Raw genomic sequence first — 72,089 nt, forward strand, 5'->3', positions numbered from 1 at the left:
GAGCTGCTCAGATGCTTTGACTGCATATGAGACTTGAGGAAACACATTAGAGGCCCCACAAGAGATTTATTAACAGAGGTACACTTGCTTTACACAAACAAATCTATGCTGATAATGCACAAACATATAAACATGTGAAACCTGAGGAGACGTGATAGGAGATTGAACTGTTTCTGAGTGAGTTTGAGGTTTGCTCAAAGTAAGGGAGGAATGGCTTCCAGACCTATAAGGACTTTTGTACTGAGCCTTCCGTGGAGTATCTAAAATGTTCAAGCCTGAGATGTGCCATAATTATTTTCACCCATTTACAGTGTGATGGTGGTAAAGCAGATTTCCATCAACACTAACAACCGTGTGAATAATGACAGAAAGGCTAAGGCATCATACCGTGCACCTGTAAGTGCAGACACTCCAGAAGCTATTCCAAATAATGCAATTCCTGGGTCTGGTCGTATTTTCTTTCCACAGCTATTTGAGAATTTCTCAAAGACTTTGGCAGCTCTAAAACAAATGGTACTGTGTGGCTTCATTCTGCTTCTGCTTAAATGTAGTTTATGTATTACCTTAAACTGCAACAAACCATGTCTAATGCATAATGATGTAGTACCAATTCTTGAAACTGCAGAATGCCATAATTCATCAGAAAAAGTGTTTAGCCCACTGCATCCTTTCCTCCGAGGAAAACAAATCCACTTGTGAGTGTGAGATGAACTGTCCTATATACCTCAGCTGTACAGTAGGGTAGTAGATTTGATCAAACAGCATGGCAGCCATGAACATCAGTCCAACACAAAGCACGAAACAGAAATTCATAATTGGGCTACATGGCTGACATGCTGAATGTGTATTGTTTGATAGTACCCTGAGCACTGCTAACACAAACAAATGCCACTGCTGTGGAACCAAACACAATTGAAATGGTTCTGTTTGCAGGAGCAGCATATTATACAGACGTATGGGATATTTCTTATTCATTTATGAAAATTGTGTTTTTATGTTAGTATTAATTTGGTGATTTTGTGTGTGTGTATAGTGTATGTGATGATGGTTTAAGCTTCCTAATGAGTCAGTGGGAGAGTTGGTTTTTTCTCAACAATCTGCACTGTATTGCAGATTCAAGTTTTTCTTTTTCAACCATAACATCCCTCAATTGTCCAAACTTACCCTCCTTATTCCATCAGGTCTTGACATGACCAAAACATATGAGCCAAGTCTGCTGGTGTCTGAGAATATCTACCACAAATATCAGAGCGGTGTGGATCTTTACTATGATTCTATCATGCGTTATGCAGAGCAGGGGGAGTCACTGCTAAAAAAAGATTGTATTAAGATTGTAGATGTGAGAAATGTGGACTTTTGACCATCTGCTTACAGAAACTGTATGCAGATGGTCAATGCTTGAGGCCACCAGGATCTGAAGAACTTTAAGATTACATAGCAGAAGATAATCAGAATGAGTTGGAAAAGACAGAAATTGGCAATAAAATGGTACATGGTCTGTATTCATATAGCACTTTTCTCGTCTTGATGACCACTCAAAGTGCTTTACAGTACAGTTTATGCCACATAAACATTTCACACAAACATTCAATCAGGGCATCTATGTGCAACACTTGTGCAAAACGGAATGAGGAAGACTGGAATCGAACCGTTAACCTTCTGGTTAGAGGATGACCCCTGATCTAATATTAAATAAGATAAAAAATCTATGTAAATTAAAATGCACAGAAAATGTAAATAGTACCGATCTTCCCTACTGACAGAAATATTATTTGTAGAGAGATGTACTTGAGTAAAGTGCAGTGGCACAGGATAATTGCAATAGGATGTGTTCTGTATTTGTACATTATTAAAGGAGATATAAAAAGAGACGTATACATATTTATGCATATCTAGATTGTTAGCTAGTAAGTATATAGGCAGTTATGGTATAAGAAATGAATATGAGTATAAAACAATAGTTACAATATGATATGAATATAAAAATAAGAGGAATACCTATGGAATAATATAAATGGTATATGTTATACAGATAGAAATTCAACTAATTTGAAAACAATAGTGTGCAAAAGTAGTAATTGTTGTAGCAAACAGGCCATGAACATAAAAGTCACCCAGGCAGGATTAGCCTTAACTTTGACAATCGACAAACCATCAGTCACATTTGACCGGTTGGGCGGCTGTGGCTGAGGGGTAGAGCGGTCGTCCTCCAACCTGGAGGTCAGCAGTTCGATCCCCAGTCTTCCCCATCTGCATGCCAAAGTGTCCTTGGGCAAGATGCTGAACCCTGAATTGCCCCTCATAGAACAACAAAGTGCTGCTAATAGATGCACTGTATGAATGTGTGTGTGAATGGGTGAAGAGCTGTAAAGAGCTTTGAGTGGTCATCAAGACTTTATACTCTATATAAATACAAAACCATTTACCATTTACCGGTTGATAAAGTTGAGAAGTCCTGGAGTTAGAAGAGTGCTGTCTCAGTCTAAATGAGAGACTGCTAAAGACCACTGCTTTTAAGGACAAGAAATGATGAGAATTAGCTTCAGATGAATCCACTTATCTGTATCCAAAATCGAGAGCACAATTTAAAGTAGGTTTGCTGCCCAGTATGACTTGAAAGTCAATAGAAATCCTGTGACATACCCTTCTGGTGCAGAGATGATTAGGTTTTTACATCCCAATAGAAAATGAGACATGAATCTGATGGGCAAAAGAAGTCTTTACAGAGAAAAATTGGAATAAAACACTGAAATCGATATCTATAGGGAGCACATTCATTTTGACGGATGGTACCCAACTTGCTGGAGAGAGTCAGCTGTCATTTAATCAGCTGTGTAAAAGGTTCTTTGTGAAGGGAGCAGCTGGAAATAAGTATATTCGTTTTTTAATCTAATGTTACATCATTTGAAGGTGACTCTAGATTGAAGTGATCTCTAGGCCATGAGATAAACAGAAAAGCGGGAGAGTATTTTAAGTGTGGTTTGGCTAAAAATAATAATAATAATAAATTGTATTTATACAGCATATTTCATAGATAAAATGCAGCTCAACATGCTTTACAATGAAATCAAAGTCATGAATTATCAAAATCAAATCAAATTTGTATAGCCCATATTCACAAATCGCAATTTGTCTCATAGGGCTTTATAAGAGATCAATAAGAACATGTTAGCAATAATAAAAAAAAGAAAGATAAAATTAATTAAAAGAAATAGTACTAAATAATACTTAAAACTATCAACAGAAGAAGCTTGTGGTGGGAGTTTGTTTCAAACCTTTGGTGCATAGCAACAGAAAGCAGCTTCCCCAAACATTTCATAGTTAATCTTTGGGATATTGAGCCAGCCCGTGGTAGATGACCTGAGGGAACGGTTGGGAACATATTCCGATAAACAATCAGAGATGTATGAGGGTGCAGTACCTTTAAGAGACTTAAAAACAAGTAAAATAATTTAAAATGAACCCTCAGTGATACTGGAAGCCAGTGTAAAGACGCTAAAACCAGACAAATGTGATCTCTTTTCCTATTTCTCATTAAAACCCTGGCTGCTGAATTTTGCACAAGCTGTAGTCGATAAATAGATTTTTTGGGTAATCCTAAATATAGTGCATTACAGTAGTCCAGGCGAGAAAGTATAAAAGCATAAGTCAACTTTTTGGCATCTTCCAGAGTGAGGTATGGTCTTACTCTTAAATGATAAAAGGCAGTCTTTGTGACATTGTTTATGTGTGAATTAAAATCTAGTTCTGAGTCAAGTGTAACACCCAGGTTCTTTGCTTTTGATTTGTTGTGATGCGCAAGACTTCCAAGTTTGCTAATAATGTTTGATAATAATGTTTAATGTTTCTGATTATCAGTACCAATTACAAGAATTTATTTTTTATCTAATTTGAGAAAATCTGGAGCATCACAGTCATCTGGCGCTACGGACAGATCTAATTGAGTAACATTAGCATAACAATGATAGTTCACACCATGGTCACTAATAATTCTTCCCAGTGGTATCATATATAAGCAAAATAGTAATGGACCAAGAATGGAACCCTGTGGAATGCCGAAAAGGTTATCATGCTTTTGTGAAACATGGTCACCGAGGCTAACGAAATATGTCCTGCCAGTAAGGTATGTTTTGACCAGTTTAGAGCTGTGCCTGTGATACCAATCCAACTTTCAAGTCTGTGTAAAAGGATCTTGGGATCTACTGTGTCAAATGCAGCAGATAAGTGAAGGAGCATCAGGATAGATGCATTTTGTGTGTGAGTGAGGCACACACGTTAGTGTGAGTCACACACATTGGTGTCAGGAACCAGTACACGAGTTGGATACTTGACTTGGTCGTGATAGCTAATCTTAACATGACAGCGTCAGAGTGAAAAAAATTCTGATTAGGCAAGACATACGACTGTCCTCAGAGTAGGTATTAACTGATGAAGAGCTTAACAATCTCATGTTTTTGGATTGGGCCAGAAGACTATGCTGTTGAAGCTGGAGGACTGAGGCCTCTGTGCCAAAGTTAGGGTAATAAAAATGCAAGTTACAAAAAAGAAAAGAAAGAAGTACATTCTGCAAACACAGAATGAAAAAAGAAAACTTTGGATGGAAGAACAAAGATCATAGGCAAAAAATAAAAAAGAGGACAGATAAAATACACAAAGACAACTGAAACACGGCTGAAGGATTTCAGAAAGGATGGTGGTATTACATCTTTTCATTCATTTTATTCTGTTCCGTTTTGAGTACTGCCTGATGGTAAGGATAAACTATGTAAACGTAACCACCCATAACAGCTGAGAAGGTACAGGAATGAATGCACAGCCTCTGCTCTTCTGCCAATTTTTAACTGTTTAATAAAGTGAGGATAAAGTAAAGGCCAAGTAGGGTGTTTGGAAATATCATACCGTCAAACATTTAAACGAAAACTATGTAGTGTGTTTTAGTTTCAGACTGGGGATAAAGTGTAATGATGTATACATTAGGAACAAGAATTACTGCCTCGTGGTTAACTGGTCAGCAAATCATGACGAAATAAATATTTTATCACAATTTCCCCATTCTCTTCCTGTGTTGTGTTGTATAATGGCCAAGAAAGTGATTTATCGAACACTTTGTTAAGTTAACCTTTGACCTTCTGAATATAAAATGTCACTCTGTCATATAATCCCATTAGAAATTTCTCTGAAATGTTGTCATGATCATCAGAGTGACCAGGACCCCTGACAACCAACAACTAATAATTTCATCTTTGGGTCCAAGTGAATATGAAAAAAAGCCCTCACAACATTCCAGAGATATCACATTCATGACATTATGCCTTCATCTACAGCTGCCCCCAGGGTGGAGGCATAATGCAAGTGTTCTTGTGCTGTAGACATTCATTCTCCTTGTATTGGAACTACAACGTGTTTTTGTTCGTATACTACCACAGGTATAATGATAGGTTGAGGATAAGTTATGGTTTAAGATGAACATCTGACATAACATTTGTGCATATATAGACAAGGACCGTTTTAATCACAAAAAGTCCCCTGTATATTCTACTGATATTTAGAGCTTTTTAAGTATTTTCTTGAACCACCACAGATAGTGTGATAAAGTAATAAAGTAGGGGTGCAGTCCTGTATTGAAATAAAGATACAAGTTACTTCATCTAGTCATGATGCAATTTGATATTGTATCAGAAGTTGTCAGATGTCTTTTACTGTTATAGAACCATCTACCTCAAGGTTGGACATGTTGTTCACTCCAAGATGCTTCTCCAGCCAGTCTGGCCATTCTCCTCTGACCACTTTCATTAGATTCTTTTGTTTTTCGCTCCATTTTGAGCCGCAGCAGTAGCAGCCATATCAGTGGTCTGTTTGTCCTGTCCACTGACCATGGTTCTGTCAATTATCCTTATGATTTACTGCCATTTGCTGTCCACAGACAGACCATAAGGCCCAATTGGCAGAAGAACCATGGTCAGTGGAGAGACTGGACGGACCACGGAAATGGTTACAACCCTATTTGACTCATTCTGAGTAAAAACACTCAAACCAACAATCATGTCAGTCATAGTCATAATGTTTTATATAAATAATATAAATTGAGCTCATCTTCTGTATCTACAAGACTAGAAAAGTGCTATATAAATGCAAACCATTTACCATTTAAAGTAGATGTCCAGGTGTTCCTGATAATAATAATAATAACATCAACAACAACAACAACAACAACAACAAAAATAATAAGAATATCTGATAAGTGCTGTTGGGTGAAGAGAATTAATTCATGCAATAGAATATAAATGTGTACTTTTTAAATAAGAAGAGGGGGTACGCGCACGGACCGCGCCGCCGTGGCCCGAACACCCTTCACAGTAGTGTGGCGTTGCCCCTGGTGACGCGTCTCTATCTATTTTAGTCCCACCCATGCCTCCCGTTCTCAACCTGTGATTGGCTGTTGGGAGGAACGCCTTGCCTCCGACTGGCCAAGGCGGCTGTCAGCTAGTTAGCTTGGTATATTTAGCTGATTGCATTATCGGATCAGATTGAACCTGTAGTCCAACGTTATAGAGTTAAGTACACATAGTTTACGCTGTTTTTTAGGCCAACAACAGTTGCAGCGTAGTTAGCTAACTGGTGAAGCTAACACCAGCAGCAGCTCTGTTGTTCTAGCACATCCTGGGTTTTCTGAAAGGAGCCAATACAGACGATTTCCGAAATGTCTTCAGACGAAGACAGGGCCAAGGAAATTTTGAAGGGCTTCAAACTGTATCCTTTCTGCTGTTTGCTTGGTGATATCCTGCGAAGGTCAGACTCACAGCTTAATGTGCGTCCGGTTTAATGCTAGATAACGTCATCTAACATTAGAACGGTTGTTGTGCAGGGACGCTAGCTGCTGCTTTGGCTAACTTGCTTGTCTCCCCGCGTATTTGATCACGTCGGCTACATGGCTCATATTGGTTCTTATGCGATGTGGCTAAATGATAACGTTCCTGTAGTGACAGAGCTAGCTACCCGACACGAGAGGGGCGGCCTGGTAGCTGCAATAAGTGGCATCTGTCTGTGGCTAACTTGCTGGCTAACTGCTCCGTGCGGACGGTAGCTAAATACCCAATGAAGTGACGGGGGCACGGGACTGGGGTGGTTGTTAGATAGTTGTTCTTCGTTAGCTTAATGTTACCTGAGTTCAATGGAGTTTATGTCGGAAGTTGTCAAACCCAGCTGCCTCCTCCTCTCGTGTGGAAATGATGCCACACTTCATTACAAATATGCGGCTGTCAATGGTGCGCGGCTCAAGGCGCAAGTTTTCGGGGTTTTGCTTGTTAATGCTTCTCTCACAGTGCCCATAACATCTGCTGTTATTTCTGTCAGAGCCTTTCCCATGCCACTCCTGATTCAGGATGTATGTTGTGCCCATGGACACCGTTACCTGTATTAGTTTGATACTAACAGTGCGTGAGGTGACACCGAGTGTTGCTGCTTATATAATAAAGGTCCCAGGCTGGAATGAACGCTCTGATGTTGTGATGGTACAGTTAACATCCCAGAGCACTAGGTAACCAGAACACCCTGGCCCTTGTGTTTACAGTGATCTGATCCTCGCTTCTTGTACTGCTCTTTATTCAGGTTGTAGCACGTATTTGTTCTCAAAACACTCAAGGTTAAGTCATATGTTTCTCTGTTTCAAAAGGAAGCACAGAGAGAAGTGATGTTATTTTGTGATACAGTGTATGTTGCCAAATACCTCAATTTACTTGATCCAGGAACATTCACCTTTTCAGTGTTTGACCTGGGTTAGAGAGTTATCATTGTCTCATTATAAGTTACCGGTCTGAGATCAACTTAGCCTTAAGATGCTTTTTGGTGTACAGGGCCCTCGTGGGAACTGACATCAAGGGTTAAGTGGATCCACTTAACCCTTGATGTCAGTATAGTGCTGTCTAATAGTGCCAGTGTGACGTGATGTGGGTTGTGGTGGAGTCAGGCAAATTCAATTGAGCAAAGTACCACAACTGTGCTGCCACCTCCAGTACATTCTGATAGGTGTGTCGTTATTGGAGTGGGATGTATGTTTTATTATTGTGTAATATTTTGAAGAACAGTGATGGAGCTACCTATAGAATAATAGTATTTAGTAAATCAATAAAATCTAAACCACAATAGAATAGAGGCTTAAGCCACTTTCATTCTTTAGGGTCAGCCCTTCTTCACTTCAGCATCAGTAAAAATCTCATTAGTAGTGACTGGGCCATACGTCTTTGTAAACTCACAGAAATAGGTGAAATTCAAAGCTAAACTGCTAAATTGACTGCTAAGCTTCCTAAAAGGACAACCAATTTCTTAACAACACATCCGTTCAGTAGCCTGAAGCTCCAAGGTTCCACACCCTGGAGAGCAGTTGTGACACCCATTTGCCCAGATTATACTTTCTGTGCGGTCGCATGTGTCCATCTGTGCATGTTCGAAATTTATGAACATGCAGACCACATGTGGCAACAAGCACATGTGAACACATCTGTTCATTGATACAGCTAAATGTAGTCAGTGCCTGTGTCCACTTTGGATTGTATCCGGCCCTTAAAGCTGATTCACCTGATGTGAACATTTAAGCAGGAGGATACAGACGTGATCTATTGATAGTTCGAAACACTAATCACACCTAAAAATATAGTTTTATACCAGTTAAAGTTCTGATTTCACCTCAACCTCGTTGTAATTCAGAAGTCCTATACTATACCGATACTCGCATGTAAAATATAACCTGAGGCAAGTAGTTCTAAGATTTGAGTTGGCTCCTCAAAAATGTTTTTTGTCCTAGTTTTTTCTTGTTGTTCATTAGAAGTTTACATCAAACATGTGTCACAGTTTCATTTCCCCATTGTGACTTTAAATTCCACATTATTCATTTGCCATTAATCTGTAAACCATGTTTAAAAGCAAACTGGAGCTTTATATCTAGAATGAGATGGTCTTGGTTGAGCCAACATGGCAAGTCGATGCTTACCATATTACTGTCTGAACTTTACTTGACCACGTAGGACTGAATTATCCCCAGTAATACCTTCTAGAACAAGCAGTAGAGTGCTGCAGCTTGGTAGTCGCACCACCAAGTGTACAACTTGTGTAGGTGAAACAAAAACTTTTAATTTGATTTATTGGTGTGAAATTTGGCCCCCTTACTTATCCCAATCAATACGAAAGATGAAGGTATGAATGTTTGTGTGTTTCCTGCTAAGGACAATCCTCTGGCTGTAGTGTGGTAATGCCTAAATCCATGATCTAGTGGGGCAGGGATTTACTGCCTTCTGTCCATAGAGCCTTATTAAAGCCAACACAGAAGCTAGCTTTTCTAGACTGTTAAGGTAACAACATTAACCTCTGAAATACTTATAAAGAACATAAACATAAAACAGACATTTTGAAAAGTGTGAATCTGGACATTTCTACAACCTAAAGCAAAGGTAACGGTAGTGTGCGCTCTGTGAAGTTGTCTCACTTTGTTGGTGAGTGTGTCTCAAGAGTAGCACATGGAGAGCATCTCAAACAAAAGCCCTAGCTACTAGGCTACTGACATATTCGCCGTAGCTACTAGGCTACTGACATATTCGCCGTAGCTACTAGGCTACTGACATATTCGCAGTCAAAGTTTGGCTGAATTTATCATCATTCTGAGATAGTTGAAGAAAAAAGTACCTCAGCTTTTTGACTTTATTTTAAAGTATAGAGGTATACACACCCCTCCCAAAAAACATTCAAAATGAAAAATACCATTGTTTCAAGTAACTGAACCCACCCAGGGTTCCTTTGCTACCACAAATTCAATGCAACTGTGAAAAAAATAGTTGACCAGTATCTTTTGCCTTGAATTTCTACAATGTTTTCTTATCAATATCATGCTTAGTCTTCTTAAGTATGACCATTTGTCATTAATATTTTTTTAAACAAAATGACAATGGAAATAAAAATGCTATAATCAAGCTATAGAGTATGAACGTGTGCTTTCCCAGGTGCTTGCTCCAAGAAGCAGGTTCACTAGGGACCTGTATAACTTATCTGTGTAAAACATTAATCCTCTCAAACCTGCAGTGGACTGCTCAGTGTTAAGTTCTGCAGATAATACTTTAAAAGCTCCTGTTGAATCAGGGCTCTGTGCTTCACTGGGTCCTCTGGTTTTTCATATATAAAATAATTAATTTAATTATACATTTGCCCAAAACATTTACCAGTCTGGATTGTTTTCCTCATTTATTAACGTTAAATTAAATACATAACATAATTTACTAAACGTAATTGTGTTGTCTTCAAATAATGTGTCTAATGTAAAAGGACGTTAGACTTCTTTCTAGTCTTTTTGAGGATAACTAATGTTACTGGTCGACTGGTCAGCTAACTGAGTAATGAACAGACTGGAAAGTAATGAATCACAGTTATTTATGAATCATTTATCAAGTGAAAACACCAAACATTTCATATCACTTCTGGAACAGTGTGGCCATTTGCATTTATATACTTTTTCCAATAGATAGTTTGATTACTTGAAAAAAGTATTTTTGTTAGGACATTGTCATTGTAGTTCAACATTAGCTGCAGTTTAGTAATACTAAAAAGGTATGTAGTGAATCTTAAAGCAAGACTGAAACCGTAAATACAAACAATCTGGTATCAGGATACAGCACAAGTGAACCAAGACACTTAAATCTGTTGCCACTGCAGGTACAGCCTGTTGAACACTTTACTGATGTAACAACAATTGTTTTTCATTTCACAATTAAAATGAAAACACAAGTAAATCACAAAATTCTCCTTATTTTCTTTTAACTCATAGCAAGTTGTAAATATGACACATTACACCAATTTTATTCACCAGTCGTGACCAAGTGATCATGCCTACAATAACAGTTTTGATTGGCAAATGATGGATAATAACCCTGCCATAGCAATAAAATAACCCATGGCTCAAAAATCACTGAGGATTTGAGAATGGTCACTCTTCTATATTGAATGATTCTAAGTATATCACACACACTGACCAAGCCCTGCAGTCCATTAATATTCGATCAAGCTTCCCCCAATTTTACACTCTCATAGATATCATTCCCCTTAATGTGTCTGATTCTTTTCCCGCCATCAAGATATCTGCATTATTCTCTTTGAAAAATGTTTTTAAAAGTTCTTGGATCTGCCCCCTGATCTGGATCCATTTTCACGTGAATCTGTTCTGTTGTTTTTGTAGAATATTGCTTACAAACAAACAAGCAAATGAACAGTGGTGAAAATATAACTTTCATGGCAAAAGAAATGGTGAAGACCTGTAAAAGTGGAAATGTGGAAACAATGTTTGTTGGTGATCAGACTGGTTTGTGTTCATCTTCTCCCCTGCCTTTTTTTTTACTCTGCCAAGGAGGTTATGTCTTCACCTGTGTCTGTTTCTTGGTTTGTTTTTTGTTCAAAGGATTACACAAAAACTACTAAACTCATTTCCCACCAAACTTGATCGGGCCTCTGACTAAGCTTTTTCACTTTCTTTTCACTATGTCTAATGACAAATAAATAATTTAGGTCAAACCGCTTCCTTTTTTCTTGTATATTTCTACCATAAGAACTAAAAAATCATGTGTTGGATTGTTGGGCCTGGGTAGAGGTATGATTCTACTGAGTGCCATTCTAGTCTCTAATGCAAAAAGGCAAATTTATAACTTCATGAATTCATTATAGTGAAGGTTGGGAAACCATAGGCACTGCCTATGAATAATGGATGAGTGTATGGATGCTCACTGTGTTTATGGACCAAGTCTTGCTGAGTTGTTGAAGTATGAATAGACTGAATTGAGATGTTGTATCAGTTGTGTAGATGTGTTGTGTCTGCTGTTGGGTTGTGTGAAGGTCGGGGTGAGGAACAGTTTGAGCTATTAAAGCATCTTTAAAAATAAATGCAGACTAAACACTGACAGCAGCTTTTCACTGGGGGCTCATTACTGTGTGTGTGTGTGTGTGTGTGTGTGTGTGTGTGTGTGTGTGTGTGTGTGTGTGTGTGTGTGTGTGTGTGTGTGTGTGTGTGTGTGTGTGTGTGTGTGTGTGTGTGTGTGTGTGTGTGTGTGTGTGTGTGTGTGTGTGTGTGTGTGTGTTCTGACAGATTTGTGCAGGCACCCTGGTGGTTTACACACACACACACTTGCCATGACCTGCAGGTGGCCCTGGGGAAACAATAGTACAATCTTGTATGATGTTGTTGGAGCTTAAATCCACCGCTGAAATTATATTCCTTTTGTCTGTGAGTGTGTGATCTGGGAGTTTACACCATCAGTGTGGGTGTTTTCTTGCTAAAGCTGAACAGGCTGCCCACTTGTTAGGCCACTGTCTCGACATACTCTTTACTGAAATAAAATGTGCTTTATTTAGTATGTTTAGAAACTACATTGAAACCTGGTAAAAGAGCATCAACGAGAACGACTTTGCAGCCAGGCCTGGATTATTGTGGAGGGTGTGCAGGATGATGAGTTTGATGTGGGAGATTGGATTTACTTATACTTGAGAGGATTAGAGAAACCATTGAACTTAGCACACTTTACTGAAAAGCCAGTGGGAGAGGTAGGGGTTGGTGGAAATGGTGGAGGTCTGTGACCTTTACAGGTCTCTGAAGGCCAGTACAACACCAATAAACATGGACTGAAGCTTCTAGTAGGTAATATCAGATGAGTAGTATATAATATGATCATTTTCCTATTGGTCATTGAATGCTATAAGTAGAAATTGACATTAATGTGGAGATAATAGAACAGAGATTTGAAATAATAAAAAAATCAACTGAATAATGGAACTGAAAGAAATCCGTGAGAAGTTCGAGTATTTTGAGGCTTTGTTGACTGAGATTCTGTTTCACAAATCAGATTCATTTAGAAAACAAACAACTAAACACAAAGACAAATGCAGGAAAATGAAAAACTCATCTTTACGCACTGAATAACCTGCATAACATGCTTAGGTCAGGATACTGGTCGTCCTTACAAAGGCACTAATGCTCCTTCTCAGTAATATGTGCAGAAGAAAGGGTGTAGTTTACTGTGTCAGTAATCTGAATGCAGCTCACATGTGAAACAGTATGTTTGCTGACATGGACGGTGAGAGACGTGGTGCTGTAGAAGCTGTGTGAGACGGCTGAGGTGGGATGAAGGGTTTCACAGATGGTACGGAGTTGACTGTGTGTGTGTGACACTAAGTAGTGTCTGAGTGTGACAGGGGGTTGAATGGAGAATCTTCTAAAATAGAAGGACAATGATGGCACGCTTCAATGGATTATTGTGATTGCTGGGCTGTTGAGCCTGCACACAGTTCCTCCTCAGGTATTGTTCTTTGTTTAAAAGAAACAAACCAGCAACATACTATCCGACTTAGTATCCCACCCAGGCTGAAGTGAAGTGAGGTGGTGTATCACGGCTGATCATGGACTGTGATCACAAAAAGACTGCTTGATGTACTATATGCCTACTCACATATTCTACCATTACTGGCAATAACTCCTCCATTTCAATTAGTCATTGCTGCTCCCTTTTATTATGTATCCTGTCAGGACAGAGGATCTCACACTTTGTTAAGCCCTATGTGACCAATTGTGATTCCTGAATATGGGCTATACAAATAAAATTTGAAATGTTGAAAGGCCCATTCCGATCGTCGGAGCGGTACCACACCCTGACATTTCTCCAAAACTCAAAACAGCATATAAATAGATCACTTTATATGACTTTAGCTCACTCTTGAGCGAATGTGAGTTGGCCACTCCTTACGCTAGAGAGAGAGAGAGAGAGAGAGAGAGAGAGAGAGAGTGAGTGTGTGTGAGAGTGTGAGTGAGTGAGAGAGTGTGTGTGAGAGAGAGTTGGTAAATAATGCATGAGCTGTAATGCACAGTGGAGCCACTGACTGGGTGCTCACAGGCTGTGATTGATGGTTGTATTGTGTTGGTAGCATTAGTGGAGGTCAAGAACAGCTGACCAGCTGACAGCCTGATGGGACAGCTAACAGCCAGCTACACAAAGCCTTCTTCAGCTTCCTCATTTCCACACTGTTAGCTTTGGGGTACATATATACGCTCAAAGTATTTTTTGGACCAATATGTTTCTAAAGCATAATATTATTTAGCTTTGAATTTAGATCAATGTTGGGCTTCAAGCAATTCAAGTCAAATACTAGTGGTTGATAATCCGTGTTTTCTTTTAATCTTGCCACATTTTCAAAACATGTTTTCACTTTGTCATTATCTTTTTGAGTCTAGACTAGACTAGTCTAAAGTGCAAAAAATGTTCTTTGTTAAACATCTGTAAGTACTGATAGAGGAAATTTGCCTCCTGCTGCACATTAGCCTCCGTGGTGGGCTTAAGATCATATAGCATATCAAGAGTAAGCGACCTTCCCACTCTAACAGTAGCTTACACTTTGGTTTAGAATAAACATCTTCAAGGTAAATCCATTAAAGTGCTCCATTAGAGTTTTCACCTTCTCTCTGCCAGATGCGCTTATTATTATAAATTATTTTGTTAAATTTTCAAAATTAAATGTACAACACAATAAGGACAAGTGGAGAATTAAAATAATAAAGCAGCAAAATCAGTTTCCCAGGTTTTAAAAAACAGGGTCCATTTTTCAGAAGCAGTTCATGGGACTTGAACTCTTTGTTGGTGATGTTGTTTGCAGTTGTTATGTTTTTAGAGGTGTTCCTCTCTCTTTTCTAGTATTCATCAGCAGCACAGGGAAGTTGTGAAGTATTTTGATAAATAATGGCAGACTCAGTTTGGCATGAAAACAACAGGGACAGAAAACCAGACACTGCTGAGGGACCCTAGCGAACATAACCAGGTAGAAAAACAGATGGTCTGACAAAGAATAAAAATGGGGACGAACTGGGAGCTGATGAGGGAAATGGGAACGTGTGTGCAGGCAGGAATGGTGGACAGGTGGTTGTGGGGGGTCAGGAGACTAGGACAGGAGGGAACGTTTGGGGACATCTGGTGGCTGGATGTAAAAATGGAAGGAGATGGGACCAACATGGCCAAAGTTTACAGAGCTTGGGCTTGAATAATGACAATATCATTATACAGTATATTAAAATATACCCATTTGAACAGCAGAATCCATACACCAAATCCTATTTGATATGAAGGAACTGTAGCCACTCAAATGCATCTAAAATTCAGTCCCACTGAGATACGGATGCAGGATTGGGGATGTGATCGCTGTTGAATGCTTGTCTGTAAATTTTTTTATTGTTATTTAAAACTTGTGGTTAGTCATTAAAGTTGTTATAGTCATCAGGCTGTGTAGTGTGTAAAGCTCCCTACAAGCTCCATGCATCCTATGTTACCCTGGGCTGGTATGTCAGGATTGCGGAACTGGTGAAGGTGGGGTAGAGGCTGACCTCTGGGGAAAGAACTAAATGCGCAATTGTTGTTTTAGATTTATTCATCTGTTTATAAACTAACTGACCACATTTTCTAAAATTGGCCAGTAAATATCAGCTGATAAGTGATCAGCCTCCTACTAATCGCTTGGCAACAAGGTATTATCTCAGTTTATGGTAATGCAATACTTCTCTTATGGTAAATGGTCTGTATTTATATAGCGCTTTTCTAGTCTTGATGACAACTCAAAGTGCTTTACATTAGAGGTTTTTTTGCCTTTCACCCATTCACACACACATTCTACAGTGCATCTATGGGCAGCCTTTTTTCCCAATGCTTTATAATGCAGAAAAGACGATTGACTCCTGCTTTGGAAATTGTAGATGACAAAATGCAATATGTCAAATGTTACAGAATCACTTGTATAGTGATTAGTGATCTGCTATAAATGGGGGGAATATTGGTATGTTATTGCTTAGTGAGTATTAGACTTAATCTCCATCCTCTTCCTGTTAACCTGAACAAAGGTTCTATCCACTCTGAGCTGATCCATATTCCACCACAGCCTGGTTGTCTTAGTGTAAAAGGTGTTAAAGATTGTTCAGACTGTGTTAAAGTTAGATCAGCCTGCCATTCCCTCTGGTGTTTATGGATATTTCAGTTCACTTTGTACATTCTTTTGTTGTTGTCACTTAACCTTTTCCTGACAGAAACTGGATGAATCTCCGAGATGCAGAAACAGGCAAAGTGCTGTGGCAGGGAACTGAAGACCTCTCTGTACCAGGAGTAGAACATGAAGGTACATTCACAGACTTGGCATAACAATGCACTGCATGTATGATCACAGATCAGGTTATAGGATTTTTAAACTTTTATTTTCACTATTCTAGCCATTTTTAACTCCACCAAGGAGTTTATGTTTTCAACCATGACTTGTGCCATATCCCTTCCTGTGTGGAGGGATCTGGCATGGGTCAGGGAAGAACCCATAAAATGTTTGGTGCAGATTTGGTGAATGAGACTGATCCCAAAAATGTTTTGGTTAATTTCCCTCACATTGCGAAATGGGGTATTTTCCAATATTTTCATTAGTTTCTCAGCAAATAAAGTTTTAATCTTGATGGTAAAAAAATCTCACATATTTGGTATGGATCTTTGAGTTTGTACAATTTGGTTTAGATTAACTACCTCCTTCTACCCTTTATATTTCTATTGTAAGAGCTTGACAGACATGTGTAGGATTGTTTGACCTTGGCACAGGTATGAGCTTTACTGAGTGCCATTTTAGTTTGACAATTTCTTTCATCTTTTTTCACAGTGATAGCATTCATTCCTGAGGTTTGCTTATCAGTTACATTAGAGAGAGCTGTGGTTGTGACAGAAAGCTTTACAGTGAAGTGCAGGGAGCAGCCATATGAGCCACATTGGTTTTACCTGAATCCAGTGTACTGCAGTTAGTTAGAAATGAATAAAAACCAGAATGTTATCACCCAGTCACCTTTAATCCACCATTGTAAATGTCACGCACAAGGATTCTTGATGGTGGATCATGATCTTGCTGGCTGCTGACCATGGACTATGATTGCAGCAGGACTGCTCGATACATAGTATTTCTCCTCAGACACTTGACCATTAATGACATTAATCCACCAATTCACTGACCTTCAGTTATACTTCAAAATGTTTACCCTAATCAATGCTGCTAAAACCTTTATCTTGATGTTCTCCTTTACACTTGACATCTATTGCACTTCTGTCCGTCCTGGGAGAGGGATCCCTCACATGTGGCTCTCTCTGAGGTTTCTACGTTCTTTTTTCCCTGTTAAAAGGGTTTTTAAGTAGTTTTTCCTTACTCTTGTTGAGGGTTAAGGGCAGAGGATGTCACACCATGTTAAAGCCCTATGAGACAAATTGTGATTTGTGAATATGGGCTATACAAATAAAATTTGATTGATTGATTGATTGATTCAAAGGTTTATTTGTCACATACAAAAACAATATGTGTCTTAAAATGAAAATGATGTTAAAATGTCATAATCAAATGTGCAGTGTAATAAGCAGGATTCAAAGGATGATATACTTGAAAAATATATAAAATAATATATATATAATTTTATATATATATATATACTAATTCAGATATGATGACGTTGCAGACATCACTCTGTGTCAGCATTTTTATTTCATGATTGTCAATTAACATGAATCCAGTGGTATGTCATTCAGGTTACATAACTGGCTCTCTGTAAAAAAGCTGATAGATTCTATGAGTTTGTAGGACGTGATGCTGAACATATGGAAGTTTACCATTTGGATAGAAAGTAAAAAACGTGTCAGTGTTAAAGTAGGGCTAGCATTGATGGTGTTGATACCACACACTTTCTCAGTTTAATGGAAGCCTCCAGGCTACTTAAAAACAAAACTATGGTTACTATTGGTGACATTTTACAACCAAGCAAGTTGAAAGCCTTGAATCCATGGCTCTGCCAGTGAATCTCTGCTGTACGCTTTTGCTGCCCTGTTGTCAGCACAGTTAATTAAAATTTCCCATTGTCTCTCTAGCTCGTGTCCCAAAGAAGATCCTGAAGTGTAAAGCAGTGTCCAGAGAACTGAACTTTTCCTCCTCTGAGAAATTGGAGAAGTTCAGGCTGGAGCAGAAAGTCTTCTTCAAAGGGCAGTGTCTAGAAGGTAATTTCCAAAAAGCTGGACTGCAGGGACAAGAACCTGGAGGAAACTAAACACATCATTAAAAGCAGACAAAGCAAGCATTTATTTTGTCCAAATCCAAACTATCTTTTGGCAATTTTAATGGTGGAGAAAAATGTCACAATGATTCTCTGCAGAGGAAATTGATCTGTTTAAACATCCCTGAGTCATATAATTAGCCATGTTCATTCATCAATACTGCTGCACGTCCAAGTGTGTGGAGCACTTGGACTTGCACCTGCCGATGTTGGCACATATTACTGTCTTGAAAATGCACCCTTCACAAGAGGTGTCCATATAAACACCACCCCCCCCTTGGGTGGTAATTGCAACTTTGTACCTCAACATTTTCTTAAAGTTCACAAGCTGTGACAAGTTATGATGGAGGCCATGGAAGTGATCTTGTGATGTTATAAGTTATTGTAATTTGAACTGTACAGAGTTGTTCTTTCTAATTTTAAGAATTAGGAAAATGTTGATCCCCAGCGACTTGATCCTCGCCCTCTGTCATTTTGCATTTCCAGCATTACTAGTGCTAGCTTGCTATATTGTGAGCCTCTGTGGCCTCTAGACCACAAGTAGTTAATATCAGTGCCCATGTTGGTGTTGCCTAGCAGTGTTGTCCTCACAACTTGAACACTTGGACACCACGCATACAGTGTACATGACTTACCATGTTGTAACCACAAGCTCATTTATTTCATTTAAGGCAGTAATATTGCACCACCGACCAGGTTTTTGTTGGTCAGTAATCACACATTCATTTTGCACTGTCTAGATAACAATGCTCCAACATTGTGTCTGCTCAGCCGACCCATGGATGCTAGGTTGGGCATATTCTGGACAAGAAAATAACTACTGCACTGCACTGAAACTCAAAGGACGCTTGCCTTGTGCTTGGCACAGGGTGTAAGTTAGGGCCTGTAGTGTCAGCTCAGCTGCACGGCTGCCACCCCCACACTATTTTCCTGTATATGACTCATGTTTCGCATTAAATACTCTGTTTTGGTCTTTGTTCATCATCTGGGATGTACAAACATCAGACAGTTTGAGTCTTGGTCAGAGATCAGATAAGGCAGCACAGAGCGTCTCTCCTGTCACATAGAGCTGTCACTTGACCACCAGAGCAGGGAGGATCAGAGCAGACAACAAAAATGAGTCTTACTTTCCGGTGTTCTGCTGTCCTGCATTTCCATCACCTGTCTCTTCTTCAGTCACTGCTAGTGACATTTACTGTACACTGTGGGGCAGCTAAAAACAACTACAAATACAGTGAGGTAACTGTGGTTTCTCTTATCTAACATATCCACTCATCTACTTTAAAGGGACAGTTGTCTGTTCATCTGAAATAATGTTAAGAAAACCTGGTTAGAGATGAATGGCTATTGGGTTGGTCAATACTGTTAAATTAACATTAAGCTGGTACTGATTAAGAGCTGTGTTTCTATGGAGTAATTTTGGCTGAAACATGGCTTGTTGTGTTTTTAAGATACTTTGTGTTTGGTTCCCTAAAATGTCCCAAGATACATCCCTCAGTTATTTTCTAAATCCCTCAGATCTTCAGCCCTCTGTTCCACCTTACTGGTAATATTTCAGAGCTGCCCTATGCAGAGCGGAGCATCAACTGTAGTCACCTCAGCAGGCAGCTCAGTTAGCTGTGTATGTTATGTTGTTAGTGTTGTCACTCCTGTGTTGTGTGTGTTTGAAGTGCTGTCCCAGGGGCCCTGCAGTACAGAAGTGAGGCTACAGAGAGTCCCAGGGGACAAAACACAATCCTCACCTACACAACATGTTTATGTCACTGGTTTCTACAGGAGGAAATGTATTTGCTCCATTGCGGTCCACAAACCCGCGTGTCTCATGACAAATCAGACAAAACTAAATCGTTTGGAATATGAGGTGTGTGGGTCTGGCGAATATGACAAAACTGGCTAACAGGTTGATGAGTGAACAAACTGACATGCAGGCAGAAGAAACAGGAAAATACACACTGGTAGCAGGACCACAAGGAAAACACAAGCAGGAATATGAGCAGATGATCTGACAAAGGTGTGGTGCAAACTGGCAGGTTTATCTGGTGGCTGAGATGCTGGTGGAACTGGGTTCAGAAAAGTAAAGGAAGGAATTTTTCCGTTTATACAGAGGGAACAATACACAGACAATTAAATATAGTAATGAAATGCAAAAGCAAACAAAACTAAGATGTCTAAATGATAAAGCAACATGAGAGAAATATCTATTCTTAGAAATAAGCCAAATAAATAATGATTAACTGAAAATAAAGAATTCAATTGAGTAAATTATGTTTACACTTATAGAGTTTCCTTGCATGGGCACTTAAACCTCTTTTATACATTTAAATAAATGTTTGGGTGCCTTTCACAATAGAGGGGATATATAGGGAACCAACATTTATATATATGTATTTTGTTATAATGGTTATATTGTGAACGATTTATATCAGTTTTGGATTATGTCAGAAGAGTAAAAAGGCTGCTCTGTTATTTCTATTTATGTGGGTCTGCACCGCTGCAATTTAAAAAGGTGCAATAGTTTAAATGTTGCTGCTGCAAGGAATTGTGGGAAGGGATTATCTTTCCTTATTTAAAAGATGGTCCAGTATATCCTATGCTATAGGAGAGAGGAAAGGAAGCTTCTTTCCTCAGCATTTAGAGAATTGGATCAGTGCTTATCATGGCTGACACTTAGATTCTTCTAGGTCATTTCACTTAATTAGGAACCTGCAGTCGTGGAGACAGGCCAAGGAGAGCTGAGGAAGTGGATGGTGACAGATGGGTCCATGTTGTGGTTGTGGATGTGTGAACAATATAGTGGGAGCTGTTGTCCAAGTGTAAAAAAAGGCCAAACTTATTTCCAGTAGTTCCAGATCTAACTGGGCCTCATAATCAGGCCCCTCTGACATGTAATAATGCACACACACACATGCAGGCTGGGCAGAGGCCTCATCAGTCCTCTTTCATCTCCCAGAAGCATAACAGCACCTGCACCTTCCTGGCTGTACCTGTACCTCTATTCTACCTGGAGCATCAACCCCTTATTGAACAATAGAGAAGAGCACAACAAAGCCAGGAATCCTAATGATAATAACAATGATGATGTTGTATGTTGTGAAGACGGCACTGAAATCTCTGCTCTGCTTTTGTCTTTGTCCAGAATGGTTCTTTGAGTTTGGCTTTGTTATCCCCAACTCCACCAACACATGGCAGTCTCTGATAGAAGCAGCTCCAGAGTCCCAGATGATGCCGGCCAATGTTTTAACGTGAGTCTCCTCTAAGATGTGTTAATGTTTTCTCCGTTTTATGTTTCCATACTGCTGACACATGCAGTATATGGGTTAGGGGTTGGGGTCAGACTGACACAGATATTCATCTCCGTCATAGCCGCAACATTCATAGAATCACTTCTTCCTCAGCAAATTGTCTTCAAAGTAAAAGCACAAAGTTCATTTTAATGCTGCAATGCTTTATATCAAGCTGAACAGCACAGCTTTTATTTTGAAAAGACATAAACTGAAGATTGTGTTGGCTGCTTAACAGACCTCTGAAATAGCTGACATGCAATGTATGAAAAAATAACATCAGTTAAGTAAATCATTCAAACTTATACATAAACCACACACTTGGACAATAATAAATCTAATTCAGTTCCATTGGATACATGTTCAGTGTTCTAACTTCACTCAGTACCATAGACTATATATTTAAAGCTCTGCACACAATGTCCAGGACACCAACAATAACGAAAGTGTTTTGTAGAACTGTTTGAGGAGGATTCACAAGGAATAATTCTGAGGTAGCTCCGGAGCATGACCACAGGCCAGTTTGACCCAGAAATGATCTGGGAGGTTGGTTTGTTTCGAACATGTCTGGTCATGTGACTTCTCTTTCCCTAGTAATGTCATCAGGTTATCAGATCTCTTCAGCAATTTACTGTTTACAGAGCGTATATACTGTTATAGCTGAAGAACTGAAGTTGATGTGTCTCTGTGTTCCAGTGGTAATGTGATCATCGAGACTAAGTTCTATGATGACGACCTCCATGTCAGCACCTCCAGGGTACGACTTTTCTACGTCTGACCACTGACCCACCTACCTTCCAAAATGCTGACGTCCTGCCAAGGTCTATACATTTCCAAGGTTACCCACCATTTGCACCAGTAAACCGATCCTTGCTGAATTTGGATCAGCACATTTGGGTGAAACCCAGCTGTGGTCCCACGGTCAGTGCAGTGAGCTTTGTGTTTGGTTATTTTCATGTTTTGCGTTTACCTGAAAACTTCTTTTAGACCTTGGACGGAGAGGGAAGAGGAGGAGAGAGGACTCAGTTGTTCCCCTTGCTCCAAGATCATCTCTCTCTTCACCCCCCTCCTCAGACTGTTCCATTGTAAATACATCACCACTGATTTCAAATCAGCCAGGAAGCTACTCTGAAATGACACAGTTGTGTGTGCGTGTGTGTGGTTTTTTTTTTTCTATTCTACCCTCCCTCTCCAAGGTTGCATTTACTCAGGAACAGAACATTAGACTCGTAACCTTCTGTGATCTGATCTTCTTTCTGTCTGAACATGGAAACACTGCTCGCCATTGTGTCATCCATTTAAACAGGAGCTGCACACTCGAGGGACGATGAAGCTCAGTGTCTCACCTGAGCCCAACAAGTCTTCATCATAGAACCCCAGACATAATTTCCTCTAGCTGTGTCCCAGTCCAGAGGCCTCCTCCTGTGACACTTTCCTGACAGAGGATATAATCATTGGTAAATAAGGCTGTCCCGTCTTAAAGGCCCAGTGGAATGAGATTTCATTTGTTAACATTTCTAGGAGAAAAAAAGAGATATTGCGATATAAAACAGATATATTAAAATCCTTCGCACTGGTCAGTTTTTGTTAACTTGTCAAGTCAGAAAATTATTCTGTTACCAGAGAAAAGGAAGTTATGTGGATATATTTGGCCATATTTGCTTTGTCAGCCATCACCTCAACTTGATAAGCACTGTTTGAATGCACTGTTAAGGGTGGTCTCTGTGAGGCCAAGTACCGAAACTGCTAATGTAGCTTTATTCTGAAGGGCACAAATTTGAGGCAGCCTCTGAAGTCGGACACAGCTTCTACAACCAAACCTGTCCTTTGTTCTGTCCACACCAAACAGTGCAGAACAGTGGTTTTCAGTGTAGAGTAATGGAGGCCCAAGCACCTGTTCTTATTCCTTATTCCTGTCCACCACAAGGAGCCACTGGCTTAACTGGACTGCTTCTAGTCTGTACTGTACCATTGTTTGAACTGAGAACCTGCACATTGTCATAATGACACAAAGCATTCATCAACACAAGGGGGTTTTACTGAGAACATCTATGTGCTGGTCGTTTACTTTCAGAGGTACACTTCCTTAAATTGTTCAACTTTCCACTAAAATCATCATCAGGTGTTGACAGAGTCGCAATGAGTTGCATCTTTTATCCTCAGTAGTTCACCTGTTTTATAGTTTAATCTGAACTTGACCCTGAGGTTAACAGCTGCTTATGGTGTTTAACACAGCTCTGCTCCGTACATCATGGTAAGGTTTGAACTTCGAGTTCCTGTCCACTTCACTGCATTCATGTCATTGTTTGTTTTTACTTTAGCTGCTAACTGAGATTTGTAAAATAGATTTGTTTTAATATGACAGGGGTAGTGAATTAAAGTCATCCAATGTTGTAATAACGTGTCTGGTCTTTATTGCATTGCTTTCAAATAAGGTTACATGCTCCTCATTTGAAAGCATGTGTTGCCGCCTTCTTAACACTTAAACATTGTAATATAATATAATATTTAATTAGTGAAGCAGCTAGTATGACTATGACATTAGTTAAGCGAAACTGCCACCTTCAGGAACTGAAATGCAGTTGCAGTGTGTGTAAACATTAATTCTCTTTAGGTTCAGCTGAATTTTGAAGGCGTATCTGTACAGATGATGACTGACAACTGTTGACATGTATCATATTAACATTGTGTCAAAAAAAATCCCCTTTTTTGTCATGCCTTTGACAACAGCTCAAGTCTGCATCCCATAGTCACTCTGCTCCAGCTTCCCCATATATGTTTAACCATTTACTTTATAAGATAGCATTACTTTTCTGTCCATTATTAGCAGCTTTTACTTTTTTATCCATGGTGGTGGGAATGGTGATGGGAATATTGAACCACTGCATATACAGTATGTGACCACTGTAGTTACTGTTTCTTTTATACATTAAGATTTGAACTAACAAAACAGAAACGGACACAGTGGTGTAGATATTTGTACTCAACACTGTATCAAATTTTAATTAGTTTTACCTCAGCTAGCCCCTAAAACCTACACATGTTAATGTATTAATAATAATATGATGCAATGATGAATACAAATTGATGCAAAGTATAATTTTCCAAATTAACATAATTATAGAAATTATATGTTTTTTCTTAGCTCATTAATTTATACCAATATTTCTAATACCCAGTTTATGCTGATCACCTTGTGTAGAAAGAAGTGAGAAAGTTCTATGAAATGTGTTTAGAACTGGACGTCAGTACAGTCTTGGACCTTGTGTTGGACTTCAGCCATGTTGTTAAAAGTAAAGATAAATCAGCCTAAATGAAAGCAACAGTATCTGCTACTGTGTTGTGTCTCCCACTGTTGCTCTTAATGCTATACAATATAAAGTAAATATTAGAATAATTTGTCCCTACATCAATCAATTTCTCGCACGAAAACAATGTGAGGCCTGTTCAAGTGATGGAGGAGGAACACATGGTGTTTGATCTATTTGCTAATTTCACCAGACAAAAATCTAAAATCTGAACAGTTCTTAAAATAATATAATGGACATTCAGAAATTAACAGAAGAAAAAGACCTGGACTGAGTCTGCATCCGCCGCTCTGCTGGCGCTCTGGCGTGAGACCCAAGACTGCAGCTGAACTGATCTGCACTCTCAGCCGTCAACATCAGTGAGCTTCTGTTCCTGCCTTTTGGACGGGAGGCACCACCTGCAAGAGTGCAAGATGAGCAGAAGTTGACATATTGATCAATAAATCAACACACTAAAGATTTTCATTTAGAAACAAATACAATGTATGATTCGGAAGCATTCCTCTAGTTCTACTTAGATAGAAATACATGAATATGTAAGTGGTTCATTAGAGATTAATCCCCAGACAATGACCAATGACCCTTAATGTTCTCTGTACACAAAATGCCTTTTTTGTGTATTTGGTGTGTGGAGTTATGTCAAACGGAGCATTTGGCGACCTTGGCTCAATTTTCTGAGTTTCTATAACTCAATTGCATAGGTATCCGGACACTGATCAAAAGCCAGTAAGTGAAGGGGTGTCTTTTTCCAAGCTTCATCAGAAGGCAAACCCTGGACCTGACCTTTAACCTGCAGGTAACATATACTGTAGCTCATGCAAGCATTTGGGACACTGACATACAATCAATAGAAGAACTTGACCAGAGTATACTAATAAATGTATTTAGCATGTATTGAACAGTGTGTAAATGAGGACAGTATGCATACTGAAATTACACATAATGGTGTTTACTATATTAAGATGGAAAAACATAGCCACACTTTTTCTTAAGTTTAAAAAACAGACATGGCTTGTTTCAGACTTTTACACTTAACTGTTGCTCTGAATGCTCACAGAATCCCCTAAGACTACACTCTGGATAAAGTTATTCATAATATAAACACACACCCGGGTTTTTACTGCATGGTCTTTCACAGAAACAGTGTGTGAGTGTGTGTATACTAAAACCCATACACTCACTGTTCACTTAACCTCACTCAAACTTAAAAGCACTGATTTGATTTCTTGCTGATTCTGCACAAGTCAGTATATTCCCTCTGCCTTCATAATCTGAACTCTACCTCATCAAGTATGATCCCTTGTTAAACATCCGGTCCACGTGCCGAAGTGCTCCTGGGCAAGACACTGAACCCAAAGTTGCTCCTGGGCAAGACACTGGACACTGTGTGTGAGTAATATATGATAGAGAATTGATGCACATAGATGCACTGTAAGAATATGTGTGTGAATGGTTGAATGGCAAAAACTGCACTGCTTTGAAAAGCGCTATATAAATACAGACCATTAACCAGTTTCTTTGAGTTTCAATTGTGATATTAAAGCTTAAGGAGCATTTTATTTCCTTTTTTTTATGAAAATACCCAAATATAAAGTGAATTTTTCACTGGATCATTGTAAGTAGCAAATCCAGAACATACCTTGATAACCATGATGTGACAGTTCATAATGTTTAAATACAAACCTGATGCCCTTGTTGGAATATTTTGTGACTGCTTTGGGTTTTCTGATCTATAAATGTGAGAGATTTATCATCTGCACGCTGATTCATTCAATTATAGGGATACCTTTGTTATCAGCTGAAGTTTTACAGCTGATTCTAAGAGAAGTTAGCAGATGTCTGGTAAAAGAAATAAAACCGATCAGGTACAACATAAAAAACACTAACTGTTTGAAACCACTGAAATTGACATCTTGAGAGAATTTTCTCTAATATGGCTCATCCGTTCCCTTGGACTCAACAGAGAACTAAACTAGATTTTGGTGCTCATACATGTCAATATGATAAATTCCATTTGACCAAAAGGCTAATTATTTTAAAGTCAAACATCATAACATCACAGGAGTCAAACATGAATGTAAACTGCATGGAGACTGGTGGGCGGAGACATACAATCGGGCGGTCATTCGACCTTCGTGTTTGTCAGTGGTGACTTTGTAAAAATTAGATAACATGGCAACACAGAGGAAGGAAGGAGCCACATGTTCTTCCTTTTCTTCTGTTCAGTACCGAACCTGATACATCAAATGTAACAGTAAAACATTAAAATACAAAACCTTTGAAAAGTTCATCCCTTTTGCTTGGATTCTGAATTGATCTCGCACCAACATTTAAATGCAGCACGAGACATTTCCTCTGGCTGTGGGCCAAATAAGGACTACATATCCCACGGTGCATTGCGCTGGATGAGTCTTATTGGGGGCGGAGTATAGTGTCGACCTTGTAGTTTGACGTACGGCAGCATGGCGAGCAAGGAGCCTAATGTAAGTGTTTTAAACGCTGAATTACCTTTATTCACTTGTTTGTTCGTCCGACTGAGTAGCACGTGTTTCTGTCCTTAAAGGCGTTAATGGTGTGTTCGTAAGTTGTCGTTGACACTGTCAACCAGCTAGCTGTTAGCAGAGGAGGCGTCTGGAAGTCGCGTTAGGTCAGTTAGCATGGCGCAGTAGTTAGCTGCTCGTGCACGGTGCTCGTTAGGAAGGTCGTGTGTGCTGAGCGGTGACTGTAGATGGGTAATGAGCTGATATACAGTCTCTGGTGATAACACGCCACGAGCTAGGAGCTGCCCGGTTGGACCTCTCTTCTTCATTCACTTCACTTCATCAGAGTTAATGTGGAGTTCGCCATGAGTCCATGTATCTGAAGTGTCGTGTCCCTCTCTGTGCGTGTTGTAAGTAACTGATTCAGAGATCAGCTGGTGGTGTGATAAGTGTGATCTGTAGTAGTGGCTGAGCATTGTGCTGCTTCGCTTTGTTACACCGGTACACAAGGTTTACTCCGCACAGGTGCTGCTCCACTGGTCTACAGGCCACGGGTCCCTGTCACCGCCTCCTGATGGATGGCACAATGAGCAAGTTGTCTAACAGCTACCACCGACAATGTCTTTGTTAGGACATTATATTACTTCTTTAAATATTCAAAGCAAATCTAAATTTAGCAACGATGAACCAGAATCGTTGACACCCTTATCTTGTATCCATTCAATAACTTTCAACCCGATTGGTGAGTTATATATTGTGTAAATCTAAATCTTAATGTCAAATTGTTATTACACATTGTAAGATGAGAATTATAACATTGACCTAAAGATTCCCTATGGTACATTTCACATCCATAAATGCAGAATGGTAAACAATGCCCCTCATGTCACAATATGTGAATTTAAAGAAATATCAAACCTCTACAGCTTATTGACACCAAATTAAGCAACAAAACGGTGCCTGCTGGTCAGTCTTTAGTTTATCATGGCTTTGTGTCATAGTCAGAGGTTGTCATTGGTTATATATGAATTGTTTCCAACCTCAGGGAGGCAGGTCTTATTATTTATCTAAGTAGGAGCTGGTGTTAGGGCAGAGTACCGAAATAAAGCCGCCTAGTTCAACCACACAGTTGGGTGTGTGACATTTTCCTGTAGATGGCACTAAGGTATTCAGGTTATGTTGGCAGATGATCCAACCATGAGGTGCTAAGTTAATTAAATTCCCCAAAATGTAATAAATCATTATACCAGAACTATGTACTTTAGATAGTTAAAGGAGTGTGTGTGTGTGTGTGTGTGTCTTGCGTATATTTCAGCGCTTATTCCAGCAGCTGAGGGATCTGGCAGGTCGGATGTCTTCAACTGGTGGACGAGGAGCAGGATTAGGACTGAAGCTGCTGATCGGAGCTGGTGCTTTCGCATATGGCGTCAAAGAAGCCACCTACACAGGTAAACCCAACTCTACAGGACTTTCACATCAAGCTCTCCCCATGTGGCAGGTCATGTCCCCAGATGGCACCAAGAGATGCGGATGACTAGAAACCATCAAAGACAACTGGCTGTTGTATGTGCTTCCACGTGCAGAGTCAGATTTCCAGCCTGCAGTATTTCAGCTACTAGAGAGGACATGATGCTGAAATCCCCTTCTTCATTTACCTAAATCCTTGAGATAACAGCAGAGACAAATTTAGTAGCTTTATAAACCTGCAAACTAAGACCTTGTCCATTTTCCAACAGAGATCTGATTATTTCTTTCTCACTGGGTGGTTATATTGGACTCTTTGACATGGATGTCACTCTCGAGAGACATCAAAAATGCTTTGTAAAGATTTTTCATTTTTTAGATTCTCTTTTCAGTCATGGACTTATTAGATCATTCTCAAATTGTAATAGGAGGTAGTATCTTTTAGGTCATTAGACAGACACTTAAAAATATAATTTTTACACCAGTTGGTTACATCTTGATTATAAATAATAGCTGTCATTCTCAGCAAAATGTCAAAACTTTTCCACTTCTTACGTGTGTGTCCCTTTGTGTGTGTGGACACAGTGGAAGGTGGTCACAGAGCCATCGTCTTCAACAGGGTTGGAGGCATGCAGATGGACACTGTTCTGGCTGAGGGGCTGCATTTCAGGTAGGATCTGTGATCAACTCACTCACTTGATACTAGGGCTGGACGATATGACTTCAAATCAATATCACAATTTTTTCAAACTTTTTACCTTTACTCAAATCATCTAGTAACACATGTGTTTACACATCTGTTTGTAGTTGCAAATGCGGGTATAGTGGTCGCACTGTTAAATCTTCACTGGTGGAACAGATCACTCAAATGAAACTCATCGATCATGACAAACAATCTTTTACTACAGAACACACCCAGAGAATGGCTGAACAGAAGACAGATCATCCTGACAAAGGCTGTTGCATCTAGATCTGCTGCTAGAGCACAAAAAATCTATGTGAATTAGATTAAATAGGCACGTTTGATAAAGTTAGTGTTGTATAAATTAAACAGTTGCCTGTTTGCTGTGTGTGCATGCGTGCGTGCCTGCCTGTGAGAGAGGGGGAAAATAGTTTAGGAATAAAAAGTCTCAAACATGTTTGGAAAATGTGTGTATGAACAAAAAACAATTCCAACTAATGTAAGATATGTATGTCCAGGCCCAACGTCAGCCAGTGGCTGGAGGCACTATGTTTTCAGTTGTCCATTCGTCCCATTGTTGTGAACGTGATATCTCTTAACGCCTCGAGAGAATGTCTTCAAATTTGGTGCAAACATTCACTTGGACTCAAAGATTAACTCCTTAGATTTTGATGGTCAAGGTCATGGTGGCCTCACAAATTATGTTTGTTTTTCTCTAGTGTGATTTCTTAAGATCAGTTTGAGGGAATGTCTTCAAATTTGCTACCAACACTCACTTAGAATCAAAGATGAACTGATAAGATTTTGATGCCCGGAGTTCCAAGGTCACGGTCACAGTGACCTCATGTTCCTGTGATATTTTAAGACTTCCAGTCGGGAAAATCTTTGCATCCGGCACAATTCACTTGGACTCATGGATGACCTGACTAGAATTTGGTGTTCAAAGGTCAAGGTCACTGTGAAACACGTTTTGCCTTGTGAATGTTATATCTCAGGAACACCTCAAGGGAATTCTTCAAATTTGACACACGTGTTCACTTGGACTATTTATTGAGTATTTTTGTTCAGTTTCTGACAGCAGCTTTTTGTTCAGCTAAATCAGACCTGGGCATTGTCCGGCTCAAGGGCTGTTTCCGACCCGCATGATGGCTCTGTCGGGCCCCTGAGGTCAAAGACAAACCACACCATTTTTATCATTATCAAAAAAACTAATGCCCTCATTTGAAAAAAATGTGTCAGTCAGGAGATGTACTGATTTGGATTATTTTTAGGTTTGTGTGGCTATTAAGCAGTCCTTGCAACAGTCCTTGCAAAAGGGTTCTATCCTTGAAAGCATTCAAAATCTGTTGCAAAATTTAACCTTCTAAATAAGATGTTGTTTGGATGGATTTTCAATATACATTTAATGATATGTAACCTCGTGGAAAAAATAGTTTTTTTGGTCTCCGGCAACCATCTGGATTTCTCATGTGGCACCCCAGTAAACATAATCAGCCACTCCTTAACCCTGAATGACAGACGATGTCCCTGTGGACAGGGGTCTGAGCTCACCATGTTCAAATAGGCCTTTTACCTTATATTTCATTGGCAGTCATGGCATTCAGTTTATATTGTATCCAGTCAGTAGCTGGAACAGCCAGAAGTTTCTGTGATTTGATTCTCTAAACCTGAAACGGATCATTTTACTGTAACTACCAGTAACATGACATCAATGTCTGTGTTGCAGGATCCCCTGGTTCCAGTACCCTATCATCTATGATATCAGAGCCAAACCCAGGAAGATCTCCTCTTTGACTGGCAGCAAAGGTCACACACACACACACACACACACACACACACACACACACACACACACACACACACACACACACACACACACACACACACACACACACACACACACACACACACACACACACACACACACACACACTACCTGCTGTTCTACCACATCACAAAGGTGTCACATTGACTGGATTCAGTTCTAGGGAGGCCTTGTGGGTGTTTCGAGAAATACCTTTGCTCTTTCACAAATGTTTTAGGTAGTAACAGGTGAAATGAAAAGCTTGGCATTAGAGGACTTGCAGAATTCCCAGTCATCTCAAGAAATAATTTTCCAAGACTTTGTCAAAGATAATAGTATTGATTTGAAATAGTTCAATGACCCTTTCCCCATGACATAGCTAAGATATTGAAGTCCACTTGGACTCAAGGATAAACTTAATTCATACATCAACATACAATAATCCTGTTTATTAAATACCTTCAATTTAATAAACACACCACAAGGTGGTAAAGGTCTTGAATGCTATAAAAATCATGTAATATAGTGCCATAACGTTTTTATCTCTCCTATAAAAAAGAGCAGTTTAATAAATTAACCCCAATATATGTGCAGCATCACTTATTATGGCACAGAAGGAGGGAATATGAATCACACATTAAATAGAAATAATAAAGAGATCATATTGATCTTAAATATGATGAGGATATAAGCATTGTTTTCACCAGAAGAGGGCACTAATATGTAAAGAAACAGCTAATGGAGTAGTGCAATTTAACAAACACATAAGACACATTCATGAACAATAACAAACATATTGGATGTCTTGCACATTCTTTATAAACTGCTTCTCAGCTTTCATGTTTTAGTCAGCGTATTATACTAAATATATAAAAATAATATAATATAAAAGATACTTTTTACAGACTTTCTGTATAATATATTATTCTCAGTTTTCTAATATCTGTGTGTCTCTGTGTAGATCTGCAGATGGTGAGCATAGCAGTGCGTGTGTTGTCCAGGCCCATGGCGTCCAACCTGCCGATCATGTACCAGCAGCTGGGGAAGGACTACGACGAGCGAGTCCTGCCCTCCATTGTCAACGAGGTCCTGAAGTCTGTGGTGGCGAAGTTTAACGCTTCACAGCTCATCACACAGAGAGCACAGGTACTGTTGTTACCACAGCCTTACATCTCTTTAAGCTGCTGCAATGATGCTGGCCTGTAACATTTGTTTCATCCGATTATAATCAACTTTTCCCTTGATGGTGTGTTGTCCAGGTGTCCCTGCTGGTGCGCAGGGAGCTGTATGACAGAGCCAAAGACTTCAACATCATCCTTGACGATGTATCCATCACTGAGCTGAGCTTCAGCAGCCAGTACACTGCTGCTGTGGAGGCCAAGCAAGTTGGTAAGGCTCAGCATACCACACTTGTCATGTTGTAATGTTGCTCACCTGCCTCATTAGTCTTGAGCTGCTTTCAGACATGCACTGAGATTTCTTGACTTTTTCCAGAGGGGTACAGCCCCTGTGTGAACGCAAATGTCCGACTGGGAACCTCTGGAGTTTCTGTGGACTTTCTCTATCTGGCCCCCTCGTATAAAGTCTGCAGAAAGTTTGGAGGATCGATGTGAGAAAACAGCAGGAGATCCTCTGCAGGATTCACTGCGAGCGAGTGTGTCTGGTGATGACGTTTCTTTCACGGGGCAGATGTGTAAAATGAAATAAAACAAAAAGAAAACCTCTCTCCGGATGAAAAAGTCGAGCCATACATATAGAGGACGAAGATTTCAAGAGACCGGTGTTGATGTGTTGTGGACAAAAGCATGAGCTCTCTGCAGCAGAGTTAATACATTACATCCTGCGTCTGCCTGCTGCACCACCCCTAGCCTGAACACACATTTATTTGTTGTTGTGAACATGTCTGAGTGGGTAATCTCCTGCTGCATGGTTCATGTGTGCGAGGCTAAATCCGCAGAAAGTCCAGACCCAATTCTCCTGTCATCCTCTGAAAGTCGTGTCTGAAAACGGCTGTTGATTATTCTCAGTTGTGTTCACTTTAAACATTTCAGAAATGTTAATTGCATATCAAGGAAAACTGCTGATCATCACAACAGACTTCATTTAAAAAAAGGTTCTGTTTTAATGTGCAGATGAGTTTTAACTGCTGCTTTGCACTCTAAATGAGCTAGTTTAAAAAGATTTAACACTTAACAAATACAAAGCAAGGAAACTGAAGTCAGCTCTGTTTACATCTGGTATTAACGTAATAGAGGTCATTTTATCAAAAGTAGAAAGCTCTAAGTTCAGTAAGGAAAACCACCCAAGTCACATTGAGGACACGTGTGATCTGATTACTCAGACCGCATTGGGAGGTATTTACATCCGAGTGATCCGATGACAAGTGGTCAGAGCAGGTCTGAAGGAAGTCAAACCTGTGATCAGTGCTTCCTGAGATTCAATCACTCTGTGTGAACACAAATGCATCCTGGGCCACATATGAAGCACCACATACTCATCTGACGTCCTCTGACCTGCTAAAGTTTCATAATGAACCTAAAGTTTTTACTATTTCGAATGAAATGGAGCTCCTTGCCTCTCTCTTTCTCACACACATACACCAACGACTCACAAACACATTGACAATGGACATAGCCAATCTGGCTAATAACATAATTTAGTCTGATGGTGGTTACAGGAGACATATGTGGAGACACATTCCTAACACTCCAACACCAGGCGTGAACTGCCGAGCTTAGATCTGTCCGGTTGAGAGGGGACCTCTCAGAACTGATGTTAAAGGGATAGTTCAACGAAAAATGTTAATTCACTCATTATCAACTCACCACCCATCCAGTAGATGGTGAGTAGATAATGAGTGAATTTAAATTTTTTGGTGAACTATCCCTTTAATACCAGGTGTGAACAGGGCCTCACATCATGTCAGCTGCTGCTTGCCTGGTTCTTCTCACCACAGCTGTTACACAGACTGTAACCTGTAGTCCGTATTTACAGGAATGAGAGTATTCACTAAAATTAAAAAGTTAAAATATTTGTTTATAAAAATGTTTCTTGCCTCTGAAATGATATTCTTTTTGCTTTGAACATTTCTGAATTATCAGTTTGTACATAGAATTGTATCAGTAATTCTGTTCTTGTGTGTTTAGCCCAGCAAGAGGCCCAGAGAGCTCAGTTCTATGTGGAGAAAGCCAAACAGGATCAGAGACAGAAGATCATCCAGGCTGAGGGAGAGGCTGAAGCTGCCAAAATGGTGACTGACTGATCACATGACTAACCTGCTTCTCCTTTTTACAGTGGCAGCAGCAGTGCTCCACCTCGAACATTGTATTCTGCTGGGATGTTCACTGATGTGACTTAACCAGTGCTCACATTGTGTTTTTACCTAAACCTGAGTTAGGCAGTCAATTGTTGACTGTGAGCACTTGATATATACTAAGAAGACTGAATAGTCTAGATCAATGCCATTGCTGACTTTGCATTTCATCTTTCCTGTGTCTATTTGTGTGTGTCAGTTGGGACAAGCAGTGACTAAGAACCCCGGTTACCTGAAGCTGAGGAGAATTAGAGCAGCACAGAACATCGCTAAGTCGGTCAGTATTACTATTTATCTCCAGCAACATCATTTCTGTCTGATCCCAATGATACTGCATGAAACGTGCAAGATTTAAATTGTGTAAATATTACAGGATCCCAGAATGAGCAGCTACATAGAAATAGAATCCATGGTGATGATGAGGTAAATGGCTGTTGTGTGTGTTTGCAGGTGGCAACATCTCAGAACAAGGTGTACCTTAATGCTGACAGTTTGATCCTGAACCTACAAGACAAGACATCTTTTAACAAGTAGGTTTTCACAGACTTGCTCCAAAAACATTGCATAACATGTGACGTCAGGGCAGCTGCTCTTAAGTCATTAATCTCTGAGACAGGTTTTCTCTTGGTGATGGGGATAATCCATGATGTTTTAGACAGCACTGGTAATTTGATTATTTGTATTTCACGGTATTGGAGTGACACAGACAGGACACAGGGATTTCAATCACTTCCCAGGAATTTGTCTTCAAAGTATAAGCACAATGTTTGCTGTTTTGCTGTAATGCTTTATAACTGAGCTGAATTACAGAGCTTTCATTTTGAAAAGTTGTGATTTTGGGTCACAACAGCAGTTGAGTCAGTCTTTCAAACCTATATTCAAGCAACATGTGAAAAGTAATAAAGCAAATTCAGTTTCACTTAATGAAAAACATTGACTATTCAATCCTCATTGCAGATAAACCAGGTAGGATCAACACAATGTTTTCTAATTTCACTCTGCACTGTACACTGTTTATATAAAGCTCTGCACATAATGTCCAGCACACAAACAATAACAAGTGACAGTATATTGTAGAAGTGTTTGAGTAGGACTCACAAGAAATAATTCTGAAGTAGCTCCGGAGCAAGTGTTTCGAACAGGCACTGCACTAGTTCTGTTAAATCCAGGGTCCCTGTCACCTTGTGAGTTCTTCTTGCATGAGGCCCAGTGTTTTAAAGTCTCTGGCAATTACGTAAGTTGGTGGCTCAGAGTAAACTGTCATTCCTGCAAGGGAAAAGATTTTAAAAAAGTCATTACACTCTGAGCTATCAAAGTAATATTGTTGACTTTAGAGTGTACATAAACACAAAAGCCTGGAAGTTGCAGTTGCCATTTCTGTTGGTTTGACGTTGCTGAGTAATAAATGACTGTTTTTCAGCTTGTCACTGGACTAAAGGATGTGGTGAAGAGGACGTGCAGAGAGGAAGCAGAACTTTCTCCGTGGTCCGCTTCATCCAAACAGTCTCGCTTTTGCTTTGTGGCACAGAGAATCAACACGAGACTGGACAAGTCTGAAAGTGGACAACAAGAAAGAAGCTATTTTGTTTTGTCATGTTCTTTTTTTCTTTCTTTTTTTTACCTCCCTCAGACTTTTGGGAGCACCCTGCATTATATTTCAAGTTTTGTCCATTAATTGTTGAAGTGAAATTACACCATGATCTCATTTTAACCTCAAAGTGATCAATTCAGACATTTGTTTGGCAAAAACAGGATGTCCTTCTCATCTCCTGTAAACCACAAGGTGATTAAGTGATTTTCAGTAGAAGTGCAGCAATTATAAAAAATAATAAAGGCGATCAGTGTCTTCTATCAGGAAGATCTTATGTCTAAAATGACAAAGGGTCCGATGAGTTTCTTCACTCCTGTATTCATCTGCCACAGCTAGTCCTGATCTGGCTGCCAGTCTTTCTCTGCTCTACACACATCTCCTCAGAAATGTTCCAGTCTTCCTCCTGAAAGTCCTTACAGCTCTGACACTGTTTGTCAGAGCTCCTCATCCCCACATTGGTGGAGCAGGTGTTCCAGATGTTGTAGTAAACCTGATCATATACAGCCACCAGTGTTGGCAGACAAGTTAATGCTAATTTATCTGTTAATAAACTTTTGTTTTAGGTACACTGTCTCATATCTTGTCAATTTGATGTGATTGACTTTTACTTAAAACATCAGGTTAAATATGTTTTTGCATTTGAAAAATCTCACCTTCAGCTGGTTTTCTTGGAGTTCCATATAAGGTGCCCTCGACATAAAGTGTTAAGTCAGTCACTGTTAACACACACTCTCACATTTTTTATGTGTTTATAGAAATCATGACCATGTGATTATTAACTTAAAATGTTAGTTGGCACAATTGACTTAAGAGTTTGAGTCTCTGTCAGGCACATTGAGGTCAACGAGATTTAGAAGAGGGCAACAAGGTAGCTTGTCTGATTCCCAGTGGAAGGTTATTCTATAGTCGTGGAGCCCTTACTGAGAACGCTCTACCGCACTCAGTTTCACGCCTTTACCCTGAGAACCAAAAGCGACAGTTGATCTGCAGATCTGAGATCACGAGCTGGTATATACTGGTATGTTAAAGAAAGTGAAAAAGAATTGCTGGATCCACCCCCTCAATCTGGATCTGCAACACATTGAATGGGTTCTTCCCTGACCCATGCCACATCCTCCCACCACGTTTCATGGTCATTTATCCAGTAGTTTTCAGGTGATGCTGCCCACTAACAGACAAACAAACCAACAAACACGGATGAAGGCCCTCTTCGTACTTCTTGTTAATGTCCATACAGCCGGAGGCTAAACACGAACACCATGAGAAAACTGAGAAGTTTGAAATGAGTCAGGTTTGAACTACTCTGGTCCCAGACCATGTATTGGCCTTTGTTTCAAGTGCGTAAATGGATGGCAAAAGACAAGGTCATCTTCCTTGTGCGGTGACCAGGAAGATGTCTGCAAAACCTTTGTTGTTTTCTCAGAGTCCTCAGGACTGGCATGTCTTAAACGGTCTGCTTTAGAATGAGATGTTTTTCTACTCACTGAAGTATTTTCGATAGTATAGTCTTGATGACCACGCAGAGTGCTTTACAGTACTGATTTTCCATTTACCCATTCACACACATTCATACAGGTCATCTATGTGCGGCACTTTCTCTATCATACATCCCTCACACACTGCCGCCAGGGACAATTATGTTCAGTATCAAGGATACTCTGGCAGGCAGGAAGGGGGAGACAGGGATCAAACTGCCACCCTTTAGTTTGGTGGATGACCTGCTCTACCTCCTGAGCCACAGCCACCTCTCAGGTATCTCCAAGTCATCCTCATGGACCTATCAACTGGGAGTCTGCATGGGCGGTTGATAGAAGAGATAAAACTGTCTCGGTTGTAGATGGTTTTGAGTCGTTAGCTGCTGTCAACCATGTGGAAGCTGGGTGTCACTGATGAATTTTCATATACAGCTTTAACACTGACACAGTTGTACTGGTTGTGTGCTCAGGTCTCCACGGTGTTGTCAGTGTTCATGTCTATGACTGATGAATTTCACATTGTCCAGCTCCTGAAGAGGGAGACAGCTACCGGTTAATAAACCACGTGATGACATATGGCCTCAGCACAAACTAGTGCAGATTTCACCGCATGCTCACAGCCGGTGGATTTGGTGCTGTTGGCCAATGTGTGGAAGCATCAATAGCAAGAATATTAGCTGGTGAAAACAGATACTAATGACACATTCTAGTTCTACCAACACAGATAAGTGAATAAATTAAGTAATTAAAACTATTCAAAATGTTCACTGGTAGAACACAGTGTTTGTCTAGTTTAGCGTTACTGAGCTGAGTCAGTTCAGCAGGCAGACCAGGGCTTAGATCCCAGTAATTTAGATGGGCTTATTCTATTCAATCTATCAATCATATTTTATTTGTGTAGCCCATATTCACAAATCACAATTTGCCTCATTAGCAATGAGCTACATCCTGTGTCCTTAACCCTCAACAACAGTAAGGAAAAACGACCAAAAAACCTATTTTATAAGGGATAAAACCCCAGAACCCTGAGAGAGCTGCTAGTGAGGGATCCCTCTCCCAGCTCAGACAGATGTAATATGTAACAGAACACATCAACAAAATACATGCGCTAAGACAGTGTCTAACATAACTGGAGGGGTGTATCAATGTTTAGAGTATTTATGCAAAAGGAAATTAATGGATTACATAAAATAGAGAATCATACCTGTCTCACGTCCTGCTGTAAGTGGAATCTGCCTCCGTCTTGTTTCCATGGTAACAGTGACATCAGAGCAGGCGGTTGGCTTGTTTCTGTAAATGAGCCAGCAGCTGATGGAGCACCAGTTATGATAACTTGACAACTTCATGTTTGACGTGTTGATACCCCAACAAGTTGCTTTGTTCTCATTAGACAGTGACACAGAGGACATGCACTGAGCAAACTGAAGGTGGTGCTGACGGCCTGATAATGTCAACTACTGAACTCTGGGTCACTGACTGTGAAGGACTTTTCACACCAGCTGTCCCCGCTGACCAGGCTGCATCTCTCCTGGGAGCTCTTTTTACTTCAGAAGAGTGGGGTTATTCCTAATCTAAAGATTAATATGATAGCTTCCTTTGTTTTTGATTAAGATTCCTTTATTGTCCCGCAATCATGCACACACAAGCACTACACATGCAATGGGGAAATTGACCCTCTGTATTTAACCCATCCATGTGAACACAGCACACGGTTGTGTGTGTGTGAGGGACCACGCGGAGCAGTGGGCAGCTATGGAAAGCGCCCGGGGAGCAGATGTCGGCAGATGTTAGGGGAGTAAGGTGCCTTGCTCAGGGGCACTTAGACAGTGAAATAGGGAGTCCATCCGTCCTCTTGGACTCGAACAGATACAGGTCTGGTCAAACCTCCAGTCCAGGTATGTTTGCCAGTCCGTGGCCTCAAACCAGCAACCTTCCAGATGTCCCTTTTTCTAACCACTAGTCCAACGCTGCTCCATCCTTCCATAGATTAGCAATGTCAAGACTCAAGCTGTATTTTACACAATGTTCACTTCAGCGAAATGACTTTGCCTCTGCAGGTGAGTCCACTGATGTAAGATATTTTAATTTGTTATAAATGCTGGTGTGACCAAGCCCCACATTCATAAATCACTATTAATAACCCATGTTTCTGTTATACTTACTTTAGGAACTCATATATGACTAGAATGGCACCCAGCAGAGCACATATGTCTTTCCCCTACATATGCCACATTTTGTTTCTTCAACATTCAGGCTTTATAACCTGGGAAATTGGTTAAAATGTAAAAAAGTTAAAGTAAGTGATAAAAACATTCAGGGATCCGCTCCTTTGTCTGGATCTGCACAAGATTAAATGGAATAAATTGAAAGACAGGTGCGTCCTCCAACCGAGGTCGGCGGTTCGATCCCGGACTTCCCCATCTGCATGCCAAAGTGTCCTTGGGCAAGATGCTGAACGAATGGCCGCTCATAGAAAATGTGCTGCCCATAGATGCACTGTATGAATGTGTGTGTGAATGGTTGAATGGCAAACTGTACTGTTAAGCACTTTGAGTGGTCATCAAGACTAGAAAATGGCTATATAAATACAAACCATTTACCATTCTCTCTTGGCTAATATCCAATCAAGAATCATGGAAAGTATTTTAGTAATTTTTACATAATCTTGCTGACAATCAAACAAACAGATGTATAACCTTCTTGGTGGAGGTAAGAACAGCATATACAAAAAAATGGGTATACCAGGGATATATATATATAATCATATAAAGAGAGACAATAAATGGTATCATTGACATTTAAAAAAAAAAAGAGTTAAATTATCCTGATACAAATTCAAACTTAAAAAATTATATTTCATCTGTCTATGAAGGTTTTTTGTCAAACATAGAATTAATTCTTGTTTGTTATTATTAATATGTTGCAAGATAATGTAGTTCTTGATTTGAAGAAAGAAACGTCCTAAATTTGGTTTGGAGTCCATCAAGTGCTCCTGTGAATGTGTCTCACATGGACGTACGTTGAATCCATCTAGTCATCAACAGCAGCTGATGTTCTTTGTTTACCTGATGGTATATAAATTGACACATTATCAAATACCCTGGTCAGATCTTCTCTCCATGCAGCAGATCCGATTCTTCAGCGAATCAACAACTGTCTGTATTAAGAGGGGTTTCATGTGCAGTGGTCAGGTGCTGCTGTTGTAGAGTTGCACTATTATAGAAGCTCTGATCACTCCTGAGTCTCCAACCCTGTAAACACTAGACTGGTAAATCCAGGGGTGAGGAACCTCAAGGGTCATTCTGAATTACTGAACACATACTGTAATTCACACTAACCTATTCTGTGTATTCTGGTACATTATTGTGCATCATTTACTTAGAGGGTATGTACAGTTTTTTGTACATTTTATGTTTATTACATTCTGTTTCGTAATCTGTTTTATTGCTACTTTGCTCTATGTGCAATACCCTTGACATGCTGCTGTAATAATAATTTACCAATTTGGGATCAATAAAGTATCTATCTATCTATCTATCTATCTATCTATCTATCTATCTATCTATCTATCTATCTATCTATCTATCTATCTAACCTCTCTAATGTAGTGACTGGAGAATTGGAGCAGAGGCAGGGCGTTGTACCTGCAGCTTTCAGCTCCTTGTTGCTTTGCAGCTCAATGTTTTCATGTTGTAGGTTGATCGGAGTAAACCAGCTGGTTCATATTAGACAGCGAAGCAAATACATTAATTTCCTTTTGTTTAGTTTTCATGTCCTGAAACCTCTCGCCAAATGCCCGGAGGAGTTTTACAAGCTCATCAGCGTATTCAGATGTCATAACAGGCTTCTGTTCTTACACAGTAGGAACAAGCCCAGTGTTTCCCCTTTCCAGTTGCACTTGCCACAGCATGCAGTCATCCCATCTGTTGTTTCACCAGGTTCAAACACCATCATTTTATGGACGTGTTGACCAATCCTTCAAACTTTAATAACGTTGTTTAATGGTTAAGCACAGAAATCAGGTTTAGGTTACGATAAAGGTTATGATGGTTATGGAGAGTCCTCATAACTAGAAAAATGTGTGTGTGTGTGTGTGTGTGCGCGCGCGTGCACGTGTGTGTGTGCGCGTACACGTGTGTGAGAGCGCAGTACCCACAAAGTCCTCAAAATCCCCAGTTTATTTAAATGTTCTCCATCAGCAGTTCCTCTTGCTACCTTTGTATTTCTATCCATTGCTATTGGAGAACAGTTTTCACCAACAGCACACTCAAAAAATCAACTGTTTTTAGTTTGCATGCTTTGAGGTCTATGTCCTTTATTTTGTCAAAAACTCAGAATATAGAGCACACACAACATGGGGTGGATGGTTCTACAGAGGACACATCAGGTTTTTCTTCAATTCGAGGCTGCAGTGACACAGACTCACTGACACTGAACTGTTGAAGACTAATAAACGTAGCCTGTTCCAATAAGTCTGAATCAACCGGCCTTATGTCAACAGTCCAGCCTGCTGCTGCTGATGGTGTGATGATGTGGGGAATGTTTTCATGTCACACTTCTAAAGGTTCCTTTCAGCAGGATAATGCTCCAAAGCAAAGCATGTAGCTACTTATTAGTAACCTGGAGAAAACCGAAATGAGCGAGGACAATTCTGTTGTTGTAAAACTGATGAAACTCCAAATCTTGCTTTTTCTAGCCGGGCTGCATCAGGAACACTTCATCTCACTTGTGAGTACAGTGAAGGCAGTGCAAGAACACCACTGCCAGGGAGAATACCAAAAACAAAAAGATCAGAATCTGAAGCATTACCAGTTTCATGAAATACAATGTAAGACTTTAAGTGATTTCAATTTCAGACACTGCTGTGAGCTGTGTTGATCAACAAAACTCCAGTTTCCCTAAATGTTCAGTTTCTGTTCATGCCCACTGCTTACAGTATATACAGCTTTATCTAGGAATCCAGGAAGTATAAGTGAGCAAATACATGCATTTATTGTTATTTTTCTAATTCTGTACAATTCTGTTGATAGTAAAGTTTTATAAATAATAAAACAAAAGTCATGTAAATATCTCTGATCTTGATCTTTTAATTATACACACATACATATCCTCAAGGACACAAGGACAGCAGTTAAATTCAGCAAGAAGTTCACAGAACTGTGCATTGGGAAACGAAACAACTGCTTCACAAGCACAGGGCAACACAGGAGAGCCAGTTCCTCGGGTCACCAGGTGTGTTCCTCTGTCCACCCGCAGCAATGCACACGTTCTGAGCAGAGACGATGGATTGTAAAGTAAAAGAAAATCATTTATATTTACTTGTAAATAGTTTTCATATAGAGCTTTTCTAGTCTTGATTACTCAAATCTCTATACAGTACAGTTTTGCCATTCACCCATTCAAACACATATTCATACAGGGCTTCTATGTGCAGCACTTTATCTATCGTACATCACTCACACTCTGCCGGCACAGGGACAACCTGGTTTCAGTATTTATCCCGAGGACACTAGGCATGTGGAATGGGACAGACTGGGATCGAACTGATCGACTGTCTACTCTCCACCTGGAGGTGGTCTGAGGCTACTTTCACACTTATAACACTAATTACACACTAATTTTGGGTTCTATACTGCATCTCTGTTGCTATGTTTACATCCACACACAAACAAACTCTGGAGTTTCTGAGCCTCTAAAACTGAGCTTTTTGGAAAAAAACGTTTTAGTTTGACTTTGGGGCTGTGGCCGGAATTTTTGGAAAAAATGACACAGTCACCCGCGTTTGCTTCCTGATTAGTTCTTATCAGTCGTGACTTTATTACCACTAGTGAATGTAAAAATGTCAAAAATACCAGCTTAACCAAGGTTAGCCGAAGAAACGTGTCGTCTGGTGGTGCGTGTGAACAGAGTGGTTGGGATGGAGTCAAAGTCACAGCCTGTGTTATCCTTTCAGTCCACCCCTGCTTCCACACATGCTGAAGAGAAGCAGGGACGCCTCATTCTTACACACACAGCCAACTGACAGTGTCCCTGAGCAAGCCACAAATAGTTATGTTCATTGTTACCAGAAAGTATTCAGTCTCTATATAATACTACATCATTTCAGAAAGGTTTTCAAATGGATTAAAAGCAAATAGTGAAATAACACATTGACATAAGTATTCAGACACTTTGCTATAACACTTGAACTTCATCTCAGGTGCCTCACATTTTTTTTATTGGAGTGTGCTGAAATCAACTGATTGGACATGATTTGGAAAGACCCACAGCTAAGGCAGGCCCCTAGATGTCCCAGCTGACAGTGTACATCAGAGCAAACAGCAAGCCATGAGGGGGAAGGAGCTGCCTGCAGAGCTCAGAGACAGGACGGTATCGAAGCACAGATCTGGGGAAGGCCGCAAAAAAGGTTTCTGCTGCATTGACGTTTCCCAAGAGAACAGTGGCCTCAATGATTCTTAAATGGAAGAGGGTTAAACTAAAAAATGATTCTTCACAGAACTGGCTGCTAAACCAAACTGAGGAATAAGGGAGAAGGACCTTGGTAAGACAGGTCACTTTGTAAGTGATTTGGACATGAGAGAAATGTCTTTGTTTGACACTGTCATCACAAATGCTGACACTAGTTCTCTCCATATCATCATCAGCTACCGCACTGCTCTTACTTTTTCTATTTCTGATTGTGTGAGGTGGGAAAAATGAACCAAGTGACTCCAGCATCATCCCTGATCACAACACTGTGTGCTGCCAGCTGTCACTGATCAGGCCCAACAAATCTCGTGTGGGCTGAGCTTGTGTTCTGCACTTATTGGCCATGTGAATTTGAATGTTAATACTTTGGCTGAATGCCCTCATATCCTCACGCCTTGATTACGGCAATTCGTTATATTTTGGCATCACTCATGTCTTTTTAATCCCGTCTCCAACTGTTACAAGGTGCAGCAGAAAGAGTTATAACTAGGTAAAAAAACAGGGAACACCCATTCTCGCCTCTCTACACCGGTTGCCTGTCAGCGGCAGGGTTCATTTTTAAATTCTTATGTTTGTGTACAAGGCACTAAATGATCTCGCCCCATCCAACATCTCAGAGCTGCTGTCCTGTCCTGTTTTGGGGACAGGGCCTTCCTTCTCCATCGCTGCCCCAGAACTCTGGAACTACCTCCCTCTCATAATCTGATTCTCTCCCTCAATAGAAGTCATCCGAAAACATGATTGTTGTTATTGTTGTTATTGTTATTCCTGTTATTGATGATAGTAGTGATAATAGTAATAATGACAACACTTTGTCTTGTTTTTACCTTCACTGTTATTTTGTGTAGTAAAGCAGTTTAAAGTGTTATACAAATAAAGTTGAGGTTGAAAGCAAAATCGCACCATTGGAGAAATGATCAGGCTGTGGTATTTCATGTCATGTCATTCTTTGACAATAAAAACGTACCATATAAACCTTAAATACTGTCTGTTGGAGTAGACTTCATCCATCTCAAAGACATGACAGTAATAATGGCCTGTGGATGCTGATTGACAATAAGAGAAGCTGCCATTCACTTCTGGTGAAACATCTCCAGTCAGTCCACTTCCACTCAGCTCTGCAGCTCCACTCTGGGTTTTGTCTGCAGCCTCTCTGCAGCGCCTCTTCTCTCCTCCTCTCTCCGCCATTTCAAACTGCTGCCTGTGGTGTGCTCTGTGATGGAGGAAGAGGGAGAAGGTCTGCTGAGAGGGAGGGAGAGAGAGGGGAGACAGAATCACAGCTGCAAACAAGAGGCAGCACACGCTCCAAGGAAAACCGAGGGAAATCAAAGGATCGGTTGTTTTTCATCTGCAAGTCCTATTAATGGGAGATAAAGTATTAGGAAAATGTTCAAGTATTACTAATCCATATTTCATTAAATGACAATGATGTGAAAAAGTGAATGATGAGTCCATCTGGCTCAGTGTTAATACACTGATTCTTATCTGCAAAGTATCTGGTTTAAATCAGGGTCCCCTCACCACCTGTCTGTCTCTCTCTCTCATTTGCTGTCTCCAACAGCATAAAATATCAAATCAATACTACATGAAGGCGGCCACCAGTCAAGACACAGAAAACACTTTGTAAATGTTTGAATCAATCGACTCATGAGAGTCAGTGACTACAGATCAGGAACAGTGCAGAGCTGCACACATTCAACAAGACAAGGTTAAAATGTTGACCTCAGACTCGTGAGGCGTAACCACTGACCTCTGAAGAAAGTAGCCACGCTTTGTCCTGAAACTTGCCATGTTTGTTGCTTGGTGCTTTTAACAGAAAGTGAAAAGTCACTTAATCCATCGACAAGTTTGCTACTCCACCTGCAAACACCGCCCTGATGATGTAATAGAAATAGTTTGTGCCAATTTTTTTTACAAAGAGCAATGGCCAATGGGGAAAATCAAGTACGGCTTGTTCAGTCACACATTTCAATTTGGGGCTGGCTTTGCTGTGGTTCAGACAAAATGCGGACGACGGAGAATTATTTCATAAAAGCTGTCATTCAGTGGAGCATTAGATATGCAGCAAGATAATAGCTAATAATCATGTTCTGTGGTTTTCAAGGGAGCATTTTAGGTGATCTAAACCCATAATTTGAATGCTGGTGGACTGGAGACAAAAAAGCTAAAAGGAGATGAACCTGGCACTTTACTGTGTTGAGTGAACACAAACATGACAAGTGGATGATACTGCCACCCTGTGTCTGCTGCATCAGTTATTGTTTGGTGTGGCCCAAGTGCTACACCAACTTATAGTCCATTTGTAGCCAAGTAGAGCCTAAAAGGAAACAATTATGCCCTGCTCATGTTATTAGCATAGTGCTGTTCATGTGCTTGAGCTGTCTCACTGGTGGATTATCTAACAGGTCTCGGGACCTAAGGAAAAGTCACTTTTTATTATGCAAGAAAAAAGACAAAACATTGACAGGACAACACGGGGAGACAAAGTGAGGTGACTGGGGTTTTTTTGTAAGTCAAAGAGAGGATTTCGTGATCACAGTTATTGCTACTGATCCAAGAGGATTTCATTTCTGAACGCATTCATGTTTTACATGTGTCTGATGTTTCCACTGATGGTTTCCTGTAGTACCGTATCACAGTGTCAACGTGGAACCTGTTTAGCACAGTGTTTTGGTAAAGATTTGTCCAAGCCCTTCTCTTTTCCATATCTGCATCTGCAGCATAATGCTCAGCTGCAGTTTTACCCAACAGCAGAAGTTTAGATTGATGACTTCCCACCTAAACTGCAGTAAGCATCAACATGTAGATATTTGCCACAAGATTTGTTCTATCATTAGCATGTAGCGCGTAGGCTATGTGAGTTCTTGTCTGTACTTTACCGAGGAACAGCAGTTTGTGATGAGGATGCCTGTTACACCAAGCACTGACTGACTTTAATGAGTTCACACTCCTCTCTGCCTGTGTCTGTGTAGTGTTGACAATTGTGTGGTTTGCATTGCGGAACATGAACCAAACTGCAGCAGTCACTGTTATGACTTGTAATCAAGAAAGATGTGCTTACAAGTGATCTATGTTGTCTGTGAGACTAAAAGAAAGAGAGAGAAATGAAAAGAGCAAAAGAAGCAAAAGAATAACAAAAGCAAAATTTGAGAGTGAGAGTTTGAAACGTGCAGGATAAGTAAGCAGAAGTTGAAACTAATAAATTCAGCACACGTCCCTGCAGTCTACGCACAGACTCCCCTCAGGCAAGCTGATAGGACAGTAACTGACCCATCCCATGTGCTACATGCTGCGTACCGGCCCTCTGGTAGGAGGCTCAGAGTCCCTCATTGCAGATTCAATGGCTTTAAAGAAATTGCTCATCAATAAAAGTCAATAAAACTATTAGATAAAGTCAGGATGGGCACTGGATGGTCTTTTATGCAAGGGATTTTTTTCATGGGACTTTTTTCTTTTAAAATGTTTTGCATGTGTAATCTGGTTAAATGCATCATTCATTGTTTATTTATTAATGGATTTATATATTCTATGTTTGAATTGCTGTAGTTTTATGGCTGCAGTATGGGTGAAGAGACCAAGACAAATGTACAACTCTGTGGGACAGTAAAATGAATACTGAATCTTGAATTGATGTTGTTTTAGCACCGCTTCAAATAGTTCTATTATTGATTGATTATGTAAAGCAGTATGCTCCCCATCTGCAGAAATGAAGCAATGATTACTTTTTCACAACAGAACAGAGCAGTGTGCTTCTCTGTCCACTGCAAGTCCACTACTGCCCCCTGCTGTCAAGCTGTCAGGGTTACACGTGATGCAGTTAAAATGACCCTATCATTTGCACTGAAGTTGAGTTCTTTCTGTGAGTATATCCACAGTTGTACTTATAACAGTTCACTTAAATGCATCATATGAACATGTTGCAGGACTGGGTTTATGCCATGGTATAACCATTATACAGAGTTTAATTTACCTGCTCCTCAACCAACACCGCTAGAAGGAGATCAGTGAGGTTCTAATGGAAAGAGAACAGTCTTATCAATGCTCTCTGCTCCTTTTGCATCAGCTAAATTGATTGTATTCATGTTAATTCGAGAATATAAAGTAATGTGTGTAACTGCCAGCAGCAGTGCAATTGCAGCCATCCTGCTGACAGCTGGTTGACCCCTCTGTCGTTGTTTTCACCAAAAGAGAGACACGTCAGTGTATGAAATTCCTGAATTGTCCTACACAGAATAACAAATCAGAAGCTATTGTGTCAATTCTTCCACTCTGCTGTTTGTTATTATGGTTTAAAATATATGACGTGAATGTGTGTGTGAGAAATATCTAACCAGCACCACCACAACTTCAGAGGTGCAGACTACATAAAGCACACCATTTAGTCAGTTAGGGGGCGGTTAGTGTGATGGGGGTGCAGAGGTTCAGATCAGGGTGGACACTGTTAAATAAACAGAAATGATCAGAAGCAGATCTCTACAAAATCTTAACAAGAGACACCAAAATATGGTTTGTGATACTCACAAACAGAATTTCATAGACCTGGACAGTTTTTTAATGTGGATCTGACTAGTTATAATGAAAACAATAAGAGTGTAAAGATGTTATTAATGATAGCAGCAACAATTCATATAATAGTAATTATAATAATAATTGTTGTTATCTGGATCCTGCAACTCTCGAGTCAAAGATACCTGCAGAGAGAGAGAGAGAGAGAGAGAGAGAGAGAGAGAGAGAGACTATAGCAGCATAACTAAGGGATGGTTCAGGACTCACCTGATCCAGAACTAAATAGTAAATGCTCTGTATTTATATAGCCCTTTTCTAGTCTTGATGACCCCTCAAAGCGCTTCACAGTACAGCTTTACAGTCACACACACATTCACACAGTGCATCTATGTGCAGCACTTTTCTCTATGAAAAGGGGCAATTTTGGGGTTCAGTATCTTGCACAAGGACACTTCGGCATTCGGAATGGGGAAGACTGGGATTGAACTACCGTCCTTCTGGTTTGAGGAGAGAGCTTTAACCCCTGAGCCACAGCCACCCAATAACTAACTATAGGCTTTATCAAAAAGGAACGTTTTAAGTTTAACCTTAAATGTAGAGATGGTGTCTGCCTCCCGAACCCAGAGTGGGAGCTGGTTCCACAGGAGAGGAGCCTGGTAGCTGAAGGCTCTATACCTCCCAATCGACTCTTACAGATTCTAGAACCACAAGTGAGACTGTGTTTTGGGAGCAAAGTGATCTATTGGGACAATACGGTGTTATGAGCTCTTTGATATATGAAGGGGCTTTATTGTTAAGGGGGAAAAAAACATAGAAACCTCAGAGAGGGATCCCTCTCCCAGGACGGACAGAAGTGCAACAGTAGTAACTGAACGCATCAACAAAATAACAGTATTTACAACATTCATTAGAAGAAACATAATGGAGAAATGTGTCATTGAGATTGAGTGAACACCAGACAACGAGACAATCTTCTGTCTGTGAACACCAAACCAAATCCAATCACAGCATCAACTGCAAAAAGGTCAAATGTCACCAAACAGAAGTAAGCGACAACATGGGGAACGATCAAAGAGACACGGACATCTGACACCAAAGACCATCAAAAGATTTTATTTCTTGATTTAATTTGATTTTAACAGGTTATTATTTTATTTTTAAAATTAATTTCATTGTGTTATTATATTTTCATCTATTTTATTTTATTTGGTTACTTGATTTTCTAAATTAATCAAATTTTATCTCATCAGGTTATTTTTATTTTATTTTAATTAATTTCATTAGGTTATTTTATTTTCATCTATTTTATATTATTTGGTTATTTGATTTTCTAAATTAATCAAATTTTATGCTATCAGGTTATTTTAGTTTATTTTAGTTTAGCAGGCAGCAGTGAAACGTCCAGTCCGCTCCGCTCCTACTTCGCTTCTGCTGTTACCTTCAGCTGAATACCCCGCCCACTTTGCCATAGCTGATTGACAGCTGTATCAGCCACTCATCGGGCGCAAAGCGTCAGTTTTAGGTTCGCTCCAGTTCACCAGCCAATCAGAGGAAATATTCAACAATCGCGACGCCACACGGACTCTAAAGTCCGCCATGTTGGTGAGGGAATAAACCTCAACACTGTCCTTTATACTTATGGAGGAAGTCTCGATGTTAAACAGATATTTTCCTTCTTTTTCTGTCCACCAGTGTTTCCTGTTTCAAATGGAGCTCGTATCCATTATTAGTTTGACAATGAAACTGTCAATAATAAAACGTTTAAACACAGCTGTGAGTGAAATCACCATGGCGGCTACGCACAACAGCTCCACATTAACAGGATAAGCTATCCGTCCACACACGCGCGCGCGCGCGCACAGACACACGCCTCTCCTCATTTCGTTCTCTACTCCCCCCTCCCATCGCTCTTGTTATTTCTTTGCCTCTCTGCCCCCTCCTTCCTCTCTCACCCATCACTCCCAGTCTCTCTCCCTGCGTCCCTCTCCCTCCCTTTCTCTCTCGTCCATCTTTTTCCTCTGCTCCCTCTCTCTGTCCCTCTCTGTTTCTATGTTACTCTGTTTCCTTATGTATCTATATCTATAGATGTAAATGCTTTGATTAAAACTCAAAATATATAGTTAACTACATGTTGTTACATATATATGTATATATATAATATATAATATACCTAGGCCTACAAGCAGAAAGAAAATGTAGTTAACTATATATTTTGAGTACTTGTACCTACACCACCTTGAGTAACCATTGATTAGTTGTGGTACCAATGGTAGTTTGTGAAAGTATTGTTGTATTAGTGGCCACAGTTACAATAGAGAGAGCAACAGTAAAGTTGTGATAAAAATAACAGCAGCAGTAACAGAAGTAGTGAGCAGCTGTAGTATATTGCCAGCAGCAGTGTAGTGCAGTATAGTAGCAGTAGTTATTGCAGTCGCAGTATATTTGTAGTTTCCATTGTATCTACAAAAGTACCAGCAACAGGCAAGTTGGAATAATTACAGCAGTGGGTATGACTTAATGGTTTTCACTTGAATACAATTACATTACAGTCCAGAGCAATGCTCATATTATTTCTATTAAATTAATTTCGTTGCTTGAGTAATTCCAGTTTGTGCAGTTTTAATAATATTATTATAAACTTTTTTATTTCTAATTTTTATTTTTCAAAACATAGTTACAAAGTGCCTCACAACAAGTAAGACAACAAATCAATAAATAGAAATAAACTAAATGTACAGCCTAAATAGATTCAAGACAGGCTTTCTGGTAGTAGTAGATTTTGAGGTTCTTCTATCAGTATAAATAAAATAATAAAAAATCAACAGAAAACTGATAAAATTAAGAAAGGCTTTCTGGTGGAAGTACGTACACATAATCCGAATTTCAGAGGGACATTTATTTGCTTCATATTAACAGACCATAAAGATTTGAATATGGATTTAACTTGCATTTATTAAGTTTATACATTTTAGACTGATTGAATGTGATAATTGGTAGATCTACCTGACATTATTCAAAGTAGTCAGGCTACAATTGGACCAGTTACAACATCCAAAATTCAGCCTGTAGCTAATGCTTTGGTACGTCCAAAATGAGTCATTTTGAATGACTGATTAGCCAATAGTAAACGGAGAACATGAGTGTAGAGTGGGCTGTTCAGTTTATTATGGGATTAAAGCTACACAGCATATGGACTTGTTTATTAGCAATTCAGGTTGCGTGTGTGATATTTGTCTGTCTGCGTTTAGGGTGCACATGGGTACTTGTAATTATTTTTGTGAAGACCATTTTGAGGACCTTTTTGAAAAGTGAGTACATTTTGGCCAGTCCTTACTTTTTCAAAGGCTAGTTTGAGGGTGAGGACTTGGTTTTGGGAGTTGTGATGGTTAAGGTTAGGGTAAGGGGCTGGCAGATGCATTATGCCGATGAGTGTCCTCACTAAGACAGAAGTACAAGAATTTGTGTCCACGCACGCACACACACACACAGACACACACACACACACATGTTACCCTAATGTTACCCTAACCTAGGTTTAATCTAATTTTACCCTAACCTAAACATACTCTAAACTTAATCTAATCTTAACCTTACCCTAACCTTACCCTGACAGTTATCTAATTTTACTCTAACCTTAAACTTAATCTAACCTTAACCTAAGCTTAACCAAATTTTACCTTAAACTTTCAGCTATTTAACTTAAAACCTTAACATAATCTTACCCTCCCCTGAACTAACTTACCTAAGCCAATAACCATAAAGATTAAAAATGTGATGATGTGTGCTTTGTCCCCACAATACCTTTAATGTGGCTGTGAAATCAGATTTAGGTCCTCACTGCATTGGTAATACCTAGACCAGACACACACACAGAGGGGGGGGGGGGGGGGGGGGGGAGAGAGAGAGAGAGAGAGAGAGAGAGAGAGAGAGAGCGAGAGAGAGAGAGAGAGAGCGAGAGAGAGAGAGAGAGAGAGAGAGACGTCTATTGTTTCCCTTGCAGGCTGAATATTTTCAAAGCTAATGGACCAATCAGCGTGTAGGCCCAGACACCTATCGCCTCCCACTTGTCTATAAAGGCAGCAGCTCTGACTGGTGGACCCGCCGCTGGCAGGACGACGTCTTTTATTTTCCACCCTCACAGGTTTAAGGACTCTACGTCTGTTCTTTTTTTAAATTTGATTTTTACATTTTGCAATATTTTGACTGGATATCCAGCTCTTCTCACACCAGTAACATGGCGGACAGTAAAGTAGAAACCAGCGTGGAAGTGAGCGTCAAGGTAAGGACAAGAGATGAAGATAAGGACACAATGCTTTTTTTCTGCCAACTCTGCATCCATTAATAACTGTGCTGGTAATTGATCTATTTCAAGCCGCGCCGTGTCGAGCTAACGGAAGAGTCGCGGTTGATTTCGCAGCATGTGAGAAGCGGACAAACGGTGTGAATTGGACATGAAAGTGTGTTTGCGGGGAGACGTGTGTAGGTGAAGCAGCTGTGAGAGTGGATGAGGAGCAGTGAGGCTGCAGCCGAAGCCTCCCGACACATTTCAGCATCTGTCATTTCACTAACTACACCGAGCACACTCCGCGGGAGGTTGTACAATGAATGAACGAAGTCAAATCTCACCAAGTGAGGTTACCTCCAAGCCCCGAGAAGCGGTCTGAATGAATGCAGCCATTTAATGGACTTTGATTATTTAACTCCGCTCCCGCCCACTCGGTGTTTGGATGCAAACTGTCGGCTCATTAAAAGAAGACCGAAAAAGCGACGGTCCCGTTCGAAGCGCCGCTGTCCCCCTGTTCACACATCGGCTCCGTACAGAGGGGGAGCGCGGATTTTTCAGAATGGCTTTTGTGTCCCACGAATTCGTGCACACAACAAATGGATTCACATTGTACGGAGTTATTTTGTTCGCACAGAGCCGCGTAGTGAGACGACGCAGGTTCTGACTCACACCTACTTAATAAGTACAGTATCCAGATTAGTCCGCCAGGTTGTAACTAATCGGTGACGTGACTGAACAATAATCTGAGTTTATTCATCTCGAGCTCCTCCCGACTGAGCCCCGGTTCTCCGCCGTGAGCGCGCACGCCAATACATGTGTGTGTGTGTGTGTGTGTGTGTGTGTTTAGTTGTCATTGCGGAGGCATCGTGTGTATCAACAGAGCCCAGGGTCGCTCATCTTCATCACGGAGCTCTCTTCTTCATCGCGGGGCTCTCTGTAAGATTTCCTCAACTCTACCTGTCGGTCACGGTGAGCGCGGGTCCTGTTGCTTCACGCAGTTCCGTGTCCTTTACAGACAGTCCGTGATTCAAACCGGAGCAGCGGGTCCACAACAAAGTGACGAAGTTACTGTTTCATGTGTGTGTGTGCGCGGCACACAGCGCGCGCTCCGCTCCCAATACTTCAAGCAGCTGGTGCGCGAGGAGGGGCAGGGTCGTGCGCGTCTCACTGAACTGCGCGCGTAGCCGCAGGGGGGCGCGACGGAAACGGACTGATCTGCAAGAAGAGCGGAGGGATGGAAACAGACAGACAGACAGGCAGACAGACAGGCAGAGAGACAGTCAGGCAGAAAGACTTATAGACAGACAGGCAGGCAAACAGATATATAGATAGACAGGCAGACAGACAGACAGGAAGGCAGACAGACAGACAGGAAGACTTATAGACAGAAATGCAGGCAAACAGATAGATAGACAGGCAGACAGACAGGTAAACAGAGAGGCAGACAGGCAGACAGGCAGGCAGGCAGGCAGGCAGGCAGACAGGCAGGCAGGCAGGCAGGCAGGCAGACAGACAGACAGACAGACAGACAGACAGACAGAAAGAGAAAGCAACACCAGTGTTCAGTAATGTGTTTGTCCACCACTTGCCCTCTGAACAGCTTCATTTCTGTTCACTCTAAAAGTCAGTGGAAGTGCACTGGACAGATTCTTCTTACTTGTGACAGTGGTGGTGGTGCAGAGAGTCCAGCATCTCCCAGGTGTACAGTGACTGTGAAGGCCACATGAGTCACATCACTCATCTAGGCACTGAGTGACTCCTCCTGCCCCACTGTCACCCTGTCTGTCTCTCCACTACAGACAGACAGGCAGACAGACAGATGCTCAGCATTGTGATAGCCACACAGGCACAGTTAAATAAAGTTAGAGTGACTGAGGCCTGTTGTTAGTCTAACAAGTGGAGGCAGGCGTGTGTGGACAGGTCTGATGATGATGTGTGGATTCCTCAGCATGAAGACGAAGGAGGAAGTTATGCTGCTCTACATTATTCAGTCAGAAGACACCAGAGAGAGTAGTAAACATGCCCTGGGTGCAAATGTACTATACTACTATATGAATATAGTAGTATAATGTTATAATACTAATGTGTAGCAGAGTGTATGCTAAGTAAAGTGTTTTGCAGGTGACTGATCTACTGCAGTTGTTTAAGGAAGCTCTCCAGAAGAAAAACATGTATTTGCTTTGGCAGCTGATCTGATTAACAGACAAGAGAATAATCAGCCTCGGGGCTGCTGGGAGTTGTAGTCCTTGCACTGGTGAGCCTGTGGTTTCTCTGCCAGGCTCCGCTCTGACTACATGGCAGCAGTGACAGACAGTGTCGGGTTTCAGGGAGCCAGTAAGAGGTGGGAGGGACTTGGGAAGAATTCACCAATAGGAGGGCTGAGCTTCACCCTACCACCTGACCGCCAAAGGCAACTGGCAGCCTATGGTGGCAGCCCAGCTCCATGATGGTGAGGAGGGTTGAGGCTGTAAAACACTTCGGAGAGTTTCCCTCCTTTTCTGCAGGACGCAGGCTTGTCTGGTACCAATCAGAGAGCCTGGAGTATCTAAACAAACCAACTCTTTCTTTGGTGGATATTGAGGGTTATAAATTATTGCCTTTATTGATATGTCTTTCATTCGGTTTATTTGGTGTTTTACAGCACACTTTTTCAAATGCTGTACAAACGTGACACTTATTAATTATTAACTGATTAATCATCCACATTAAACGACCATTTAAAAAAGCAATCAAAATAATATATTTGCCATATATTGTATGGGTTTTAGGTTGAGTACTTTATGAAGTGTTTCCTGTTCTACACAGAGGACGAAACTAGTGCAGTCATAGTTTGACCACAGAGACAGAGTCTGAGACAGAAATAGATGCACTACTACAATGCAATGTTAGAAAAAAATCACAGAAACATGTAGACATAGAATTTGATGCCAGAAGCTGAATGTCGACCCAACACTCAGTCAAGTTGATCTGAAAACATTAAGAATGTCACACATTGTCAGATTTGGTCACCAGGTCATTTCATGTTTTCCTTTTATTTGTATCAACTCAACGCCCCATTCATAAAAGTGTGTGACATGTGTGTGTCTAAGAATACGTTTGCTCTCAGGAGCTGAAGGAGAAGAAGAAGACCGAAGAGGCAGAGAACGGAGAGGATGCTGCTGCCAACGGCAAAGCTGTAAGACAGCGCTTCTCTGCTTGCAGAACACGAATGATCCATGTCTCTGTGCTGGTGACAAATATAACTCTGTCTCCCCCTGTCAGGACGAGGAGAACGGCGAGCAGGAGAATGAGGTGGAGGACGACGTAGGAGAAGAGGAGGACGACGAGGATGGTGAGGGTGGGTGTCTTCATACCATGTTGAACAAAGACAAAAAGGATGGTGTTACCTGCCAGTGAACCACCAACACTATTGTTGTGAGATTGGCATTCTTTATTATAGGATGTTTTCTCCGGAGCAAAAACATTCACTATTCACTTAAATATATATTTGTATGAAGTTTTAGAATCTTATTCACTGTGATGATTATTTGTACCTTGTGACAAATTCACCTTCACGTTCTGTGAAAGCACCTGCACATTTACAACAGGAAAACAAACAACACTTTGACACCACAGCAGCTCGTGTCACAGTCACCTTGTCGGCACAGTGTGGTTGGTATTGGCCGTAGCTTCAGTACCGACAACAGTACAGCAGTTTATTCACAAAGCCTAAACTCTAATTAACACCAACTTCCAATTAATGCAACTGTTGTTAATTATTAAAACAATTCAGATTCAAGCGTCCTCTGTGTTCAAGGGGAATGTTTCTCAGGACCCTTCAAACAACCAAACTGGACTCAGGATAAGAACTAAAAACAATAAAGCCACAGTGTACACCTCAGACTGTGTGTTGGGTAACATGAACATGTAAAAACTGTTATGTTACTGCTGCTGAAACAGAACTGCACATTCAATGGAGCAGGATTAGCGATGGACGTGTGCTCATTTCAGTGAATTCCTTATCGAGTCAATAGAAGGGTTAGTGTGCCATCTGGTGGCCAGACTGTACAACTGCACAATGTCCTTGAGACCATACTGGTATCAACATTGTTACTGTAACGGGGAGTTAAACCCATATTCGCTCACTGGTGATTAGGAGATACATTTTCTGAAAGTTTAACTGAGACATGCAATGCATTAGTCAACACAAACATGTGTGAGAAATTCAGACTGTGAGGACATTGTAGTAAACTGAAGACTGCGTTTATCCAAAATCACTGTGATGATCTGTGTGTTCAGGTGATGAGGAGGACGATGAAGATGACGACCTTGATGGACCAACGGGGAAGAGAGCGGCTGAGGATGATGATGATGATGATGAAGAGGTGAGGAAGAGTTTCCATACATGAAGAAGAATAAGTGCCCATATTGTTGCCACTGTGACAGTACAGGGGAGGTGAAGGGAGTATAATGTGCAGACTGAGGTACTCACAACTTTGCATCATTGGACCTAAATAACTAATTGTTATTTTTCATCATCTACAGAACACAAGGTCACAATATTTCACAAGCATCTTTGTTAGTTAGAAAGTAGTTCCTCTGAAAAGGGTTAGGGTTAGTGTGAGTGCTGTGCATTATTTATGTGTAACCAGTTTATGAAAGGTTAAAACATAACTTCCAACAGTGGAACAAAAAATAATTGCAGGGCTGTCCAAGGCACACACACTGTTTTCTGCTACCATGCTTAACCACTCAGTGTCTGCTAGATACACATGGTGTATAAACAGTGAGATATGGGAACACACCTTTTAGTCTGATAGCACAGAAGAGAGGATCAAATGCACTGCTCATGGATATTGGAGCTTTCACTGAAAGACAGACTCGATATCAAAATCAATATGTGTCCACCAGAGCAGGAGAGCAGAGAGCAGACATGGTTCAGTCAGTGAACTGTGCATCTGCAACAGTTGGTTAAAACAAATAGGTATATTATATATATAACAGGTATTGTTTTGATTTGTACTATTCTGAATTAAAATAATGCTTTATTAAAATATAGAGAAAAAATTTCAGAATTATTGACGCAGTCACTGGTGTTCAGTTTGGCAGCTTATACTGTTTCTGTCACAGTAGAAGACAATGATTTTTTATCTTAATCAGTTAATTAATCAGAAATAAATGCAACTGACAGGCTTAATGCAAACATGCTTTACTGTACAAGCTCAGTGTAATCCTCATTGTTGATGCACAATACAGTGAATGGCACACAAAGACAGTGACTGATGACCTTCTAGTCCCTTTATGAAGACATACATCATCTATAGTATTGTTTTCTTAAATGTTCCTGTGTCATTTGCAAATACATGTAAAGAACAAACTGTCAAAACTATATTTTACCTTTTGTAAGGATGGAATTCCAAGCTCCACTTTAAAATAGCACAGCCCACATTACAGACAAACCAGCATGTTGGCAGTTGTCCAGCTCTGAAGAGGGAGGGGAAGGTGTGGTAACCTGTGTTCTCTTTACCTGAGATGACACGTCTCACCTCGTTTGTCTTCGTTTCCAGGACGAAGTTGAAACCAAGAAGCAGAAGACAGATAAGTAGAGTTTGGCCAAGGCCACGCTGTCTGGACGACGACGCCACCGAGAGGACAGACAGCCAGTTTTCCAGCAAACCTTCAACACCTCAGTCCTCCCTTCTTAACAAGAATACTTTTACAAACAGAATTAGTTTGTATTTTTATTTACATTTTATATTTTTGTAAATACTGTAAGGAGGTTGGCCATTTTGCAACAATGATCTTTCTTGGTATCAAGTGGTGCTTTGAGGACTTTTAGATTCAAACTTATCATCAGCCGTCCACATTCTGCATCAGCCAATCAGAGGCATCCACCCTCACCCTCCGCCCCCCCCCACCCCAGCTTACTTTTATTACATTAGGGTTCTGCTTAGGGTTCCTTCAGGGTGTGTGTTGACTTTTAGTGGCATGGGAAAAATAACTGATTCTGCACTTCTCAAGAGTGCTGATAGTGTATTACTGGTAGTTTCAGCTGTCCGTCTGTCACCGTCTGTCTGTTACGGCCAGATGTTAATGTTGTTATGTCTGTGCTGTTTTGTTGAACAATAAACAGTCGTTTGATTTTGTTGGATTGTACCTGTGTTAGTTTATACCTGCAGTAAAAAGAATGAGGAGAATCAGTCTTCAGTGACTGGAGTGTCAAAATCTAAATCTGTTTCAACAGCCAGGAACTCATCTAATCTCCTCAATGTCACAGTAATGGATTAAAGCTGGTATCCAGATTTGTTTTTATTATTTTTTTAGATAACTGGTTAATATTTTGTGGTTGAGGATTGTATAACAAGTACTGGCATATTATCTGTTGGAGACTCTCTTCATACTTTTGAAAAAAATATTCAGCTTGTCAGGTTGCACCTGTCCTGGTTGACAGTTTCAATAAAGTTTGTTCCAAACAGTCAGTGCACTGAAGGTCCTGTATTTCACACACAGACTGTATGTAATCAGATTTCACAGCATTTCCACTTCCTCCCACCCAGCACTCTCCAACACAAGTGTAGGAGTGAGTGATCAGCAGGCTGCAGAGAACTGATCCTGCCTTCACATGGAGGAGCTGGTTACTGAGCTGCACGGTCGATCAATCTGACAGAACTGTCCTCTTCACCACATAACAATCATAATGCAATGAAATGATTACAGTCCTGATATATCACATTCACATGAAGGTGAGGTCACTGTGATGTTGGTCTTTGAATGCCATGCACCAAAATCTAATCAGTTCATCTTTGAGTCCAATTCAATCTTTTTACCAAATCTGAAGACATTCCCTCAAGCTGATCTTAAGATATCAGGTTCAAGCAAAACAAACATACTCTATGAAGCCATCATGACCTTGAACTTTGGCTACCAAAATCGAATCAGTTAATCCTTGAGTCCAAGTGAACGTTTGTACCAAATTTGAATAAATTCCCTCAAGGCATTCTTGAAATATTGCGTTTATGGGAAAGGGAAAGACAGACAGACACCATGAAAACATAGTAACTCTGGCCACAGGCTGTCACCTGCACAGAGGCATAAAAACACACAATTCATAAATTGTGACATTACAATATAAACAATGCAAGTGGCCACAGTTATGTCTGATGTGAACAGGCTGTTGGGAAATCAGGTGTCAGGTTTCATTCGCTGCTGTGAGTCCTTTGTGTTCTTACACCACAGGTAAGGTCTGTTTATTTTTGTCAACTCAGGCTGGAAGAAAAGCTGAATCAAAAGTTTGGTTTACACCAAACGTTTTTATTGCTGACAGCTCTGTAAGTGATGTCACCATTGCTTGTTTGCCTATTTTCTCTATATTGTCAACTACACCTGCTTATCCTGTGCAGGATGGTGCTGACACTATTTCAGAATCAGGGTTTATTGCCAAGTAGTCTTATACATAAAAGGAATTGGATGTGGCATGTTTGTGTATAAGCATAAATATAAAACAGGGAAAAGTATAACAACTTGTTTCTTAACTGACCTCATCTTCTGGGTGGTAATTGTCACAGAGTTATAATAGCTTTAGATATGAAGGAACATATTTACAGACAAAGAGCATGTAATACATCTTGGTCTAGGTCAAGTGATGGAAAGATGGAAGACAAACTATAGAAGAGGTGAGAGTGGAATTTGTCTTGTGATGGATGAGATCCTTTTCTATTGGAATCTCCTCAGCTCACATCGTGATTGGCATTAAAACAATGGAACAAAGAATGGCAGGTTTGGCTGTGAGCTCTTAGAAAGTTGATACGGTTTCTGTCTACAGATGGGGATAAATCAAAGATAAAGACAGTATCGCTTGTCAGTAAAGATGTGATGTCTCACCACAAAAGGATATGATCCACAGCTCGTCCTGAAGCAACCGGGCAACAGTTAGCTGACTGTTAATTAGCTGAGTAAAACATTATTGAAGCTTACAGCTGCTGTTCTATTTGAATGGCCCTGTGCCTCTTAAAGAGCTGCCACTGGCCCATCAACGGTTGCTACTACACTGTTATAAAATTCACACCACTTCTTAGCAACAATTTTATTAGAGAAGTGCCTTTGGTCATGTTTACTTTTTGGACTGAATTACATAAAGAGCAATCAGATTGTTGGTTGAAACAATTAAAAATCAAAACTGATTGAAATTGATTGACAAAGGAGAGAATCTTCAAGTCCAATACAGGTCTGTGTTGCTGTCGGTGGTGGAGCGGTCTGAGCTCAGGGCTCACGTAGGTATGCGGCTGCAGAGATACTCCAACACTGCATCCGTGCCTTTGGCCAAGATGGCTGCTCTGGGTGTGCGGAAAGGATTCCCATCCAGACTGAGACACCTGAGGAACAACACAAACTACAACTCATCATCCATGTGACATTTGGGACGCACTTAAATTCACAAATCTTTGAGCAAGGTCTCCCTTCATTTAGACTTAATTCTAACTTTTTGTGGGTTTCTGAGAGGAAATTTTAGAAAATATACAAGATGCAGTTTGAGAAACAAAGAGAAATGAACACTAGGATCAGTTACATCTCATTATCGTTAATTGATTCCCAGTGGACAACACAGGAGAAATACTGAGCAGTATCAGTGTCATTTTCCTCCTTCTGAAAATCAGAGGAAAGCAGCTGGTGGTGCTGCGGTGATCGCGTTCAGACACGTGTTAAAAGAGGGTACAGGACAGTGTGCTCAGCTGTGCTTCCTACCTGAGGCTGGAGCAGAGGCCCAGTTCAGGGGGGATGTTAAGCAGGTCATTGTTTGACAGATCCAGTGTTGACAGATTAACCAACTTCATCAGGCGACTAGGGTCCACCCCACCCACCTGGTTGTTACCAAGCAACACTGTCTCCAAGGATGCAATCTGATAGAGGACTTCAGGGAAGGACTTGAACCTGTGATCAGTACAAAGAGTATGACAAACTGGATGATACCATAAGATGGCTGCTGTGGAAACAGCATTATTCTACTGTAAATATTACTACAAAGTACTTCACAGAAACACGTATAACAGAATGTACTACTGCTTTATAGTTATAGACATAAGAAATGTTAATTTCTCTTTTCATTTTTGTTCCATTCCAAGTCACCATTGGCTCATACAGGGAATTTAAGGTACCCCCTCCAATTCTAAGCAGAGTATTTGTTTATATGACCATCTCATGTTTTGTTTTTCTTTTCATTTGAAGAATATTATTTATCAGTCACACTGTTAGACACCTTGATGCAGTACATGATGCATTATTGTGGCAGCAGTCTGCAGGTAACAGGTGTTTGTGGCTGAATTCATCTGTGTGAGGAGCATTTGCAGTCTCCTTGTCGCATGCTGTAGTAAGCAAGGATGTTTCATTTAGTGAATACAACTTCCTCCATCAGTGTCTCTTCCTCATCCCTTCAAATCTATTCATACAGCAGCAGTGTGAATTATTCTGTGTCTCTTAAACATCCTTCAGTATTTTATCAAAGAGAAACTACATAAATACAGATGCAAATCAGCCATGGGCCTGATGAAACAGCATGACAGATATAACAAAAATTTAAATGTATAAATAAATAAAGGTAACTAACTGTCAGAGATGATGATGCTTTTTGATTCTTCAAACACTTCAGATAAAAAGAAGCCGAAGGGGCTGACGTGTATGTGTGTTGTTACATGAACTTCAGTTGAACTGGTCCTGAAACAGTGAGTTACCTGTTGTAATTGAGGATAATGGAGCGTAGTTTAGTTAAGTTCTTCATATCAGGTGCTAAATCACTGAGCTGATTGTTCCTGAAAGCAAAAAGACAGGTGATAAATGGAGTGTGCAGCATTTTACTGGTGATTCTATACAAGTCCTATTCCTATTCTGTCTATAAGTACCTGCAGCAATACTATCTGAAATCGTTGGCTTCCTCTATCTGTTTAAGTCATCACTTGTAGACATTTAATCATACACACTTAGTACATTAATAGGAACACCACACTAAAACTGAGCTGTCCCTCCCTTGCTGTGAAGCAGCCTCAGTTATTTGTGGCATCAGGTCATCTCTGCAGATTTGTCAGCTGTACATTCAAGCTGCCAATCTCCTGCGTGACCACATCACAAAGCTGTTTATCTGGTGACTGAGGAGTTAGCTGAAGTCACCGTATTGTTCAAGAAGCTAATTTGAGACCTTTGATTTGTGACATGGAGCATTATCCTGAGAGGTACAGGGTCAACAACAATACTCATCACACCACCATCGGCAGAGGCAGAAGGCAGAAAGTGCTAGATGACAGTAATTCTCCTAAATGGAACTTTCTTTTGATGCCGTGGCAGAAAAGTAATGACACCAACTGATAGAATTTACAACTTATTTTGCAGCCAAATGTTTTATCTCTGCAGATTAATTAATGACCATCATGTCACTTCCACTTCTCATATTATATAATATATTCAGTTATTTTGAATAATGTTGATGGTTAAACTGTAATATATCAAGTCTCAATTCAATTTCTTAGTCATTAGGGTTTGACAACAGCTTAGGAATCATTGCTAATTATTTATATCTATATATATATATACCTGAGGTCGATGTGTGTCAGCTGCAGTAACTTGCAGATGTCAGGAGGACAGCAGGTCAGTCTGTTGAAACCCAGATTGATATCCGAGAGTGACGAGTGGAACTCCACCAGTCTGCACACACGCATGCACAGGCGCACGCAGACACACACACACACACACACACACACACACACACACACACACACACACACACACACACACACACACACACACACACACACACACACACACACACACACAGGGTCATTAGTACATGATTTTACAGCAAACCTGAGATGAACTACAGTTCTCATGTAAGGCTGCCATCGTATCAGTTTTCAACTCTCTAAGAAATGGCTGCTGAGAACTTGGTTGCTGGACCTGTCCCTCTCAAACTAAAGAAATTCAAAACATGAATCAATAGTCTACCTGATCTGATCTTCATCATATGTCTGGGATGATGTCGCCATGTGCAATTACGTGTGTGGTTGTATATTTTGTGTACGTACCTGGGAGGCATGGAGGTCAGCTGGTTCTTGCTGAAGTTAACAGTGGAAACACCTTGTTCTGCTGCAGCATCAAACAGCTCATCTGGAATAACAGCTGCCTGCTTCTCACTGAACACACACGCGCACACACACACACACAAACCGTTACACTCCACTCTCTCTGACCTGCACAGTAACTAGAGAGTAACTAACAACAGTAAGTCTCTTAAACCAGCAAAATCTTGATATAAATACTGAATCAAATATGAAAATCAAATATGAAAGTTGTTTCACAGCTACAATCAATATGTCTGACTATGACTATGAATATCCAATAAAACGATAGGTAAAATAAAACAATGTGTCTTGATGTCTATCACTTACCTGTATACCAATACCTTGAGAGTTTTGATGTTATGTACATTGACGCTAGCCTGGCTGGGTAACGTCATAGCAGTTTGTCCGTCATCTGGTGTCTCGGGTTCATCTGCAAACACACACACGCACACACACCTGTCTGAGAAATGTTATAATATTATTGAAATGTACTTGTAGTCTTTTAGAAATGTGTAACAGCAGGTCAGCTGATGGAGTCTTAATGACACGAGAAAGTTTTAACGCTGAATTTCCACAGTGAACTGAGTGAAACCTAAATCTCTGACACACATTAAGATGCAGTTAGAGAATTACCTTTTTAGAATTTTAAACCACATCTCACAGCATTATACAGGTGTTGGTTAAGTGGTCAAAACTGTTTCCAGTCAGCACAAAAAAGGAATTTTACCTTTAATTCTTCCTCTTAAATAATTCAGAAGCTCATTGGTTCCTTTCTGTGAGAACAGAAGATGATAAGCGGTCAGAAAATTCACATGGAGGTTTGAGGCCAAACTAAACATTCCCAGCTGATTTCAAATAAAATCTCATCAATCAAATCAAATTTATTTACATTTTAGACATTTAAACCATATTTACAAATCATGATTTGACTAACTGTACAAGGTGGGACATCCTGTCCTTACTCGACTAAAAAAAAAAAAAAGATTTAAGACTTTGAAAATTGGCACTGACATTTACAGAAGTATCCCTAAACTTAATAACTACGACATATGGTAACTGTAGAGTTATGTTAAATGGTAAATGGACTGTAATTGTAAGGCGCTTTCCTGAAGCTCCATCAAAGTGCTTACAGTACAATGCACATACTTTATGATGTGGCTTTTCTATCACACACTGCAGCACAGCCAGGCAAGCACAGCAACTTGGGGTTCAGTATCTTGCCCAAGGTACAGGGGATTGACCCACTGACCTTCTGGTTAGTGAACGACACACTCTACATTCTGAGCCACAGCCCTTAAGTAAAACATTCAATATTTATAAGAAAATAAATGAAGAAATGACCCTGTCATAGCAGACCACAGTCTTTACTGGCAAACGTATTGAGTCTTATAAAATGACTCAACATAGATGTTATTGTGACACAGTAAATTGTCTTGAGATTTGTCAATTGAGCGTGGATGCTCAGTGTTAGTGTCCTCAGTGTGTCACCTACAGTGAGAAGGTCTCTCCTGATTCCTCGCAGAGGGTTTCCTTCCAACAGTAACACCTTCAGATTGGGCAGTAGGCTGAGTGACGCTGGAAGACTGACAGAGACAGACACCAAATCTGTCAAGTCTAGGCTGGATTCAACAGTGCTTAAACGAACAAGACTCTATTCACACCTGGCACTAAAACGTGTCTTGGATCTAGATATATCTAGATAACCTGATCACACTGACACCTCATATTATCATGTGTCTCCAGAGTTAATATCTGATCTCTGTCCAGCTTACAATCCCCCTCTTTTTTGTGCAGAAAAAAACCCCAACAAAGAATAAAAAAGATAGAAGCGGAAGAATAAAAGATGGTGACATCATCTGTGAGGATGTATTATTGTTTGTTTGCTTTTTGATTGATCCACAGGTGTCTTGAATAATGTGAGGACTGTGCTTCATGGCTAATGGCTGCTTGCTGCTGCTACCTATAGTCCTGTAAGATCATTATTTTGATGTGGTGTGGACAAGCTGTTTGATGTGGACAAGCTCTATTTGATTAAAACCTGATAAAAAAAACCACATTTGTCACATGTCAGGAGGAAATTGAGCAACAGTGTGCATGCACGCAAACATGTAATAACAATAGAAAACTTAAAATGACCGTGGAGATCTTGTGTACACCAACAAACATGTGCCAGTGGCTCACCTGGTCAAATCTGTCTGAGGTCCGAGTAATCAAAGTATGAATGGAGCGAAGACTAGTGGTTATATTGGTTTCTCATTGGAGTTTTAAATTTAACAGATAACAGCCATAGGGGGTAACAATGTCTGTGACTTACGTGATGATGTCATTGTTGGTGAGGTCAAGGCGTGTGAGCGTGCTCAGTAAGGTGATCTGGTCAGGGAGGGTTTTGATCTTGTTGTCTCGGAGTTCCAGAAGAGAGATGGCCGCCAGGCAGGCCAGCTGATCGGTCTCCAAATGCTCGATCTGATTGTTCCCAACATACAACTCCTACACACACACAAGTAAATTGAAAAATTAACTCTTAAATCAGCAGAAAAAAGTATTTGAATCATATTTGAAAGGTGACTTCATTTATTAGATATTACCTCTAATGTTCTCACTCCAACATTGCATCAATGAACAAACAAAATTCTGTAAGAATCACTGTAAAGTTCGCTTCTGACTCTCTGACTGTTGACCTCAAACTCAGCACTCACATATTGGTTTACCTGTGTAATCAATAGCACAGCAGCTAACTGAGCACTTTATTAGGAACACCATACTAATGGTGCGTTCAATCCCAACGTGAAACAAATTTTCACGTTGCATTTGGTGCAAATGCTACAATGATCTTGTCCTCCATTTCAGACAGGACATTGGACATCAAGAGAATGACAATGACACAAAGATATTCTACTAGATTCACATCTGCTGTGACTGTGGAGGTCACTGAAGTTCACTGAACTCACTGCCATGTTGTTCATGAAACCAGTTTGAGATGACTTTCACTTAGGAGCCTTATCCTGATGGAAGTATCCTTTAGAAAATGTTTAAATGTGGCCATGAACATTGACTCAGATAGACATTAAACCATAATTAATTGGTTTTAAGGCTCAAAGTGGGACAAGAAACATTTCCCCACAACATCACACCACCAGCAGCAGCAGTAGTAACTACATGTCATTAAGGGGACTTCAGTATCTTGCCCAAGGACACTTCAACATGCAGATGAGGAAGACTGATGATCGAACCGCCGACCTTCTGGTTGGAGAACGACCACCCTACCCCTCAGCCACAGTCTGGACTGTTGGCAAAAGGCAGGTTGGCTCAAGGGATTCCTGCTGTTGATGTCAGATTCTGACTCAATCATCGGCAGCCAGCAAAAATATTTGTATTTCATGGATGCCTCCAAGGTGTTTTACCAAGTTAATCATGGTAACCACAGCAAGAGAAATGGGTCTCCCAATATTTGAAGTTGGAGTATTGTCACCAATTCTCTTCAATTCCTGGATGGTCTTTTTAAGAAGTTAAGAGAGTGTAAGGCTGGCTGAATAGTCTTATTTACCACCTGATGTACAGCTTAGAGTGTGTTCAGCATGACATTAAATGTAACTCTAACTCTAAATGAAACACTAAAAAGAGTGTTGTTATGACTGTTAGAACTAAGTAGGTTCAGAAGCTAAAATTTCCCTCATTCTTCATGGCAGACCAAGTCTTGTGTAGTAGTGAACTAAGTAAAATATCTGGGTCACATCATTATGGATTATTTATTCAATGATGACAATGTGCAGCATCAGTGCTGTAAACTGTAGGCCTAAGCCAACATGTTGGCATGCACATTTTCTATGTGTACAGATGATGTTTAAATAGCACTGATTAGAGCCTACTGGGCTCCAGATTATACAGAACACTTAGGTGGAGTTACAGTCATGCAAAACTGAAAAAGCTTCAGGTGGCATATAATGATTTTTGCTAAACCTTCCAAGAAGAAGTGTTTGTCTCATGTCTTCACGTTTCATGCTCTGCTGAGGGATTTTATGCATAATAAATGCATTTTTATTATGTATTGATTAACCGACTTTAAAAAATATGATCATAGGACCTTTACAGAGACAACACTGAGTGACACATGGTGCTCATTTTGTTTTTTGAAGCACTGGAACAGAAGTCTGTTTGTGTTTTAGGTTTTAATCCCTATGTATATTGTGATGATTGTATTTGCTTCTATGTTTTTACCAAACATCATCCCACGGCCAAAGTCACTGAACACTCAAAGTTTCTATCCCAATGTTTAATGTGAACTTTAACTGAAGCTAATGATCTGCATCTGCTTTTTTTTGTATACATTTCATCGCTGGCGCATGGTTGGATGACTGGATAACGGCATGGGTAAGCAGACTGTGCTTGTCTCCAAGATCAGAGTGTGTCCGAAACAACACAAAAGCTCAGTAAATATAGCCAACAATGTACCATTATCAGCATTATTCACACCACAAATGACTTATACTCTTGAAGAAACTCTGATGTTGCTATAGTTACCTTGAGCGCAGGTGCAGGGAGCTTTGGTAAGAAGCAGAGCTTGTTGTGTCGGAGGTAGAGCTGCTCCAGGGCGAGCATTTCTGATAGGCTGGCAGGGATGTCGGTCAGCTGGTTTTTGCTGCAGTCCAACAGTTTTAAACCTGTCAAATGAAGCCAGAACTAAGTTATACAGACACTCTCCTGACAGCAGGTGAAGGTTCATTATTTTTTTTAAACAAGATTAAAAAAAACTTTCAAGGCATAAATTGCACACGTTTCTGGGCTTCAGGTTGCCCTCTCTCGTTCCCCTCCCTCAGCACACCTTCCAAAATTGTATGATGTGAAAGCAGGTGGACTCTATTTATTCTTTACACAGACACTTTTGTCATCGTTCTTGCTGAGTCTTTGACGACATGTTAAAGTCACTGAATTCATTGGGGGGGGGATCAGGGGGACAGTGAGGTGCAGCCTGGAGGAGGGTATGACAGCAGGCTTTTCACCACACCCTCCACTGTGTTCAGCACACTACTTGTTATGTAGCAGCAAACACATCAAGGTAAATGGAGTGCAGTCAGCAGATATGACGTTGAACGTCTCCATGTATTTAGTTATTAATCTATGGTGTCGGTTCATGAATCTGGATCATCCGGTCACTTTAACACTGAGTCCTGGCTGCACAAAAAGTTGACAACTCATTTTTCATGAGGTTTAAATGAGCCTCATAAACTCTGGAGTGAATCAAACCAACACTAAGTTACTTCATGTACTGATCAGATCCTAATAACTCGTGATGAGAGTTGCTGTTTATTAGTTAAAGTGAGAGCAGGTCAGCAGGAGAGTGGAGGGAGGACACAGGAAACTCCAGCACGATACAAACCAACTGCTGCTTCTGCCCTGTGTAATGCTGTTTAAAATAAGGTTCATGTAATGTGTAATGTAAGTAGTCAAATGACCTTATGTCAGAGGTTACGTATGTAAGCGTTGCATTATTGGATAGAGCCAACATGGATGCAGGGGGAACGCGTACGGTCCTGGAATAACCAAATTCTGCACATGGTTCAAGAGGCACACACGGTTAATGTATTCATTTCTTGTAGTTTTCACAGGGTTTAATGAGGAAATCAGAGAGAAAAAAATGCAGCTACACCATCCACGATGAGATACCAAAGTTGTAAACTGCAATGAGAATCATTCAAGAAACTTTCAAACACATGAATCTGTTATGCCACCTGGACTTCCTGAGTTGTATTTCCCTGTCTCACCAGTACCTTAAACAGCATGCCCAGGTCTTCAGTCTGAATCCCAAAACAAATTATTTATATTTTTATAGGATTGCAGGTCTTACTTGAGAGCCTGGCCAGATTGTGGGGCAGACAGCTGAGCTTGTTGTTACACAGGTTCAGTTTCTGCAGGCAGGTGAGACGACCCAGGCTGGACGGCAGCTCCTTCAGTTGGTTGTTGGAGAGGTCCTGCAACCAATCCCAACAAACAGCACACCCCCATCAGCCACTCACACAACACAGTGGAAAGAAGAGTCTGCTGTAATATCCTACATACAGCTTGTGTTAGTTACCAGCTCAGTCAGGTTCTCCAGTTGCCCCAGTTCCTCTGGAAGGTTCTCCAGCAGGTTCCCCTGCAATGTGAGGCTACTGAGGTTCTTCAGAGTACACACCTCAACCAGCAGGACTGTCAGCTGGTTATGACTGGACACACAGGGAAACAAACACATATGAGCTTTCAGTTTATATTAAACTTATGAATATATTTTACCGTCATGTTTCTCTCTGTGGTTTGTCCCTCTCTGCCATCAGAGACTTCTGGACTTATCTCAATTACGTCAAAGTAGGTGCTGCAGCACCCTGTGATGCCATAACAAAACGCCAGGGGTGCTGCAAGATTTCGTTTTCATAGAAAAATGGTTAAATTGCAGAAGAGGGAGGTAATGAAGTACATTTACTTAGTTACTGTACTTAACTACATTTTTCATGTATCTTTACTTTTCTTAAGTAATTGTATTTTCGGATACTTTCCACTTTTACTCTACGACATATATCGGCATACATCTGTACTTTCTACTTTATACCACTACATATTTTTAATACATTGCATTACATGTACTATTTTAAAAGTAATCAATAATGACAGGGGAATTGGTTCACTGTTCCAATCTCAAGCAGGCAGGTAACATTAGATCCCGCCTCCTTCAACGAGAGCAGAAACATCAAAAATGGATTGATAAATGAAGAAGCCACCGCCAAGGATCAGCCAAAATGATGTAGCCAACTGTTGCATTAGGGAACAGGATACATTAAGCGGGTGCTTTTACTTTTAATAATTTATGTATGTTTAGAAGGTGGTACTTACTTTTACTCAAGTAGAAAAGTTAATGTGATACTTCAGTACACTATTGTCAATATATTTGTACTTTTACTAAGTGAAATGTTTGAGTACTTCCTTTACCACTTCTTTGGTATTTTATTTGCGTTCATATAAACACTACAATGATCAGGCTCTTTTGACACGTAAATCTTTTTTGTGTTGACCAACTTTCAAGGTAGTGCTACATTTATTGTCAACCCATCCATATACACATATATACAGTAGCTCATCCGAACACCTTGACGCAGCAGCACAACCTTGGACGTCTTGTCACTGGGCAATGCTTATTCATTGTATCATTAATACATTAAGTTTTAAAATAGAAAATGTATTATATGAAAAATCACATCATTCTCAGTCTGCACTGTCTGTGTCTGTACCTGAGTCTCAGCTGCTGCAGCTCCTGCAGTTCTCCAAGAGCGCTCGGTAAATTGCTCAGCTGGTTGTCATGGAGCTGCCAGAGTGAATGAATGTTTTAAGATCAGCTGAAGTTAAAATGTCTTCAGTAGCTAAATTGCAGTGGGAGAAGGTTAAAGAGTTAGATGATGAGATTGAGCTCTGGGTCATTTCATCCCAGATTAACATTATTACAGTAGTAATTTAGTTAGAGTTAGAGTTTCATTGATGGTCTTGATGGAAGCTTAGTGCTGCTTTGGTTTCTTTACTATTTCAAAATAAACCACATTCAGCACTTAGAATTTCTGCAGCACGTAAGAACTGTAAGAAATGTTAATTGTAATACATCTCAAAATAGGAGATTTAAAACACATTTGTTAATGGTTGATTTCTTAGGTGACTGAGTTGATGATACTCACATCCAGTGTAGTGAGTCCAGGTAGTAGTCGAATGTCATCCGATAGCTGTGTGAGCTTATTGGATGAGAGCAGAAGTTTGGTGAGGTCAGTCTGTTCCCACCAGCGGTCTGATGCTCCGAAACCGACGTTCTGCTGCGCCTCCTCTGGTGTGTCAATGTTTAGACGGTACACGTTCTGAGGGACTGAGACAAGTGCATGCACACGCACACACTTTAAGTATTTATTCCTGAGGGATCAGTGAATTGCTTTCTTCATTTATTATTTTAATCTCTACTGACACCTATCAATATCTAGTGATCAAGTGGAGTACAAGGCCATTTTCAAAGGACCAGGAGATCCATGGGTGCAAACTTACTCTGACACTGGTCAGTCAGGATGAAACTGTCCCTATTCACAACTCTGGATAGACGCTTGGCAGAATGCAGTTAAGAGGAAATCCATGCAGCAGTGGTCAGCAGATGTAAATGTCATCAAACATCCAGAGGCTTACACTTATAATTCATTGTTTATCCCTCATAGAACAGCAGACTTTACTTTCTTAC

The 72,089-nt window shown here is 40.4% G+C and overlaps 4 protein-coding genes across 7 annotated transcripts in view; 3 read left to right on the forward strand and 1 right to left on the reverse strand.

Moving 5' to 3' along the window:
• Positions 1–6,487: 6,487 nt before the first annotated feature.
• Positions 6,488–22,940, forward strand: pde6d (phosphodiesterase 6D, cGMP-specific, rod, delta). The gene is made up of 5 exons (XM_034582875.1): positions 6,488–6,750; positions 16,085–16,173; positions 17,937–18,062; positions 21,255–21,360; positions 22,096–22,940. Exons 1-5 carry the CDS (start codon positions 6,701–6,703, stop codon positions 22,175–22,177), a joined length of 453 nt encoding a protein of 150 aa, XP_034438766.1. The 5' UTR covers positions 6,488–6,700; the 3' UTR covers positions 22,178–22,940.
• Positions 22,941–27,030: 4,090 nt separating this feature from the next.
• phb2b (prohibitin 2b) lies at positions 27,031–36,310 on the forward strand. Its single transcript, XM_034582874.1, has 10 exons — positions 27,031–27,190; positions 28,503–28,635; positions 29,237–29,321; positions 31,060–31,139; positions 32,099–32,283; positions 32,397–32,526; positions 34,284–34,387; positions 34,650–34,727; positions 34,901–34,980; positions 35,871–36,310. Exons 1-10 carry the CDS (start codon positions 27,170–27,172, stop codon positions 35,884–35,886), a joined length of 912 nt encoding a protein of 303 aa, XP_034438765.1. The 5' UTR covers positions 27,031–27,169; the 3' UTR covers positions 35,887–36,310.
• Positions 36,311–52,569: 16,259 nt separating this feature from the next.
• Positions 52,570–59,231, forward strand: ptmaa (prothymosin alpha a). Of its 4 annotated transcripts, none has more exons than XM_034583339.1 (5): positions 52,570–52,769; positions 55,882–55,950; positions 56,037–56,106; positions 57,054–57,139; positions 58,322–59,231. In XM_034583339.1, the coding sequence occupies exons 1-5, from the start codon at positions 52,725–52,727 to the stop codon at positions 58,358–58,360; spliced, it is 309 nt and encodes a 102-aa protein (XP_034439230.1). In that variant the 5' UTR covers positions 52,570–52,724; the 3' UTR covers positions 58,361–59,231. The 4 variants fall into 4 exon arrangements, with proteins under 4 accessions (XP_034439230.1, XP_034439227.1, XP_034439229.1 ...); XM_034583336.1 differs by having other exon boundaries at positions 52,571–52,769; positions 56,037–56,112; positions 57,054–57,150; XM_034583338.1 differs by having other exon boundaries at positions 52,571–52,769; positions 56,037–56,112.
• A 997-nt stretch (positions 59,232–60,228) lies between these two features.
• The window catches only part of lrrc40 (leucine rich repeat containing 40), a 13,856-nt gene continuing 1,995 nt past the window's right edge, over positions 60,229–72,089 (reverse strand). Inside the window, exons 2-15 of the mRNA XM_034583340.1 lie at positions 71,548–71,729; positions 71,113–71,186; positions 69,927–70,056; positions 69,699–69,822; positions 68,375–68,514; positions 66,171–66,343; positions 65,349–65,439; positions 64,584–64,629; positions 64,184–64,286; positions 63,821–63,928; positions 63,333–63,443; positions 62,480–62,557; positions 61,497–61,682; positions 60,229–61,126 (exon numbers count right to left, since the gene is read on the reverse strand). Of these exons, the coding sequence (XP_034439231.1) occupies positions 61,021–61,126; positions 61,497–61,682; positions 62,480–62,557; positions 63,333–63,443; positions 63,821–63,928; positions 64,184–64,286; positions 64,584–64,629; positions 65,349–65,439; positions 66,171–66,343; positions 68,375–68,514; positions 69,699–69,822; positions 69,927–70,056; positions 71,113–71,186; positions 71,548–71,729 (1,652 nt within the window). The 3' untranslated portion in view covers positions 60,229–61,020. The remainder of the gene's footprint in view (positions 61,127–61,496; positions 61,683–62,479; positions 62,558–63,332; positions 63,444–63,820; positions 63,929–64,183; positions 64,287–64,583; positions 64,630–65,348; positions 65,440–66,170; positions 66,344–68,374; positions 68,515–69,698; positions 69,823–69,926; positions 70,057–71,112; positions 71,187–71,547; positions 71,730–72,089) is intronic.

This window comes from Hippoglossus hippoglossus, chromosome 4 (assembly GCF_009819705.1).
Source record: "Hippoglossus hippoglossus isolate fHipHip1 chromosome 4, fHipHip1.pri, whole genome shotgun sequence".
NCBI classification, from domain to species: Eukaryota; Metazoa; Chordata; class Actinopteri; order Pleuronectiformes; family Pleuronectidae; genus Hippoglossus; species Hippoglossus hippoglossus.

Coding starts and splice junctions, on each gene's coding strand:
- pde6d (XM_034582875.1), top strand. CDS start 6,701: ATGTCTTCAGACGAAGACAGGGCCAAGGAAATTTTGAAGGGCTTCAAA. Junction 6,751..16,084: donor ATTTTGAAGGGCTTCAAACT/GTATCCTTTCTG, acceptor TTTTCCTGACAG/AAACTGGATGAATCTCCGAG. Junction 16,174..17,936: donor ACCAGGAGTAGAACATGAAG/GTACATTCACAG, acceptor TTGTCTCTCTAG/CTCGTGTCCCAAAGAAGATC.
- ptmaa (XM_034583336.1), top strand. CDS start 52,725: ATGGCGGACAGTAAAGTAGAAACCAGCGTGGAAGTGAGCGTCAAG. Junction 52,770..55,881: donor GCGTGGAAGTGAGCGTCAAG/GTAAGGACAAGA, acceptor GTTTGCTCTCAG/GAGCTGAAGGAGAAGAAGAA. Junction 57,151..58,321: donor GATGAAGAGGTGAGGAAGAG/TTTCCATACATG, acceptor CTTCGTTTCCAG/GACGAAGTTGAAACCAAGAA.
- phb2b (XM_034582874.1), top strand. CDS start 27,170: ATGGCGAGCAAGGAGCCTAAT. Junction 27,191..28,502: donor TGGCGAGCAAGGAGCCTAAT/GTAAGTGTTTTA, acceptor CGTATATTTCAG/CGCTTATTCCAGCAGCTGAG. Junction 32,284..32,396: donor TCATCACACAGAGAGCACAG/GTACTGTTGTTA, acceptor TGTGTTGTCCAG/GTGTCCCTGCTGGTGCGCAG.